This window comes from Carya illinoinensis, chromosome 15, assembly GCF_018687715.1.
Source record: "Carya illinoinensis cultivar Pawnee chromosome 15, C.illinoinensisPawnee_v1, whole genome shotgun sequence".
NCBI lineage: Eukaryota > Viridiplantae > Streptophyta > Magnoliopsida > Fagales > Juglandaceae > Carya > Carya illinoinensis.
The window spans coordinates 26,429,629-26,489,094 of NC_056766.1; the positions used below are offsets into that span (position 1 = coordinate 26,429,629).

General features: G+C 34.2%; 1 protein-coding gene across 3 annotated transcripts; it reads left to right on the forward strand.

Moving 5' to 3' along the window:
* The first annotated feature begins 10,331 nt into the window (after positions 1 to 10,331).
* LOC122296321 lies at positions 10,332 to 40,383 on the forward strand. Of its 3 annotated transcripts, none has more exons than XM_043105916.1 (13): positions 10,332 to 10,573; positions 10,829 to 10,949; positions 11,915 to 12,164; positions 12,249 to 12,323; positions 12,411 to 12,469; positions 12,592 to 12,727; positions 16,477 to 16,573; positions 16,675 to 16,741; positions 18,155 to 18,253; positions 20,656 to 20,745; positions 36,532 to 36,686; positions 39,716 to 39,817; positions 39,914 to 40,383. In XM_043105916.1, exons 3-13 carry the CDS (start codon positions 11,918 to 11,920, stop codon positions 40,062 to 40,064), a joined length of 1,278 nt encoding a protein of 425 aa, XP_042961850.1. In that variant the 5' UTR covers positions 10,332 to 10,573; positions 10,829 to 10,949; positions 11,915 to 11,917; the 3' UTR covers positions 40,065 to 40,383. The 3 variants fall into 3 exon arrangements, with proteins under 3 accessions (XP_042961850.1, XP_042961851.1, XP_042961849.1); XM_043105915.1 differs by having other exon boundaries at positions 10,333 to 10,573; positions 11,899 to 12,164; XM_043105917.1 differs by lacking the exon at positions 10,829 to 10,949 and having other exon boundaries at positions 11,899 to 12,164.
* Positions 40,384 to 59,466: the final 19,083 nt, after the last annotated feature.

Sequence of the window (59,466 nt, forward strand, 5' to 3'; positions counted from 1 at the left end):
ATTTTCCATGTTCTTTTACAATGTCTCATCTCAATATTGATGATTACCTTCGACTCGCATGGGTCTAGGACCCTCCATGGACTACCAATGGGGCCCTTTCGGGCTCTGGCCGGCATTTCTAAAGCTCGTAGGACCTAGCGAAGTAATGGATCTGAGGCGGTATCATGAGTTTTAGGCCCTGACGAAAATACAATCTAACAATTATTATTTCAAGATTTGAAAAAGTTAACTTATTTATTATATTTTATATAAAAATTTAAAAAAATTATAATAATAAAATGAGATCATTCTCCAAATCAAAATGAGCTCTTAATTATCATGTTAATGCATATCAATTGTAGACTTTTATATATATGTATATAAGATTAATTACTTGTGGACCCAACACTTTTTTAATTTTAAATCTAATTTTAACTTTTAAGTTTAACTGTCAGGTATCACATCTTTTTAAACCAAAGAGGAACAAATGAGAAAACAAATAATATCTCTCTAAAGAAAATGTAAACACTAGAGAAAATGAATGAAGGCGGTCGTCCAAAATTGACCGAGGGTTTGAAAAGGAAATAGGCTTTATTGCATGTAAGGTGCTATACCTAACACATGGAGTTGAGGTGGAACAAGGGACAGGAAACCAAAAAGGAAACTTATAATTATCTGCACCGTATGCACATCAAACGCCTTTCCTCGCTAACGACAGCCAGATCATCAAATGACAAATATGTACCAAGATATTCTGTAGCTTATTTCATTTTCGTTACGTTACGTGGCAATATATATAGCTTTGTCCTAATCAAGCTAATGTTACGGACATTACGTTACGTACTTTGCAGGCTGCTGTACGCATACTTCTTATTGGTCCATAGTAATCAAATCCTTACTATGTATTACGTAATTGGTACTGTTGGCGACCTAGAATGCCAATCTGAATCGTAATCGTAGGATTTTTTTATGCTTTGATTATTTTATGTGGTTTTTCCTTCTTGACCATGTTGATCTTTATATTTTAGTTTTAAACAATTTACTTAATGAATTTTTAGGAGCTGGTTTGGATAAGAAAGTGGCCCGTAGTTATTCAAACACTTATTTTAAAATTATTTCCTAATTTAAAACCATATTATCTCATCTTACTTCTGAATCCAAATACATAATTTTCAAAAATCATCTTATCTCATTTCAACTTAGCAATCTTATTATTATTGATAAATTATCTTAACTCATGATCATCTCATCTCACTTCTTAATTAAAAAATTCAAAATTTTAAAAAACCATCTACTTTGCAATCTCATAATTATTCACAAATTATCTCATCTCATCTTATTATTCAAATGAACCTTTATTCAATTTGATCATTTTGTTAAGAGTAATGCTATACACAATACTCTCATTCTGCTATATAAGATGTGATATATTTATCATCATGAGATGATAAAGAATCATCCCACTTTTATCTTACATATATCATTGATGCCATTTTTTTGGTCAACAGGCCGAAATGGGAGAAAGATCCCTCCCAATGCACTGAGGTGGTTGGTGGGCCAATGTGTGGATGCTATGTGGGCCCCAGGTGCGCTGGGCTTGGATCGATGTTGTTTGGGCCCCCGGCTGATCCGATGCTGTTGTACGGTATCGGTGAATATCCATAGTGGTGAATAATATATAAATACAGGAAAAATAGAGAAAGATAAACAAGGAAATTTACGTGGTTTGGTGCTGGGTCTACGTCCAGGAGGACTTGGAGATGGGAGATTCCTCTATAATAAGCTTGATTTATAATCTTCTATGGTCTTTCATCCTCACTGTACAATAAATCTCATAGGTCTCTCTTCCCAATTCCAACTCTATAGCTGAAACCCATGCTTGGAGATTGAAAAGGCCTTCCCGAGAAGCCTTGCCTCTTAAGCCTAGCGAAAAGTCTACCAGAAGGTCCCGTCAACTCATAAGTCCCTTACCTTTTATCTATTGTCTTCTCTCATTTTATGTCACATCACCCCCATTTATGTCCTCTCTCCTATTTTCCTCTTGACATTTTGACATTACCTTGTCTTCCTTTCTTTCTATGTCCCATTTTTTGTAGTCTAATGATGACTCTTTGATAGGTTAGACCTTGAGAATCATTTTAGACTCTGTAACAAAAATCTCCTAATATATATAATAGTGTGGTATATAAAATTTTCTTTTAATTAATATATAAAATGTCAACAATCCTTTAACTATGTCCCCGCAGCACTAGTAATTGATTTCAAGTTTAAAATAATTTTAAAAACTATGAAAAAAACAAAAAACTACTTAGTTGTTTTGATCATACAATCCACGCATTAGGGATGTTTACGGCTCGAGTTCAAACAACCTGTAGTGGATGATCAAATATTATTCATTAAATTTTTATTAGAATATAAGTTGAGTTTGAACGTATTGTATGTAGGGGGCCACCCCTTTCCTTTTTCTTGGAGATTATGAATCTTAAGTCACTTCATAAGCCATGATGACTAGCTCTTAATGGCTAGCCAAAGGTTACACTTAAAGGCCCCTCCTCCATTTGAATGACGTGTGTGTGGGTAGCATCACAAACAAAAAATCTATTTTTTAAAAGTGTTCTTTCTACTCCTGATATTTAGGTTATGAAATATATGGATATTGCTTTAGTTTTCTATCACGTAGCACACTTCATCATTGACGGAATGATTTCGAACGAATGACAATGACAGAGAATATGTAGAACAACCGCATTAGATCCAAGATATTTCCAACGAAGTACTAACTGTACTATCACTTCCACCGCGTACTTTGATTTAGTATCTCTAACACGTATTGATTTATATTTTATATTCCCAAAATAACTCATTATTATTTAAATAAGTTTGAATTTGTTCACAAATTATTTTATTTTGACAAATTAAATTAATAATATATCTTATAATCTTATTTACAAATTTTAATAAACATCCTTTGAATTTTGTAAATATCTTTGTATAAGTTATAATATTTATATTAATAATTATATTCACAAGGATTTGAGCAAAATACATAGCATTAAGAAAGTAATTTTCTTATATATTTTATATATTTTTAAATACTTAATATAGTACTCTCATTACATAATTAAATATAATACTACAGACATAAAGTTATTCAAATTTATACGAGTTTTATATTTAATAATTCATCATAATTTTGTTACGAACTTACGAGCAGCTCATTTAAGAAGTGAATTTAGCTAAATTCGAGTTTGGCCAAATCAATCTTTAGTGGTCTTGTTTATTTTCAGCCCTAACAAACATGCAACTAGATTACTCGGGACCAAGCCAAGATGCAAGGCTATGATCATTTGGATCAATTGACAACACCTTGTTTTCTCAATAAGAGAACCAAAAATCGAATTTTCCATTCCCGTGTATGGAAAGAAATAATAAAAAGCCAAGATGCAAGTATTTGCCTCGGTCATGTAACTAGACATTTATATCTTATTTTAATTTTATTATATGTGACACCAATGGTTCGTTTGGGTACACAATTATTCTTAAATATTCTCAAATATTTTATTTCCAAATATCAGTTAAATATAAAATAATTTCAAATTTTTAACTTTTTTTATCTAATAATTATCTAATCATTAACCATTTCACAAACTCTCAAACAAAATACAGAAAATAATATTATTTTTTAAAATTTTTAAATAAAATTAATATTAAAAAATAACTTTTAAATTTATAATATTTTTATTTAATTTTTTTTAAAACCTATTAAAATATCTTATTTCAAATTATTTTATTACTATTTACATACATACTAAAATATTCTTGACATCCAAACAAGTTGTAAGTCTGTTGAGATGGTGTATTTAATGGTAGTTAATGATTAGATAACAGAAGATAATAACTGTCAAAGTTGAAAACATGTGGAGTAAATAATTCAATCTTTGAATATGTGGATGATGAACATACTCAAAAGGCATTCTACAGTTTCTACTTTGATTATTTTGATATTTAATCCAATTTTTCCAACCGACAATTCTCCTTTTCGATTAAAAAGTTGCTGTTTTATGTAATAATGAGGTTTGGTTTGGAGTTGAAAATTTTTATTTTATTATTATAATTTTTTTAAATTTTTATATAAAATATAATAAATAATTTAATTTTTTTTAATTATTTTAATTTTTAAAATAATAATAATATTTTAATATTTTATCTTAAATTTAAAATTTTCACCTTACAACTAAGCCGAGCCTAAATTTAGAATGAAATACATATTTCACCCACCATAAATACGTATTTCATTTTGCCTAGGTTTGGATATAAAAACACTATCAACTAATTTTGACTTATTTCATTTCATTATTATAATTTTTTTAAATTTTCATATAAAATATAATAAACAATTCAATTTTTTTAAAATTATAAAATAATATTATTATAAAATTTTATTCAATTTTTAAATTTTATCTAAAATCATCTTATCCATTCTCACTATCCAAATCTCACCTAAATTTGTACAAATAAATATGCCAATTACTCGCACTAACAATAAAGAAAATATTCATTACCTTATTAATTATCAACCTACTTTTAACATTAAATAACTGATAAACAAATTAAATATAGTAAATAATTTTTAACTTTTTAATATCACGCAATTATAAGATTGTGAGACGTCGATAATAAATTAAAATAGATTATGAGTAACGTCAGTACTTTATAATATCAGTTGTAAACTTTACAAGTAAGCGTTGTAATATATTTTTATAAAAGAAGACTTGAGACATAATTGGATTTGGATGTCTTTAAAGACATGAATGTTTGGAAACTTCCTATAGATTCAACTCCAAAGCATATACCATCGAGAGAAAACAATTTTATATACCTTCTAATTAACGTGAAGTTTGTAGTGTCAGTTTAACATTAAATTATTAAAATTAACACATTATATCCTTTAATTGTAATAGACTATTATATAATAGTTTTAACCAATTTTGACAGGACAGCATTTGATTACCAAACCTAGTCCAACTCAATTCAACTCAACTCATCTTATCTAATCATTATAATTTTTTCAACTTCCAACACAAAATATAACAAACAATTCAACTTTTTCAAATTCTAAAATAATAATAATATTGAAAAATAATATTTTAAACTTTCATATCAACTCAACCCACTATTCAAACCAAATAGAATACATTTTTTAATAAATAGGTGGGATGACATATATTATATGAAATCATATCACTTTATAAATTGAATACTTTTGTAAAATCTATTTGTATCTGTAGCACTTATACTAAAATACTAATTAACGCCTATGATTTGAAGTTGTTTAGTCATATTCATATTCTCTATGGTTCAACTTTAATATTAGATACCTGTGAGTTGTGAGGTTTAGATATTGTATGATTTGTATCTATTTCATACCTAATTATAGAAGATATTTAAAAATTAATAATATTTTATCTTAAGTTATATTTAGGTATTGAAGTGATTTTAGATATTCTATAGATAATAAAAAATGATAAAATAATAGAAAAATATTAAATAGTAGTATAAAATAATAAAAAGTAAATAAAATATAATAATAAAATAATAATAAAGAGGCATGCTATATAGTAGCCTCATACCCAACACACCATTATTTTTAAAGTGTAAAATAGAAGAGGGTAAAATAATAAATTAATATTTTTTAATAGTGTAAAAAAATGTGAAGCTGTTATATATATTTTCTGAATAATAAAATATATTGTCAATACTCCACCACTTAAAACTGCACTAAGCAAGCGCAAGGTAATACTCTCGTTAGAGTAAGAGATAGTATTGATTCCAATGTGGTGATTGAAGGAGATTCCAATATGGTGATTGGAGGATATTCTAATGAAACTGCATAATATAATAATTGAAGGAGATTTCAATGTGGTGATTTAATCAATTAAAAATTCCTCAACTGCCCAAGATTGGATTTTATATCCTATCATAAATGATATAAAGAATTTCTTAAAATCTTTCACAAGGTAACAAGTTAGGAAAATTTATCGATCTTCAAATCGATATGTGTATAACATAGCGCAATGGATAGTTTCAACGCAAGCTTATAAAAATATCACTTTAATCCAAATTTCTTCTTGTTTATTGTAATTTTATAGTGGCAAAGATCCATCTATAATGTAATTTTGTAAAGAGTTAGACTCTAATTTTTACTTTATTAATATATATTTTCTTGCTTAAAAAGAAAATAAAAAAGAAAAAAAAGAGATAGTATTGATTAGTACAAGCTAGATATCTTGCCTCGAAATAAGAACAATGTGCATTAAAAAGAGAAGAAAAGGAAAGAACACCACCATAAACCTGTTGCCACGTGTGATTTGTTTGAGTGCCTTTCGGAGAATTGGCTATTCAGCCAAATTGTAAAGCCCGGTTAATAACAAATTTAGCACACCGAATTTCGTGAATTTGAAAATAAGTTACCGTGCAAGTTAGGGATAGTTTGGTAAGTGAAATAAGGTGGTAATTTTATTAATAATTTATAAATAATAATAAAATAATTTAAATTGAGTATTTTTTTTGGATTTTAAAAAAAATTGAGAAAAAATTGAATAAAAAATATTATAAAATTAAAATATAATTTTTTAATATAATTTTTATTTAGTGATTTAAAAATATTAAATTATTTTTTACTTTTTATTTAAAAGTTTAAGAAAGTTATAATGATTATTTTAAAAATTTTATATTTGAAATATATTTAGAAAGGAGATGTAATGTAAATTTTGGATGAGATATATTTTCAAACAAGCCCTTAATATTTCATTTTTGCAATATTAACGAATACGTAGTGACGATCATAAATTTACTTTTGGAAGGGTATTGATATAATTTTTTGGCATGGTTGGTATTTAATAATACAGTTATTTGAGAGTGAAATTTATTATATTTGATGAATTTACAATCTCTTATGGCCTCTTGTGACTCTTGATATAATATAGAAAATATGATTGATTAGAGGTTAAAGAAGATAGCATTCCTATAGAAATCTAGAGAGACGAGATCTGAAAAGTTTAGGAGTGTTTAAATTCATGGAGATCACCTCCTTTTATAAATGTCTACTTTATCTTTAGAGTAACGGGGTCCTACTTACTTTATATTACATTCATATCTTCACATGTATTCAATAGTTTTAACTTTTTATTTCTTCATTATCTTATCTCTTGCTTATATTACTGGTAATTGATTGAACTAGCGATCACGCCTAACGGTATGAGTTGAGTGCCGACTAGCATGATCATTTAAAAAAAAAAAAACTATTTGTACTAAGGTGCATATTTGGAGTGCAGATCTGGCGTGCACCTTAGCAATGTCCTAATTTTATTTTAAAAAGAAAATTTCTATTCATTATCTCTACATCATATATTACACGTGATTTTTTTTCTTTTTTCTTTTTTTTTTCCTTAACAAGTATGTGTAGAGTGTAACTAGTTTGGTTTTGGACAAAATTTAAGAATGAACTGGTATGCATTGATTTTTCATTTTTGAAAACCGATTACTCACCAGTTACTCTCCTAAATCGGTACATTTGATTTTACTAATTTCGATCCAGTTTTTCAATTTTAATATTGATTAGAATAACTATATATTAGTATTTGTTATAGTGATTTTAATTTATTATAACTATATCATTGATAGTGAAAATATTAGTATTACTATATCACTTTTCATATATAATTATTTAGTATAGTGATTTATATAGTAATTTATATATAGACTTAAAATATATTACTAATAGTAATATAGTATTAGACTATTAGTATTACGCCATAAAATGTAAATTTTAATTAATATACATTATATACTAATGTATATTAGTATTACTAATTTACTAATGTACTTTTAAAAAAGTATAGTATTAGATTATTATTTATTAATATTAGGTCATAAAATGTAAATCGTAATTAATATACATTATATACTAATGTATATTAGTATTACTAATTTACTTATGTACTTATCAAAAAGAATATATTGAGAATATATTACACCATAGAATGTTGTTAATATATATATATTATGATTCAAGCATATGATCAAATAAAATTTTATGTTTAAGATTAAAATTTTATGTTAATAAGATAATTATAATTTATATTATTATATATAAATGATACATAATATAAAAATATTATATATAATATTAAAAAATTTAATTTAAAATATATAATATAGTTAATTGGTCCGGTCCTAAAAAGCATAGAACCGGAATCAGACTGGTACCAATTGGTTTTGAAACTAAGGGAATCGGTCCTGGACCGGTGGCTGGTCCGGTCTGATTTTCCCGTTAATATTTACACCCTTAAGTATGTGATATATAAATAATGTGTAAAAGAACTCAATTCGTTTAACACGAATAAAACAAAAAAACTAAATAAAAAAATAAAAGCAAGTGGTATGTAGTATACGTGATAATGTGTGGCAATTAGCAAAACTCTTTTAAAAAACTTTTGGGGGTGGTTGCCTTCCTCCGCCCCACTTTTAAGGCTTGATTTAAATAATGAGTTGAGATAAGATAAAATAAAAGTTGAATAAAATATTGTTAGAATATAATTTTGTAATAGAATTTTTATTTTGAGATTTAAAAAATTTGAAATTTTTATTATATTTTGTTTGAAAGTTTGATAAAGTTATAATAATTAGATGAGATGAGATAAATCATAAAATAATTTCACTTATGCGTTTGGGTACTGAGGTACTCTCAACACTCTTCACAATTATTTATTATCTTATTATTACTTTTCACATACTTTTACTATTATTCATTACTTTTCATATATTTTTTATTATTATTCATTATTTTATTATTATTTTTCACTTATTTTTTATTACTATTTACAATTATTCTTAACGCTTCTTAACACCCAAACCCACCGGTTTTACTACTCTTAGGGCGCCACATGCAATATCTATGGGAGAATTTTGCCCATTTGAGAGCAGCACGATGCAGCTTGATCACATGATTTTTTATTTTTCTCTCTCGAATTGAACTAAGATAGATTGAATTTTCTCTTTAATTATTTGACTAATTTGACGCATAAAATTCAAAGGCACATATGTGAGGACATATAATACTACTTATGTAGCGTTCTCATAAGTGTGAGCCCAACATGAATCGCCCATAATTGAATGAACAAGTGTGTTTGTTTTGACTATTACAGAGCTTGTAGTTGTAATTCAACTAAGAATGAATGAGTGGGCAGCTGTGCCCTATAGAATATATTAGGCTCTGGATTTTTAAATCCATAAAACTAAGCCTAGAAACAGATATAGCCATCATCATTTAATAGTTGAAGAAGAAAAAGCACCCCCCCACTCTCTCTCTCTCTCTCTCTCTCTCTATGTATATATATACACACACGAGTTATTCTATTTCAAAATTAGTATGTAGAGCTTGATTTGAGCGATAAATTATGCTTATATTAGTTACGCCATAATTTAATTTAAAAGATAAATATTAAAATTTAAATATTACATATCAAATCATATAATTAAAGTGATATAGTTAATGTGTTCTTCACGTCAACTAGAAAATATAATTATGTTATATAGAATAATTTTATTTAAAAACTTTTACATTACACACCAATCAAGTGATATAATTTGATTTAAAAGATAAATTTTAAATTTTAAATCTTATAAATCAAATTATACCATGTAAATAATAATTGATGTGTGGTGTAAAGGCCTTCAAATAGTACTACTTATGCTTCTTGCTTAAAAAAAAAAAATAGTACTACTTATGTATATATATAGAAAAATTCTAAACATAAGCCTATACACCACACACTATATTTTATTTATTTATTTTTTATTTGACTAAATGTTTGGTAAATGGATAGTGAGTAAAATAATTTAATTAATTTGAAAAATAAACTCAAAAAATTTTAAAAAAGAAAATATAAAAAAATGTATGGTGTATTTATGTGTAGCAAAACTCATATATTTATATATATATATATATATATATATATATATATATATATTTGTGGTAACATCTTTCACGAGTAACGACTAAATAAATAGTGAGGTTTCGTTTGGTTATATAGATAAGATTAGTTGATAAGAGATAAAAATTAAAATTTGAATAAAATATTATTAAAATATATAATTTTAATATAATTTTTTTATGAAATTTAAAAAAATTAAGTTTTTTATTATTTTTTATATAATAATTTAATAAAATAAGATGAAATTAGATAAAATGAGATGTAAGATGAGACTGAGTTAGCGAGTGACGTAACAAGTGGGTTTGAGTTGGGCGCCATTTAGACGATACTAAATACAACCAAATCGTCTAATCCGTTATTTTATATACAATCATTCGGAAAAAAAAAAAGCCTATACTCCAGAAGCCGAATCATTTCAATTCGAACATTCCAAGACTCTCTCTGAGTCTCTCTCCCTCCCTCCCTTGAATTGGAAGTTTTGAATTCGCGTGCGATGAAGATTTAAGTTTTCTGTAAGGAGGCTGTGAAATTCTTCGACTTTTAGGGCTCTCTTATTGGCTCTGCTTCTTCCTATTGGTAACACAGGGGTCTTGTTGATGGTAAGGCTTCACCTCCATTTCGTTACCTTCAATTCTGAATGATTTGAAACTTGTTCCGTTCCTCTGAAGAACAGGACGAACACTGTGGAATTTTTAATTTTTATTTTTTTTGGTTTTTTCCACATTTTGTTTCGGTGTTCTCGAATTAAACAGTAAAGCTCAACAGCTTTATTTTGCTAAATTCCGGGGAGGATTGTGGTTCTCTCTCTTTTGTACTTTTTCCTCCGGCTTTTGCTGATTTCTTTTTGCTCTCAGATTAGCTAAAATCTGGAATTCAATATTCGCTTCTTTCCTTCTCACCAACCAAAGGGAGCATTCCGGACTTCTTCTGTAATTTAAGTTGCGAGCCCGCAATTCCTCGAGATTATCCGTATATGTACGTATGTTTATCTTTATTGTGTGTTGCTCCTTACTTCTTGTTTTTTTTTTCCCCTTTGTAATCCGATAAGGGGGTTGCTCTTTACTGCAGTTATCAGTTGTTTGAGCTTGTTTCGAAGTCCTTTATTCCCATTTTTTCCTTCTCTTGGAGGGGGTGGGAGGGATTTACAAATTCCAGTTGTTCTTGAATTCCATTTCTTTGAGAATTTTGTACTTGAGCGAGGGGTTTTGGGGTTGTTTTTTTTTTTGTGGGGGGGGGGGGGGGGGGGGGGGGGGTGTTGCACGGGGTATTCCTACCTTAAGTTTGAATCACCATGAAGCCTGGATTGCCCTTTTGAAGAGCTCGTGATGTCACAACAAAAGTTTGACAAAAGTAACTGTGTCATAGCTCATGCCATCCTCGTGATTCACTTTCTTTCCATGTACAATGCTTTCCCTTCTTCTAATCTCTAATTCTGATTTTTTTTTTGGGGGGGGGCGGAAATAATCAGAAGTTTTGACTAATCAGTCGACCGTCTGATAGGGTACAAGGTGGGTTGATCAAATATAAGTATTATTATCTTTAAATAGAAAAAAACGTCAATAACATAGAAATATTCTATTTGTGGAATGGATCGCAAAGGGCCAAATTTATTACATCAATTACCAAAAAGCACTCATTGTCAAAAGAGACACAGATAGTTCTAGTACCGGTCATTTGAATGCTGCTCGTGAGTAACCTACTACTTCTGCTTTGTTGGTTGACATTTAATTAGTCATCTTTATGGCTTGCTTATTGTTAATCGTCTACTTCCTTGTGAGTGTTTCATACGTTTTTGAAACCTTACTTAAACACCCTTTATCACCAGTATTTTTTGTGAGGCACATTGCATGTTCAGCTGTTTGTATGTATCTGTTAAAAGAAAATAGTGTCGAAGCTGATTTATTTCACATTATTGGATTGACAGATACATTAAGTTTCAGGATATGGGATGCATGGTGTCAACACCAAAGGATACTGGTGGAAATAGAAGGAGGCCAGCAAACATTGGAGAAGTTTCAGTATATGTTCCTGGTTTTAGGATTCCTAAACCTGTTGATTTCTCCCAGTCACTTGGCGACCACCTGACCAAGAATTTAGTGGAACGCCTATCTGCTCTAAGAACTCGTATTGTTGTAATGGCTGGTCAAGAAGCTCCTACAGTGACAAGAACGAGGAGAAAAACCCAGCATGGTTTGTTATGTAAAATCTTGATATGCTTTGATCACATAATACCAGTTCAGTCATTGATGCATTGGATTATATTATTATTTGTAGGAGGTTCAACTTTAGCCGATCTTCAGCAGGCTCTGGAAGATTACTTGCCAGTTCTTTTAGGACTAGTTAAAGATGGTAAATATTGTATTAGTGACATCCTCTAATTATAAAGCATTAAATGTTGGATAAGTCCTAAAAGTGTTGTTTTCCTGTTATTTGCAGGAAGCCAGCTACAATACAAAGTACAATTTGTATGGGTAAATCAGGAGGATGAGGCAGAGGTGGGAGCGTAGGACTAATATATCAATCTACAAATTCATACAGTCTCTTTGATTTCTAGTTGCATTTCATCATCTAGTCATGTGGAAAAAAGGGGTTCTTATATGAGTTGGTACTTTTGCAGGAAACATCCATTTCTAATGCTTGGTACGAGGTGTTGTCAGTTTTGCATTTGATGGCAATGATATCATTATCACAGGCCAATTTATTACTTCTTCCAAGAACATCTGCTGATGGTTATCAGCCAAAGGTATCAGAAGGTAGTTTTTACTGGAAAACTTTATGCTTGAGTTATCGTTATCTCTAATTCTGTTTGTTATTATTTAAAACTTTTTCTTTATTGCCTATCATTATAATTGAGAAACATTTGTAACACCCTAATGGAAGGCCCAAATCACATGGCTTATATTCCAAAAGGGTTTGTAAATGATACAATTGGAGCCCCATTGGAACTATTATAAAGAGCAAGAGCTTCTCCTTCCCAAGCAATGTGGGACCCCATACACCACATACTCTTATACATCATATGGGGTATTACAATCCCACCCCCCCCCCCCCCCCCCCCCCCCCCCTCTCTTAAATACCCAATGTACTCATCGGGCCAGTCCATTGTAGGTGGCACAGCTCAAGTCCCACATTTCTAGTTAAGATAGATTCTGAAACTATTTGTAACGTACTGATGGAAGATCCAAACCACTTGGCCTATACTCTAAAAGGACTTGTCAATGATACAATTGGAATGCGCCCCATTAGAATCATTACAAAGAGCAAGAACTTCTCATTTTCAAGTAATGTGGAATCTTATACACCACCTACCCTTACACATCTACAGGGTATGACAACATGTGATTCCAAATCTTTCATATAGTTATTTTCAGCCTTTTATTGGAGATAAAGTTCTCTCTTTTTTGTCAATTTGCAAGACTAATAATACTGGTTCACTGCAGAAGACATATCAGCTGAATTTGTGTAGTCTTTGTCCAGTAGATCTTGCTGGCAATCAAGTTGCATGTTTTGCTAATCAGTTTGCCTAGAAGGATATATGTGGCAATGACTAGGAAACCCATTAAATAATGTAACCAAACCTAATAATTGTTGGCAGTGATGCAAAACATTGGAAATAGAAAAGCCTTCATTGGAATTTGGTTTCCATTTCCCTTACAAAGATATTATGTTATGTTCCCTTTATGTTTCTTGGCAGCATGTTTAGAAGTCGTCGTATTCTATATTGGACATGTTATTCATGACATGTAACACCCCAGTCTCATATGGAGAATATAAATAAACTACATAAGAGTGGGTAGGTTATAAAAGTAGTCATGTTTACTAAGTTCCACATTAGCTACTTACTAGGATGGAGCTTTATAAGTGATTATAGAAAGCTTCAAATTGACTAGTCTTTTTGGAGTTATAGCGCAAATGTGGTTAGTGCTTTCCTTGGATTGTTACATTTGGTATCAAAGCCACCTAGTAGGGCCAGTCATGTGATATTGGAGCACTGCATAATATGGCTTTTATGAGGACAAATGGACAATAAGAATTTAAAAGGGGGAGTTTGAAACACCCAAGTCTCATATTGGGAATATAAGTAACTCACATAGAGTTGACAGGTTATAAAGGTAAACATGGGTACTAAGTCCCACATTGGCTACTTAGTAAAATTGGGTTTCATAAGTGATGATAGAGAAACTCCAACTTGACCTGTTGTAACACCTCTTCCCGTAGGTTAGGAGTGTTATATACGTACGTAAAAACTCTGGTAAAGTAAAATCTACTCTTGGCCCTCCTGCTAAGTGTACACAGTATCATCACCTGGTACATTAAAACATAAAAACAAACAAAAAAGTGAGTTGAAGACTTAGTAAATGTCACATCATATTGCAAACATAATTTAACTTACCTTGGAAATGTTCATGCATAAATTATACTTATATATAGGATGTGGAGCATTCAATAGTAACATATACAGAATTTAAGAAGTAATCATGGCAATTCATGTAACATTGATGAGTGAACGATTGAATCTATGCATCTAATATGTTCCATGCATGACTTGTTGATCTTATCTTTCGCTTCTATAGTGGCCATCATAACATGTGTGCATCGGCCCAATTGTTCGTTGACCGCACAAAATCATAACATAACATATGGTGGAACACACTTAGTTTTGTGGCTTGCTCATCCACTAATAACACAAGGTCAAGCATCAAAGCATCAAAGTTTTCTTATCATGATGCATGCGAACATGTTTGACTATTTGATGTTCATGGCATGTCATATTCATGTGCATGTCATTCATATTCATATTCATGGAATATCACTAAACATGTCATATTAACATAAACATTTTTATTGTGATATGACATCCATTTATGACAATCAATAAGCATAACATACATAAGAGTGATTTTCATGACATGATTCCAGAAAAACAACTAAATCAGAATGTCATAAATTTGCTTCCACAATTGACATTGTCATAATTCAACGAAGGTTCATGAAAAGGGGATGACAATGAACATGGCAGTACATAACATAGGTAAACAACACTTTTTCATGCAAAACAGAATAATTACAGCACACATAAAGGTTATGATCATGCCACTTACCTTATCTCCTTAGATTTGAGAATCAACTAAGCATGTCAATCAAACACCTATTAAGTTAGGTACATATTCCATGTCAACCTCTAATCAACCTCCTATCATTTGACTAAGGTATGAGCCAATACTCCATAATGTTTTTTGCTGTCTACCTAGTGATGGTGAACAAAAGTTAACTTTGGGTCATATATTCTATTCTTAAACTTCACTATATGCTGTGTGTATCTGTAGACTTGCTTGAATGCATGTAGATTGCCAAACATTGGCTGTTTGGCCCACGGTTGCTGTCATCTAATGTCTTGTGAGGAATTCATGAACTTCTCGTAAAACAAATGCTAACATGCTCAGATTTGACTTCTAGAGTCATCTGAGGTGGTTAGCAGCATTTCTGCATCTCCATATTTCTAGGTCAACTATAAAATATTAAATTGGGCACCAAGCTGGCACCACAGGCTGTCCAGTGGCCTGGACCGCGTGCTTATCATAGACTGCTCTCAACCATGTAAACTTAAAATGCATAAAAATTCTAATCCGATTAGGAAAATCTGGCTCACGGGCCCTAGTTAAAGTCTAATCCAAACTTAGGACTAGGGTGCAGCACCAATCTTTTTGGGGTTATTGCGCATGTGTCTAGCGCTTAACTTTGATCGTTATATGGCAACCGGTGGTGGTTTAAATATTTTTTCTACAAGATTATTTCTATTGAATTATGCATACTGGTTATTATTTATAAATTAGTCATTTGGTGAAAAAAGCTCAATACTCCAAAATCAAGATGTTTTCACTGACAGATTTGAATCTATCGTGTCTTACCTGTTGGCTTTTATCAATAGTTTTATGAAATGATGTAAGAAAAGTAATATATATATATATTTTCTACCAGCAGATTGGATGAGATATAGGTCAGTTGAAGATTGAAGAAAAGGCCTCTTCTCAATTCATAGCTGTTACTAATGTCAAATTATCAATCTTGTTACATCTAGCAGGATTTTTTTTTTGAAACTTGAAAACACTAATTTGAGCCCAACTAAAAATTTTGCCTGGTGGGTAATCTTGTTTTAAATTTGTTTCCTAGTGTGAGGAATAATCTTCTATGCTTTAGGGAACATTTTTCTCTTTTAGTTTGGTGATGTATCTAGCAGTCCTTTTCTATTTTGATGTTAATGAACCTAGGGGTTTATCTTCTGTTTGAAAATGATATTGGATGTTCCTGTCATACATAATTTCTATCACCTGGTGAGAAATCTGTGTGCTGGTTGAAATACTCATTATGTGATGGTCACTCTTAGCGACCTTAGATGCTGCTTTCATGCTTCCATATTCAATTTTTACCTTTGTGTTCACATTGCTTCTCTAATTTCTGCTCGTCCTAATATAGATATGTCAACTTGGTTATTTGGTGGCAGAGAATAGACGTGCTTCCATTGATATTTTCTTGAAGGCAGCAGGATACCTAGATTGTGCTGTCCGGCACGTTCTCCCACAGTTTCCTGCTGAACTCAGGTTTATATGGGTGAAAGAATTGCACTAATAGCAACTTCCTATATGTTATTGTTGTTACTTCTAGGCTTATTCTTACTTATTTTTCTGCTGTTCCCTTGTAGGAGAAATCTTCCAGTAGACCTAGCAGAAGGAGTTCTTCGAGCACTTTGCCTACAAGCGTTAGGAGAGGTGCAAACTTGTTCTTTAGATGGACTTAGATGATGAATTGTTAGGGTGTTTATATTACTTTGTCAGGAGTAATAATAATTGCATTAGAATGCATGAATTGTTGGGGGTGTTTATATTACTTTGTCATGAGCTATAATAATTGCATTAAAAAGGGTAGGCTCAGGCTTCCAAACTTATAACTTCATATTTTTCTGATAGAGATGAGAAATCTCTTTTCATAATATCTAAATAGTTGCTATAAATAAGATATAGGCTATCCGGTAAATTTAATATATTTTTTTCTCAAAAGTTGGAGTGGTTCATCTGGCTCTTGCCTGTGGGGTGCATGTCATGGGATCAAGCTACTGTTTGCTTTAATGTCATGCATATGTGTGAGCTGGAATATCATGCCAATGTTTGCTTTATAATATCTCTCAACTCTCAAGAAGAACAAACTACTCGCAATGGGATAGGATCAAGTTGTACTTAGTTGGTATAGCACTTTGTACATGTTACACCAACAGTTTGATAATTTGATTTCCATATGCTTGTATTGCATTAAATCAAGTCACTTTTTTGTTTTTGTTTTTGTTTTTTATAAAAAATAAAATGTAGGTTTGCACATATTTTATAGTTGGGAATCTTTTAATCTTTGATTGTCTTGATATTTGGCAAATGTGTTGAGAATCTAAGCTACTTGTTATATATGGTAAACTCTTGAATCCCTGCCCCCCCAAAAAAACTATTGAGTGATAAAACATTAATAAAAAAGAGCGACATAAGTTGTAAATAATTTGGATATACAACAACATTAATATCTATCATTTATTATTTCTAATAAATAAAATCCGCTCGATATTTTCTCTTTTGCTGGTCTTGGACTCCACATGCTTGGCCGCTTGGATCTGTCTTTGGTTTGTTGAGCTGGTTGAGCCTGTATGTCTCTATTGGGTTTCTACTAGTTCCATTGAACTGGTTGTAATGGCTTTTTCTATTGGATTTTTTTTTTTTTTGCCTTTTTTGGGTCAGGAGTCAGGACATCAAATAGGGGTTATACAGAGTATAGTAGACCTTGATAGGAGTTGAAGTATTGGTTAAGCCTTTGTCCATGCTAGATTAAGTTTGTGGATTGCTTCGGATATTCAGCTTCTTTTCTCTATAAATAGATGATTACCTTTTTCTTTAAAATGATGATAAATTGATTCAATTTTTGAAAATATGTATTTTAAAGGCACTTCTCTTTTAAATGGCCGTTACTGGTGCTCATCCTACCCAGGTGATGGGAGGGGTGGTTAGATATAGTCGTAATCTTCAGCATTTTTTTAATGGCAGTGACTGCTCTTGGTGCGCACTTAGGCTTGGCACTTTCCATTTTTCTTTTCCTCCCCTCTTTTGTTTTTTGGCATTGATGATATTATTGATGCATTGTTGTAGGGTGGTGACACTCAACTTGGAATGGCAATTGATAGCACCAAAGCTACTCTTGCAGTAAAGCGAAGACTTGCATGTGAGATGGTGAAGTACTGGCAGCAGGTGTGAAAACATCGACTTTTCACTATTAATTATGGACCTAAAATTTTCACACTTCTGTTGTATCTTGTTTTTTGGCTTATACATATGACTGTTAAATTTCTTTCTAGAGAATTATCAGCTTTCGCAGTTATAAAATCTATAATCTATCAGTTCCTAAATTTTGATCCATGGCAGGATGCCATCAGAGCCTCTTTTGTGCAACATTTGTTACAAGGCTTTCTTCTTTTTCTTTTATTATTTGGGTAGGAATTCTGATCTCTTTTACTTTCACACCCTCTTTATCAGTTCAGCTCACAGTTCTGATCCCATCAGAATCATAAACGTGTGGAACATCCTTGTTTAATAAAGACATTTGAAAACCCATTAGTAACAAAGGCACCACTGGGGAATAGGAGTTTCTATCACTATATGTTACTTACGTGCAATAGGTGCCTGCATAAAGCTGGCGAGTGTGTTCTGATTTGGAAAATCAAAGGCCAGGCTTGTATTGGCACATATTCTTCGGAATGTGAGTATATATAAAATTAATTTAATTCCGTTTATTTGTTTCTTCTTTTTTGTTTTCTGGATCGACAAATGGATCTTAGATGGTCTTCTGTTGTTGAAGTGTAAGCATGCGGCTTTACTGATAAAAAAAGTGTAAGCATGTGGATTTGAATTGCATAATCCAAGAAAGAACGTGAGTTCAAGATCATGTTATTTATTTTAGTCAAGCAGAGTGAGTTGAGATCTATAGCTCGTCTTGAGCTCAAAAATGTACTTTTGAACTTGAGTTGAACTCGGCTAGTTTGTAGTGCTAAAACTGATTACAGAAAGTGTTTTATGTCAGAGAAAGCGGAACTGATTTGGCCCTCATTTCTTTCTAGTCACCAATAAACATTCAATGAAGTCCCGATTACATCCATTTTGGTTTTTTTTACTTGTTCAGATAGCACTCTTTCTTTTTTTAATTGTTAGTAAGAGTTTTATTACCATAAATAGGCATAGCCCAAGTACACAGGAGGTATACAAGAGGAAATACCTACATACAGCGGCTAAGAAAGAAAAAACTAATTCCAACATTTCATGACTATTCAATACAAAAGCCTTAGCCCAAAGACACTGTTTTGAGAAAAAAATCCTTAATATCTTCCATCGAACGTTCTTTGTCTTCAAAACAATAAAGAATAAAAACTTTATTCTTAATATTTGATACTGGTGGCTTACATATGGCCAGATTCTGAGAATTCTAAAGTACACCTGCTTGTGATTTGGTTCCTCCTTTTTAGAGAGTGTGTAACACCCCAATGAAAGGCCCAAACCACATAGCCTATACTCCAAAAGGACTAGTCAATGATACAATTGAAGCCTAGTGTGATAATGAATTGGGTTGGAGTGATAGGTTTGTAGAAGTTTCAATTAACGAACCTACCATAGACACACACACAGAGACTTGGTTTGTGAGTGTGAGCGATGAAGCTGGAAACTTAATTAAGTCGATACTATTACACTTCAGCTTTATAGCATGCCAAAGCACAAGTGTAAAGAGAACTTTGGATGAGAAGGCTATATGTCAGGCAAAAGTGGTTCTCAATCCCTACCTCTGGCATAAAGCGTGTTATGGTATTGTTAGATGCGTTTTTCTCAATTTAAGAATTTGAGATTGAGCTGGTGTTGTATCTGGATTCTCTCCATGGGAAAGGATTGTTTAGAAGTTTTAAAAAATCTGATGTATTGAGCTGAAATTGGTTTGATTCGTTGGTTTACAGTTTTCACAAATGAAGTTAACCCTTCTAACTTGTTATGGTAACCAATGAAAAATACTCCTCTCTAGAATGATCATTTTAATTAGCATCTCTGATTCTTTTGATATCTAATGCTTACTATTATATCTGAGAGCAGTAGCGAATGGGTGATTTTCTGCTGTCTAGTCACTTAGTTTTATTGTCTTCTTATTCATTTATTTCTCTTGGAAACTTGTCCAAAAATACTAGAACTTTTTGTTGAGTTGTAGGTTTGAATTTCTGGAGGCTAATATTTTTCCCAGCTCATTATTTTCTTCATTTACCAGTGAGATAGTATATGTAATGCTAATTTGATATGTAGTTATAGATACTCCTTGTTTACTCGGATATTGGGTGATTGTAGTTGTTTTCTCTTCATTATGTGTGATAGTGATGATAAATTTAAGATTTTGTGGTTGCTAACTTAGGAACCTGTTATAGTTGAATTTTAGATATTTTGTTAGTTCTATTGCGATAACATATCTTTCCAAAATGATTCTTGATCACCCATGCTGTCCCTCGTATTTATGTGACCCTCGTATTTATGTGAGTACTCGTTAAAATAATTTTTTTTGAAAGAAGGCACAATTGGTCGCTTTGGAGTATATGTTGCTTTAATTCATGCTTTTCCCTTTGCAGGCTCAAGATAACATAATGAACCTTCCATTAGCAAATGGCTGGGGGGAAAAGCATCGACTCTTTGTGAAGTGGAAATATGTTGAAGCAAAGGTAGCTTATTATTTTGTTTGTCTAATTCTAGTCTTTCGGTCTTGTTGTAATCCTCAGTTCTCTTTGGTGTTCAATCTTTATCTCTTCTTCTTGTTTAGATTGCATGGTCTTAAACCTACTTAGGGAAAAGAAAATCTCACTTCTAAGTTATTGGATATGAATGGAAAGATGCTTGAACTCGAGTCTCGAGGCATAGTTAGTTAGACATATACACATAGACTTCAAGTGAATTAGTGGCTATTAAGCTCATTCAGAAAGGTTCTCACTTGGATCTTGAAACTTTATGAGGCAAAAAACAGGCCTTTGAAACTGACCATCCAATTTGCAAGTTCATAATAGGATTTAGACTCAAATGGCTCAATTGGTTCATAATGAGCAGAATAATTTTTTTTTGAGATTATGAACAGTTTATATGATGAGAAAAGATAGATGATTACCGTAAGGTATGGATAGTGAATGTTGTTGAAATGTATTACAAACCTATAATATCTTGGAATGGATGAAATTTATATGATAGATAATGAATTTGATTTTAAAAGTTGGTCTACATCACAACATTGGAGAACCTATAGTATAAATCATATGGTCATATGAATATACATTTTGACTGAATTATATCAGAGGTACTTGAATACCATGACTAAGGCTGATAGTAATTGCCAAGTGTTCATTTGATGAACTTAAGGATGCTCGAGCGTAAGTATGAAATGGTAGAAATACGAAATATAGAATCTTGAAATGCACCTATATTTTTCCTACCATGTAATGCCCTAGATTACTTAAGAGGCCCAAATCCAGTGAACTGGATAAAGGAAAACAAAAAGATGATTTGGCCTTTTAGAAGGCAACCTGGTCCATGTCGGTGTGGCGGGTTAAGAACGTTTCCGGGTTTATCTCGGGTTTGAATTCGATTGATATCAACCAATCATCAATGGTAGCTTTAAGATGGAAGAGTTTGATGGTTGTCTATATCCTTGGGATTAGCATCGTGTTGTCGGTTTGTTCGCCGATGGCTACTCTCGGGGTCTCGACCGTCATTCTCCTAGTATTTTCTTGGCTGGAGGTGTCTCTTGGGATAGAGAGTGACGCTGAGGTTTGTCCCTCTCCTCACTCAAATCTCAGGAATCTTAAGGGATGCTATGAGAGTGTTTCTAGGTGTGATTTAGCCTTGCATGAAGAGGAGGATTATCATCTTAACTTATTGGCGGAGGATGATTATACGTTGATGGGGAACAATCAAAGGTTTTCTGAGATGAAGATGGTTGTAAGGCAATGAAGAGTATGTACTGTATTCATACCGAAAGGGAGAAGGTTGGTGATGATCCTATGCCTTTATGTACTCTGCTCCTAGGTGTGAGTATGGTTGGGTGCTCTTCAAAATGGGTGCTTAAGAAGGTCCAAGAAATTCAAGAGTTGTTGGGATTCGACCAGTTTAGGGCCTTATTGCCATTGAAGAGGGTTGAAGAGGGTCATTATTCGTCCTCAAAATTAGTATCGAAAAAATAGAGAGAATTGAAGAGGCTTACTAGCACAATAAATTATGATGCAAAGGAGGGGAGTGTAAGTTGAGTAAGGAATAAGGGGAGGGCTTCAAATTCAAATTAATGAAGCCCAAGATACTATCTTGGAATGGTAGAGGACTAAATGACCTTCACATTTCCCTCCCTTTAGACTTCCCTCTAATTGAGCTACCTCCCTTATGTCGTAGTTAATTGCCCAAGAAAGACGCTGTAACTCCCTGTTTTTCTTGAAACTTTTGGTTTTAAGCGCGTGGCTTGCCTCGATCGTGGTGATTAGTTCATTGAATTGGTCTTCGCATCATTGATGTGAAATCCCCACGAAAGGCAGAATCTTGTTAACTTTAGGCAGAATCCAATCCGCTATTGGAGGAAAAGAGACCAGGGGAGCAACATTATCCTCAGAAACATTAACCAATTGCATTCCCAATTCTGGACTTTCTTCCGTGCAAGGCACTAACGACAAGTCCCGTACCTCCTCATCAACTCCATTGTTTCTTTCCATCCCCATTAGAGCTTCTGGGGTGGCAGCAAGTCCCTTCACCTTAGGCGACCCTATACGTGCAAATTCAGCGGATCCTACATCTCCTTTACCATTTTCGGGAAAGGGTGTAACACTGCCTAACGGTTTATCCTGTGTTACCTGAGGCGAATGACATTCCATTATTGCATTCTCTACACCAAAACCCAATGTAGACCCCACTTCAAATAACCTAGATTTTCTTCTGACTCGCCACGCTCTCCTAGATCTGGTTATAGGGACAGAACCGAATCCAATCTTATGTTTTCCTTGATCTGAATTTAAAGGAATCAGGCCTATCTTAGTCTTAACAACCCTGTTGCCTCCAATTGAAAGCGTGTCTATTTTCGTTGACAAGAAAGCTATCGCTGTTTTCAACTCGACAAGTTGGGTTTCCATATCCTTTAGAGAATTTTGCATCGCTTCAAGCTGGTTCTAAACTTGCGTGATTTGCAGACCACTTTCACCGTTCCCCTTACTTTGAGCCAAATAAGCATGACCCATCTTCGGAGTTGCCGCATACGATCGCTTTGCCACTGTGGATGTGCTTGGGTCTTTGGTGTTCTCAATCTTCTTTTCCTTTCTTGACCCCTCATCACAGAGCAAATCCGCTGCAAACTTCTCCCAACCTTGTCCTTCATGCCCTTTAGGAATTACAACACTACCCCGCCGGCCTCCTCCACCATATTCAGTGACAATTAGATACCAACCATGCTTGTTGGAGCATCGTTGGGCCATGAATTCTCTGTTATCTTCGCACAAGTGTTTTGTGTAATCTGTATTTCTCCCTGTTGTTAATGCTGCTCCCACTGTACCAATCAACCATTCTATACCATTCCGACCCTTTTCTACAGATCTCCAAACCCTTTTGCCCCTCGCCACTATTTTTAATGAAGACATCCAAGTTTCTGGCAAAAACTCAAAAAGCCTTCGATTCCACCCAAAAATACACCATTTGACCCATACTGATTCAAATTCAAAAGCAGAGGCTTTCCAAGCTATAAGGGGGCTTCATTTTGTCGAAAAAGGCTATGGTATACAAACCAATCACCGGAAGGAAATAGTGACTGCGAAATGCCCAACTCAAAAGAATCTAGCCACCGGAGATAGGCTGACGTCAGAGGCCAATGAAGAGACCGCCGGTGTTCGTCAATAAGTTTTGTGAAAGCCAACAGGGTCACCGCTCCTGATAGATCTTGGAAAAAGAAACCCAACCCAAAAAAAAAAAAAAACAGTTGCCAGAGTAAATCTGACGTCGGAGGCTAGCGAAGAGGTCGCTGGGACCCGTCGCACTTTTCTGTGAGAAGAGACGTTGGTGACTCCACCAAGAAAGCTAGTGCAAGGCAGGCAGAGGCGAGGCAGAAAAAAAACCTAGGTCACCGGAAGGATATCCAGCCCTGGATACCCTTTAGTGACGACGCCAGTGTCTGCTGGTCCTATCTGTGCCGGACGTGTGATGGCACTCGCCGGGCAAATGATGGCGGCGGTGGCTCCTCTAGGGTTCTCTCTCTCTCTCTCTCTCTCTCTCTCTCTGATATGCTGACTTTGCTGCCAGACAATGCAAGTTTGGGGATGTCCTTAGGCGGATGGGTTTTCCTTACCTCTAAGGGGGCCTCTGGTGGAGTCAGTGTGTAACAACTCCCTCCCTAGGGATGGGAATGTCACGTAGACATGTAACTAAAGCCAGGTAAGAGACTTGCATAATTTTACAAAAACCTTGTTATCTCAAAAGAAACTTAAGTTAAACCTTTGTCTAAAACATAGTCATATCCAAGTTTCCAAACCAACTAAATGAAAAAGAAATTATAAATATAGTCTAAGGTTCATTAGTCCGCACCTTCTAAACTTGCCCGCCTGCTCATTGTCCTCATTCTCCTCACTTGGGTGGTAAAAAATGAAATGAAAATTAAAATGAGTCGAAGACTCAGTAAGAACTCACCACAATGAAAGCATAATAAATAAAAGGCTTTTCATAAAACTTTCTTGCTGAAAGAATAATTCTTGTTTTATCAAGAATAATTCTTGTTTTATCATGCTGATGCTGGTGCTATGCATGACTGTCTTAATTTATCTGAATTAACTTGATTAATTGACTGATTTGACTGGTCCACACACTTAACCTTGTGTGCAAGGTTGTGCATCGGCCCCACATCCCACTGTAACAAGGGGAGTCGCTGAGTAGTATTTTGGCATATTATGGTGGACCACGCTTGAGTTCGTGGTTTGCACATCCACCTTGAAACTGAACTGAAAGGTCATCTGACTAACTGATCTTTTCTTGTACTTGAACTTAAGATAACTTACGTGTCTCATGCGATGTGATATGCATGACATATATACTAATATAAATAACTGTAAAATGCGATGCGGAAAATTAACATGATCATATGCTACGATGACTAATATGCTTACATATATCGTAACATGCGTGACACGTAAAAAGAACGGTACCAAAGAACTGGCTTTAATAGTAATAGTCTAACTATGTGTTAGTCCTAATTTGTGATCAAATTACTTACCTTGAAACACTGATATTGAATATCCTCTTCTTATCTCGTTACCTAAAAGAAATACTGTACATCACTAAGAATTCTAGGAATCGTATTTTGACCCTCCATTTAATAATTGAACTCACTATAGTGAATAATAAATTTTAATAACAATTCTGTACGTCTAAAACAAATAATTCTTCCAAAGGCATGGTGGAGTAGATCAGAGGTGAGCAAAATATTTGTTAAATTGACGAAGAAAAACATAGGAGAGGAAGAAAGTAAGGGCAGTCATGCTCACCGGAGTAACATGAGACTGGCGGAAAATGACCAATCGGCAAACTCAGTGGTTGCCCAAGAACCTCCAATCCCTTGTGGCGGTCGACAGTGGTAGAAATAAGATTTACAAGGTATTTGGTTAATTACGGAAGGGAAAGAAAGCAATGAGGATCGCAAAAATATAAGTGCAATAGAAACTCACAAAGAGATTACAAAGCTCGGATGCTAGATTGAAGGTTACAACGGCAACACCCAAACTCATTGTATGGTGGCGAGGTTATGAGAAAGGTAAAATTTGCTTGATGCTATAAGATTAAAATGGAGAATTAAGGGAATGAGGATTTTCTGCTTTGCTGAATTATTGAGAATATGGAATAGAAATTGATTGATTCGGCTCTCACATTGTAACGTCTCAAAATCAAAGAGATCGTCTGATGGATTGTAGTGGAAGGCTTATGTGGGATGAGATTGCTGGGGTTTATGCTTGGTGGGATATGCCATGGTGTATTTGAGGGGATTTCAACGTGACTCGGTTTCCGAGTGAGTTGTTGGGGGAGATTTGGTTTGATCTTGCTATTGCTGATTTTATCTTTGATCTAGAGTTATTGGACCTGCCTCTGGGTGCTTTCACATGGTCTCACAACCGAGCTTGGTCAAGGTTGGATAGATTTCTTGTTTCTCCTTCTTTGGAAGGCTCATTTTTCGGAATGCTGCCAAAAAAGAATGTCAAGGGTATGTTTGGACCATTTTCCTATCATATTGGATTGTGGGGGTATTCATGGGGGTCATAGTTATTTTAAAATTAAAAATATGTGGTTAAAAGCTGATGGTTTTGTGGATATGGTGAGACAATGGTGGTCTTCTTACCAGTTTATTGTACCCTGAGTTTTATATTGGCAAGTAACGCGGGCTGGTTTGGGTGGTGAAGTACTCTTAGAATACTTCGCTACTGTTCATTATTTTATAATTACTTTTCACATACTTTTTACTGGAAGAGGGCTGATATAGGGGCTTTATTGGAAGAGGAGTTGAGTAGGAAAACTTCAGTGACTGCTGATCTTGAAAAGCTGATTTTGATGGGAGAGATTTCGTGGAGGCAGACATCTCGGGCTGTTTGGTTGAAAGAATATGATTGTTGCACAACGTTTTTTGCCAACTCTCATTGTAGAAACAATGCCATTGAGATGCTCCATTTGGAAGGTTGTGTGATTGATGATCATACTAATATTAAGAATTATGTGGTTCATTATTATGAGACACTTTTATTAGAACAGCAATTGTGTAGGCCAAAATTTGATGGGCTGGTTTTTGAGACTATTGACATCTTGAGTGCAAATTGGTTCTAGAGACTGTTTGGGGAGGGTGAGGTGCACCATGTGGTTAGAGAGGGATGGCTAGAGACAAAGCCCTTGGATCAGATGGCCTTTCCATGGAATTTCTTCAGTAGTGTTGGGATATTGTGAAGGGAGATATTATGATAGTTTTTCAGGAATCCTTTTCTTATCAGAAATTTGAGAAATGCCTAAATACAACATTTTAGCACTCATTTCTAAAAGGGCAGGGTGACGGATGTCAAGGATTTTTGTCCCATTAGCCTTGTAAATGGGGTGTACTAGATTATTTAAAGGTACTTGCTAATCGTTTGAGTATGATTATGGAGAAGATAATCTCGAAACCTCAAAATGCTTTTGTTAAGGGGCAACGTATTTTTGATTTGGTTCTTATTGCAAATGAATGTTTAAAGAGTAAATTGAGAACGTGAATGCCATTTTATGCAAGTTGGATATGGAGAAGGCCTATGACCATGTGAATTGAGATTTTTTTTTTTTTTTAAACTTGAGAGGTGTGGTTTTGGGGAGAGATGGCGTATGTGGATCAAATATTGTGTTACCATTGTTTGGTTTTTCTGTTTTGGTTGATGGTACCCCTGCTGGTTTCTTCAACAACACACATGGATTGAGACAAGGGGATCCAGTGTCCCCTTTTCTTTTTGTGATTGTTATGGATGCACTTAGTTGGTGTTGAAGTTGGCTGTGGGGATCCAGTGTTCTCTTTGCTGATGACACATTACTGTTTTGTGATACATATCCTAGTCATATTCAGGTGTTGAAGGCTCTCTTGATTTGCTTTGAAGCTGTTTCTAGTCTTAAGGTGAACCTCGGGAAGTCTGAGATGGTGTTAGTGGGTGAAGTTAGGAACATTAGAAGGTTGGCAAGTATTTTGGGCTGCAAGGTTGCTTATTTGCCAATGAAATACTTGGGTCTCCCACTTGGGGCTTCCTTCAAGGCCAAGGCTATTTGGGATGGGGTTGTGGAGAAAATTAAGAGGAGATTGGCTGGCTGCAAAAGGCTGTATTTATTGATGGGGGAAGAACCACTCTTTTTAAGAGTACATCCTAGGGGTTGGCTCTTTTACCTTGGTCTTGGTAGTATGCTCCCTCTAGGTCTAAGGTTGAATCCTCTTTGGTGCAAACAATTTCTAGGGGCCATTAGGCTGGGGGAACTTCCCTTGAATTACCCAAGGTACACTTGAGGGAAACTCCTTGCCGAGGGCCTGTGCACCCCCCGGATTAGTCAGGACTTTGTTCTCAAACACCCGTTGCCAATAAAAAGAATAAAATAAGAGTGCACTCTCTAATCTTTCCAATTATTTTTTTTTATCCCTTTTTCCTTTGCAGGCAAGTGTGGCTAATTGAATTGAGCAGATTTTTCGAGCTTTTTTCTGGGGAGGAATTGGAGAGGAGACTAAGTTCCATCTAGTTAAGTGGAATAAGGATGTACACCAGTATCTAGTGGAGGGTTGGGAATTCAAAATCTGAGGATTTTTAATAAGGCACTCCTTAGCAAATGTTTTTTTTTTTTGGCCCCCCGCGGGGGGGGTTGTTGTTACCATCAGGAAGGGGAATCTTTATGGAAGATTATTATTGAATTGAAGTATGGGAGTTTGCGAGGGGGTTGATGTTCAAAGAAGTGAGGAGTGCGAATGGTGTATGTTTGTGGAAGAGCATTAGAAATGGATGGGAGGCCTTTGTTCGATTTATTTATTTTTGATAAGTAATAATTTTATTCAAAGAAATAGGCATATACCCAAGTACATAGGATGTATACAAAGGAAGTACCTACAACTTCCAGAAACAGAGAAAACAAACACCAGAAAACTAAAACAGATTCAGAAAATTATCCACCATTACATAAGCTTTAGCCCCAAAACCCAAAGTACTCAAGAAGAAATCCCTAAGACCTCCCAAAGAGCGTTCTTTATCTTCGAAGCATCTCCCATTTCTTTTGATCCATATGCACCACATAAGACAAGGGGGAATCATCTTCCAAATACTAGCCCCCTTCTTACTGCCCTTCAAACTCTTCCACCCTACCAATAAATCCATTACTTCTTTGGGCATTACCCAATGTAAACCTGTCCAGCTCAAAACCTCATTTCACAAGAATCTTGTCGATTCACAGTGAAGGAAAAGATGATTTACTGATTCTCCATTCCTTTTGCACATGACATACCAATCAGCAATAAACAATCCTCCCCTCCTCCTAAGATTATCCGTTGTCAACACTTTGCCCAAAGAAGCCACCCAACAGAAAAAAGCAACCTTGGAAGGAACTTTCACTTTCCATATACTTTTCCAAGGGAAAACACAATTACTATGACTTGACAAATTCTGTAATAGGATGAAACAGAAAACTTAGCATTTCCAGCAAGAGTCCACACCATGCTATCCTCTCTTTCTAGCACCAACTTTGAGATGTAAAGTTTAACCAACAATGCCTGAACTTCATCCACTTCCCAATCATTAACATCCCTTTTAAAAATAACATTCCATTCAACCTTATTATCACTGCTGCAGTAAGAATCCCAAACAGCTGCATTTTGATCCCTTGCAATTCTGAACAGGGCAGGAAATTCCAGCTTGAGAGCAGTATCCCCACACCACAAATCGTGCCAAAAGAATGTCCTCTTTCCATCTCCCACCTTCAATCTAAAATTTTTAGAAAAGGAATCCCATCATTTTCTAATAAATTTCCACAAACTACCCCAGAAGGTCCACTAAATTCTTTAGAACACCGACCTCCCCACAAACTTCCATATTTCACATCTATCACATTTTTCCATAGAGCTTTACTTTCCTATTGATATCTCCAAAGCCATTTACCAGGTAAAGCTCTATTAAAAACACTTAAATCTTTAATCCCCAAACCACCACAATCCAATGGTTGACAAACTTTCTTCCAACTAACCAAATGAAACTTTTTTTCCTCACCTTTACCAAACCATAAGAAGTTCCGAAATAATATCCCAATTCTCTTTTCAACCCTTGCCGGAAGAGGAAAAAGAGAAAGGAAATAGGTGGGCAGGTTAGACAAAGTACTTTTTATAAGAGTTAATCTTCCCCCCTTAGACAAATAGATCCTCCTCCAACCAGCTGACCTCCTTTCAATTTTTTCAATCACCTCATCCATATGTCTACAGCTTTAAAAGAGGCCCCCAAAGGAAGCCCAAGATACCTCAAAGGTAGTGAAGAGATTCTGCACCCCAGTAAGTTGGTCAAATCTGATAAATTCTGAACATTACGCACCGGAACAATTTCAGACTTTTGATAAATGAACTCTTAACACAGCAATAGTGCTCTTAAAGCAAGTAAATTTTCAGCGTCAGGCTCACAAAAAATCAAGGATCATCAGCAAATAAAAAATGAGAAATCTTTAAGCTATTCCTTGTCTCATTACCCACCACAAAACTAGAAAGAACATTACCCTCCACAGCCTTCTCAGTCATTCTACTCAAGCGTCCATAATCATAACAAAAAGAAGGGGAGAAATGGGATCACCTTGCCTCAAACCACAAGAGCTACAAAAGAAACCAGCCGGTTCTCCATCACCAAAATAGAAAATTTTGCAGTCGATACACTACTTTATCCATGAGCACCATTTAACTCCAAAGCCATATCTCTTCAACATATATTCAAGAAAATCCCAGCTTACATGGTCGTAAGCTTTTTCTATATCCAATTTAACAAGAACACCAGCTTTCTCCAACTTAAATCTACTCTCCAAACATTCATTAGCAATTAAAACAGAATCTAAAATCTGCCTTCCTCTCACAAAAGCATTTTGAGATTGTAAAATTATCCTCTCCATCACCCTACTCAAATGATTTGCCAGCACCTTAGAGACAATTTTATAAACACCATTCACCAAACTGATTGGCATAAAATCTCTTATCTCCACAGCCCCCGGAATAAGAGCAGTGAAAGTCGCATTCAAACTCTTCTCAAACCTCATGTACAAGTGGAACTCGGCAAACACCTTCATGACATCTTCTCTAACAACATCCCATCACACTTGAAAAAATGCCAAAGATAACCCATCCGGACCCGGAGCCTTATCTTTGTCCATACCTTTCACCACATCAAGAACTTCTTCCTCAAACTCTCTTTCCAACCACACAGCATCAACCTGCTCTATGGAATTAAAAACAAGGCTGTCCAGTTTTGGTCTGCAAGAAAAATTTTCTGAAAACAACAGCTCATAATAATTCACAATGTGGGCCTTAATATCTTCTTGATCCGTAATCAACCTGTCCCCTTCACGAAGAACCTCAATCGCGTTGTATCTTCTATGAGAATTTGCTGTTTGATGAAAAAATTTGGTACACCTATCACCTTCCTTCAGCCACAACACCCTTGGTTTTTGCCTCCATGAAATCTCTTCCATTAATGCTAAATATTCCAGATCTGAAACCACCCCTAATTTTCTGTATCTATCCTCTTCCGATGACAACCCTTGCACCTCCTTCTCTTCCAAAATTCGCAACTCCGCCATAAGCCGCTTCCTCTTGATATCCAAAAACCAAAACTCCTCTTTATTCCATCTCTTTAAATCATTCTTTAGAGATTTCAACTTACTAGCCAAAACAAAACTAGGAGTGCCAGAAAAATTATAGGAATTCCACCAACTCCTAACTTTATTCCCAAAACCTTCAACCTTTAGCCACATGTTCTCAAACTTAAAGTAACTTCTTCTACTCACAATTCCACCACAATCCAACTTAATGGGAAAATGATCGGAACATAGTCTCGGCAATACTCTCTGCAACAAGCCAGAAAAAATGGGCCTCCCAAGAAGGCGAAACCAGAAACCTATCCAACCTAGAAGATCTGCCATTTGACCAAGAAAAATCTCCTCCCACCAAAGGCAAATCAATCAAATTTAAATAAAAAATTAAATCTGAAAAAGTAGCCATAGCATTTGAAAAATGTGAACCCCCCGACCTCTCACTAGGAAACCGAGTAAGATTAAAATCCCCTCCAAAAAACCGAGGTAAATTCCACCAACTACAAACACTCGACATCTCATCCTATAATAGATTTCTTCTACTATCCACATTAGGGCCATATACCCCAGCAAACGCCCACTCAAACCCATCCTCAAGGTTCTTAAAATGACATGCCACCAAGAAATCCCCCACAAAATGATCCAACAACTCCACTACCCTAAAATAATGATTCCACCCGAGGCCCCGTTAGATACCAACTCTACCCAACCCACACTACAACAATTCCACAAACTCTGAACTATGATTCACAAATTTCAATTTGGTTTCTTGAAGGCAAATAACATCAGCCTTCCATTGACGCAACCAATTTTTCACCCTTAGAGGCTTCCTAAAATCATTTAAACCCCTAACATTCCAAGAAATAATTTTGGGCTTCATGACAAACCATTGACAGCCCTTTCCTTACCTTTTTCCCTCCATGCACTCCCATCCCTGGACTTATAGTTAATAGAGCACTCCAGCCTTTTAAGTTCCCTCTCATTTTTTGCAGCAGATTTGGCCAAAGCAGGTTGACCTGCTTCTATAGCAATCAAAAGAGCTCTGAATTGTTCTTCATATCCTTCACAAGAAATCCCCCCACAATCTCTAATCTCTTCTACCTTTCTCAGAATCCAATCAGAAGAGTTACAAGGCCATTCTAGCCCTGGATTAAAAAAACTCAAAGGAACAGGATTTAAATCCTCATTAGAATCTACAAGCTCCCTAGACTCACAAGAAACAGAGTCTTCACCTCCCCCCACCACCATCTGTAAATCAGAATTGTTGAGAAGAGTGCAAGGAACGTCTTCTACACATGTATCACTCCCCTTAATCCCTACACTTCTCTCCTCAATATCCCTAGCCCTAACATCACGAGACAAGGAATCCTCAGACTCCACAACCAGATCAGAACACAACCCCAAATGCTTCACCGATGACACACCTTCCTCCATCCCCTCCTTCTTGGGCATGCACAACGTCGGGATACTGCTAGAAGATCCCCCCACCTCCATTGACCCCTTTTGAGAAGGCACTGACTGGATCAACACCATCTCCATCCTGAGCTGGGCATTCAATAGCTGTGCAGCAGAAGGCGATCCTCCAGCACTGATCACAGCTGTTGATCTTGTCGCCTGAATATTCCCCATCGGATCGCACCCCACCGGTGACCTTGTCTGTGATGATGGACTAGGTCTCTGAATAGTGCATTCCATCGAAGCTGAAGGAAGAAACCCAAAACCTTTCTGGCAAATGCATCCTTTAGGTCCCCCACCCTTTTCCCTCTGCATAACTCGTCCCCTGACTAGTCCCCGTCAAATCGCACCTCGCCGGCGACCTAATTTGTGGTGATGGGCCAAGCCTTTGTATAGTGGAGGCCACCAACTGATGAGGAATCTTAGCAGACTCTATCAGGCGAGCTTCATGCCTCAACTGATTTGGGCCTCTATTTGGCCCATCTAACTTACACCCAGCGGACTTAACAAGCATAGGCCACACAACCCATTGCTCCATTCCATCAAAAGACCCAAACCCTTATCTACTGAAAGTAACAAAGTGCCTATTTTATCCTTCCAACTCATTAATTCCGCCCGAATGTGCCAGAGAGACCCCTCAACTTCCCCCACTTTCTACCTCATCTTGGAACACCAACCATCACTCTCATCTTGAAAATACCTACCACTGTTCTTCTCCTTCAAGCCATCTCTTCCTGTTGAATCTACCAGAACACTTATATTTTTAATACCAAAATCACCCACTGCAGGATTCTTAACAGGAGCTAAGTAAGGAGCTTCTATGAAACAATTCTCCCTTGAATCTCCAAGAGGACCTCTGTTTACTTGAGCTGAAACAGAGGATCTAGAACCAACAATCTCACGCAACTTCTTCACAAAACCAGACCAGCCACTACCATTTCTCCCTTCAGGAATGACAATAATTCCTTTCCCAGCTCAATCAACTTAACAAACCTTCCATAAGAATTACGAGAAAGTTGGATTAAGAATACTCTATTATCCTCCCTTCTGGTCTGATAAAAAGCTCTATTACCTGAAAAGCTTAGACATTCTTCAATCAAATTAGCTATCCAAACCACCGCATCACCACTAAGGTAAAGAACCCTAATGAATTTCCTACACTTTTCAACAATACAAAATAGATTTCCCCCCTTCCTTCTAAACTCGAAAAATTTTGCTTCAACCCCAAAGTTGCACTCCATCAACATCACCTCCTGACTGACCATGCAAAAGCCAAGAAAAATAAAACTGAAGCAAAGATGAAAGAAAGAAACGATGAAATGAAAAACAAAATTACATAAAATTCCCGATGAGAAGCGCCAGACATATGCAAAGAGAAGTCATGAGAGAGAGAGAGAGAGAGAGAGAGAGAGAGAGAGAGAGAGAGAGAGAGAGAGAGAGAGAGAGAGAGAGAGAGAGAGAGAGAGAGAGAGAGAGAGAGAGAGAGAGAGAGAGAGAGAGAGAGAGAGAGAGAGAGAGAGAGAGAGAGAGAGAGAGAGAGAGAGAGAGAGAGAGAGAGAGAGAATGTTTGTTACCTTTGTTTGATTTATTAGTTTTGCGATTGGCAGTGGATCCAGAATCAGATTTTTCCATGACTTTTGGTGTGGTGATTTAGCTCTTAAGACCATGTTTCCTTCTCTTTTTCAATTGGCTCTTGATTAGGAGGTTTCGGTGTTTGAGTTATTGGATTGGTCTAGTGGTTCCTCACAGTGGAATGTTCGTTTTATGAGAGCTGTAAATGATTGGGAATTTGAAGCTATTTCTGATTTTTTCAGTTTATTGTATACTGTGCATATTGATAATAATGTGGTGGATAGGATGCTTTGGATGTATATTGGGGGTAGGAAGTTTACTGTGCGATCTTTGTATAAGGCTTTGCATAGTAAAAATTATGCTTTGTTCCCTTGGCAGTGTATTTGGAAAAGTAAGGTGCCGCCTAAGATTGGTTTCTTTGGTTGGACTGCATCTCTAGGGAAATTTTTGACTATGGATAACTTGAGAAAGAGGGGTCGCATTGAAACGGATTGGTATTATATGTGTAAGAGGAGTGGGGAGTTGGTGGATCATCTTTTACTTCATTGGGAGGTGGCAAGGATGTTATGAGGAGAGATCTTTAATAGAATGGGTATTACTTGGGTGATGCCCAAGAGGGTGGTTGATTTATTTGATTGTTGGCAACGATGTAAGGCTAACTCACTAAATGCAGATGTTTGGAAAATGATTCCTCTATGTATCAATGTGGTGCCTATGGATTGAAAGGAATTTATCATGTGGTGCCTATGGATTGAAGGGAATGGTTGGAGTTTTGAAGATAAGGAGCGTTATTCGGATGAGCTAAGAAGTTTCTTCGTCCGTACTTTATTTCTTTGGGCTTCATCTCGTGTTTTTAATGGAACTTGCTTTAATGATTTTCTTGTATCACTCTGTAGCTCCTGATTTTTGTAACTAGGTGTTGCTGATTGTATACCTCTCCTGTGTACTTCGGCTATGCCTATTTACTCAATAAAATTTATATAAAAAAGGGTGAGTTATGATAGAGTTATATGAGTGTCACATTTGTTATTTTCCAGTTGAAGCTAAGTTTTATAATTTCCAAACCGCTCCATGGTATCAAAGCCAGTCTAGTAACGCTGTGTGGTGTTGATAGCACAATGCAATAAAGTGAAGCCTAATCTTTTGATATTGGATGCCTAACATTTATTTCAGCCCAAGAAAATCAAAATTGAAGATTTATTTATGAAAATCATATTGGTATAATATATAAAATTAGTAAGGGTTGATCTTGTCTAATATTTCTCTTTTTTGGTACTTTAGGATGTCTCAGGATTTTTCTTTTAAACAACTTGCTAAATATTTCAGTCACGAAAATCTCGGTTCAATCTCATTCATCTTCTATATTAGCTGGTGAATTGTTGATGCAGTCTGTTTTCTCCCATACCACTAAGTATACATGTAGTTTTAGGCCAGGTGTCCCTGGGCACAGATCTTTGTTGCATTCCTTAAGGACATGGACTGTTGATTTGATGGTGCCCAATTGCAAATAGTTGTATGTGAAGTGAAGTGTTTGAGTTGTGGAATGGATGTTCCATATGGGGACAAAATTAATATACCATCATTAGTTGCTCATCAGGATTATTATTGGCAATGAATTAACCAGGGTTGCGTATCTTTCTTCTCTTTCTCCCCTTTTAAAAGTGTAGAATTATTGACATATCACCAGGGCTAAAGTTAGGGGTTTGAACCTGTTCCAATAACTTACTGGTCTGTATGCACCTTGCAGCTTGATTAACCTATTTAGCACTAGTCTTTTTTTCCTTGTCAATCCATGTTTCTTTCAGAATCATCCACTGGTTGGAAAGTGAAATGGTCGAGCTTTGACGCTAATATTTAATGATATTTTCAATTGTTGTGGTGCAGTAAAATGTTTTTGAACAATATAAATCTGCGTGTTCAAGATTTACTGTGTTACCTGATTATTTTGGTCTATACAATTTGACATCTGCATAGGGCATACCACAAAATTTCAGCATTATTGGTGACTTCCTAACATGATATTAAGTATATAATTTATTTTTTGAGTGCTAAATTTGTTACACAGTGGAAAGAAACATGCTCATTTTTTTTTCCCCCCCATAATTATCTAGGCTGCAGCATATTATTATCATGGTTTAATCCTTGATGAGGGAAATACCGAAAAGTCCCATGGGATGGCTGTAGCTGCTTTGCAAGCGGCAGATGAATATTTCAAAGAAAGTAAGAAGGCGAGTGAGGCTTTTAGTACAGCTCCTCCTCTGTCAAGGTAATTGGAATTTCCTGTTTTCTTTCAGCAAAAAGGAATGCAAGGGGAAAAAACCAAGATTGATTCTTTGGAAATAAATTTATGAAGTAACAGTCAGTAAATCATTTTCTACGAATTGTTGTGGGAGTTTTTCTTCTCTAAGCCCAGAATGTATTTTCTTGTGATCTGTGGGAGTTTTTGAAATCATTAGTTGTAGGTTAATAATCATGTTGATTTTTCTATGATTCCATTTATCCTTAAAAATCTCGAACATACTTTCTTGTCACCTGTAAGGCTATTCAGGATTTCTTTTGTTTTATGTGAAACAAATCTAAGTATGTTGGGTTTTAGTTGAATGGGAGTTTGCTGGTGATTTTTTCTGATAGGTAATGAAGAAGTTTTATTTGTAATTCTGCTGGTGAATTTTTTTTTTTTGATGATAAGTATTCTGCTGGTGAACTTTTAGATTTTAAAGGTTTAAAATGAGGTCTGGTTTTCCAAGACTCTAAGAAGAAAGAATGAAAAAGAAGAAATAAAACCTAGGCAATCACACCTTTGAATAGTACTGGTAGCTGCTAAAAATCTTGTTATAAGTAATATGTTACTTAGCTTTAAATAAGCTGCTAATGATCTTCCTTTCCTGAGAAAGACTAGAATTCCTGAGTAAAAAGAAAAAACAACTTATTCATCAAAAAAGGAAAAAATAATCTTAGTCGGAATCTACTAAAAAAAAAAACCAAAATTATAAAAAGACTCATCGGCCACTGATAGAGCCCGTGCCACAATTCTGGGAAATACTAGCTCAATTGACTAATGGGATTGACAGATTATAAGATGATCAAACTACCCAATTTATTCTTCAAAGGGAGAAAACATAAAATGTCTAGACAGCTGACGCATGATATAATTTGTCATGTAAGGTCCAAAGTAGGCTTAATGTCTGTCTTATTTAAATTCGCTATTCTTAGGTTTCTTTTAGCTACATCCGTAGTATTTGAGCTCCAACTTATTTTAAAAAAATTGAAATGGTTAAATTTGGTGAGGAGGGAGGGAGGCATAGACTTGCTGAAAATCGCATCACAAGTTGGAGATGATCCATATTGGTGCTTAGAACTGTGGGACACGAGGGAATTTGGCTAAACATAGATGGTTTACTTAGAGATACAGCTGTCCAAAATCTTTTTTTATTTTTATTTTTTAATATAACTGTCCAATGTTTTTGTTTTTTATATAAGTACAGCTGTCCAATGTTTTCTCATGCCATATCATATTTTTGCCTAATGCAAATGCAGAGGCTGCCATAGCACTAATAAATCATTAATGATGTGGAAGTCCTGTCCAAAACCTGGGCAAATCAGTCATCTGCCCTGAACTTTGGGTTTGTCAAACTATTGTTCATGGTGCGGCAAGCCTGAAGTAGATATATGTATAAAAAAATGTGTGTGAATTAAATAATGTTTTTATGAATATCTTAGCTACAGAATATAAAATTCTGTTTATGCCAATCTACCTCGTGGGTCAGCAGGATCCATGCATTCTAATATATAGTTTTGCAAGCATGGAGCTTTGCTCCTATGAAGCCATGTCATCTACTCCCCACTATATTGTTAAATTAAAATAAGTAATATATCCCATTATGTTAAAGTTATTAAAGCATAAATAATATATCTCATTAAGTAAGTAATTTTCATTTAAAGTTGATAGTCTTTTAGTTTCCTAACAATTTCTTTTTGGTTTTTTCAATTCATGTCTTTTTAGTTTTGTAATCTTTGGATCCATAAAGGTTGTTGAATTTGAGAAGTTAAAAAGCCATTAAGCTATGACTCTTGATGGCCAAGGTTACTTTGGCACACTATATAAAGAGATTTTGGTCATTCTCTCCACTCGAACAAAGTTTGTGAGGTTTTTCATCAGTGAACTAGAAAAACAAATTAGGGTAAGGGGAGAGAAGATCAATGTAATCAACCAACTTTTGGAGATAAGGCTGTTAGTATTGATACTTTTTTAGAAGTTTAATTTATTATATAATTACTCAAGGTATACTAACTCAGTTACATATAGTACTTTTTTCATTACTATTCCTGCGCCACACAAATCTACATGTAGTTACCATAATTTGACTTCTTGTGAAAGTAATTTTGTAGGCTTCTGTTTATTCTCATCATTGTTTACATGTTTTTTTACAATAGTTCATCTCACCCTTTTCCCTGTCCTTGAGATTGCACGTTTAGCTACTCTTTTTGAGACTTCTGTACACAGGTTGTACTTAGGATCATTGAACGTGCTTGGGTGCCTTTTTCTTTCAAGTTTCGGGAATGCGAGCAGTTTCATGTAGTTTTATCTTACAATCAAGACTGTTGCAGAATATGGTGTCAATGTTTAGTTGTCTAGCCAGCATTTTCGTATTTAGGTTCCTTTTATTTATCAAAAACAGGATTTTAATTTGTCTAGTCATCACTTGTCCCAAAATTGATGGGAAGAGGTAATTTAATTATTTATATTATATCTTTAACACTCCCCTTCATATGTAGACTAGACTCTCCCTTAATAAAGGGCCCAATACGGGGATATTTAATGAATGAGGTGGAGTGTAGAGTTAAGAGTTTGAACTCAAGACTTCTGCTCTAATTAATACTAGTTAAATCTCCCACTTGTTCCATAAACTTAAGCTGATGAGAAGATGTAGATTTAATTATTTATATTATATTTTTAACACAAAAGTTTGTACAAAATATTCATGACCTTGGATTAATATAACATTTGGCATGCCCATTACAGTGAGAGATTATGGAACTATGGACAATCCACTTTCATCAACTTATTGCATTTTAATACAGCCCGTAAATTGTGGAAGGACATTCGAAATTACCCAGTACCCCTTTGTGGTTTTCTATGTTCATACTGGAATTAATATGTGGGGATCTTCTTGTAACGACAGCAAGTAGTTATTGTGTCCGGCATTTTTATTTCTTTAAATGAGGGATTTATTTGGATTTGGAAGAATGTTGTCTCTTGTGAGTCTGTGACCTCACTTGCCATCCTTGGTGCAGAAATCCACCGCTTTGGGGAACCATGAAGTATCTCTCTGAGAAAATTCCAAAAGATACTTCAAGCAAGGTTCGGATAAACCGTGATTTATACTCATACGAGAGGTAAGACTTGCTTGCAAAGTAAGAACCTTGATGCTTTTTAGTTTATCATTCTTGATTGATAAAAGGTTGATATTGATCAAGCAATCTTGATTGCAGAATCATGGAGACGGCACCAACATTGCCTGACTTTGCTTTGGCATTGAAGCCTGATGAATATCAACTTCCTCCAGTGGACCCCTCTTGGAACGAGGAGAACATGAATAGAGGACAAACTGGCTCCAACCAGCACAAGGGTGAAAGAAGATAATTATGAAGTTTTTTCCGATCACAAGGGTACAGGGGCAACCTTAAACATGGAAGCCCATCTTAAAACAGGTGGACTAAAATTTATCAATTGCTGTTTTTCAAAGGTCCATTTTAGTTGTGTTTTCATTTTCTTTGTTTTTTCTTCTTTCTATTTTTTCTCTCTTTTTTTTAATAATCCCTCTCTTCCGAGAAGTCTGTGACTAACCCTGTGATAGAGCTTTGTACAAGTTGCTGGTATGTGTAAATCGCCAAAGAAAGGGAAGAAAAAAAAAATGGTTTATTTGCCAAATTCCAAATAATATCTATACATTTTTGTCTAATTATGTGCAGTCACGGCGATTCATATGTGAGCAAAAATTGGAGAATATTTTTGGATTTTTGTTTGCCATTATGGCTATATCCCTTATGTGAGCGATTCTCAATCTGTATGTGTGCTCACATGAAATATCTTAAGCACTTTGAGAATTTGGATGACATGATATTTCCATTATGTTATTAAAAGTGCTTATATAAACACAAGCTTTTAATGGCATACAATTTTCTGAGCGTACATTGTGCTCGTGTACATTGAACATTATTAGGCATTCTGGGAATATTGATGATGTAATTCTCTCATCTTAATAACGTGTAATCTTTTGATAGGATAAAAGTACTACGTGTCTGTACTACAAGACTATTTAAGAATTAATCATGTCACATTGCTATTGTTACAACTAAGGCCTATTGTTATGTCTAAGGTCTCGTTTTGATGTTGAGATTAGATAAGATAAGATAAAAAATTTGAGAATGGTAGTGAAATAGGGGAGAGAAAGTTGAATAAAAATATTATAAAATTAGAATATTGTTAAAATATAATTTTTATTTTAAAATTTGAAAAAGTTGAATTATTTTTTTGTCTTTTTTGTAAGTTTGAAAAAGTTGTAATAATTAGTTAATGATTAGATGAAACAGTTGAAAATTTGAAATTGAAAATTATTTATATTTGAGTGATGTTTGGATGTCGAGATGAAATCAAATCTGTCATAAGATTACTAGTTTTATGATTTTTCTTGATTGGAACTTGTACAACTTTTATTGGGTTCCCTAAAATGATGTTCCCGTTTTGGTGGGTTTCCTAATTTGAGAAAGTCGTAATAATAAGATAAGATAAAACACTTTCACTATCCAAACATGACCTTAATTTCATTTTATCTTGATTGACCTTAAAGAAGGTTAGCCCGTTATGTCAAATTATACGTGTTTGTTGTTGTGATTCGATAACTAGGGTTGAATATGGTTCGATTTGGACAAGATTGTATGTATATCTAAGACCAAACTGAATCAAATGGTTTGTGTAATCTACAAACACCGAATGACAATGTAAACTAATTTGGAAAATGTTAGTGAAACTTTTCAAATTTATTGCTCATGCATTTTATTTTTTTTAATATTATTAGTGAAATTGTGTATATTTTTTTTAATTTTTTACTTAATGATTTAAAATATTAAAAAAATATTTACAAAAAAATGATAAAAAACAAAAATCCCCACATTTGTGCGTGGCGGCCGCTAGCACCATCCTTTGTTTTTTGCCCCAACCTGGACAAAACCCGACCTACATATAAATATGGGTTTTTAAGGTATTTTATTTAATATAATGTACATATTAAAATTGAAATCTCGGATTAAACTGTGTAAAGACTAAAAGTGGTGAGTTTGGTAAGTTAGTTTAATCCACCAGTTTTTCTTGAACAATCCTAATTATAACTAGACCACCCAACTGTTTTCCTATAAACAAAGTAATAGACCCAAGCCATTTCCTAAATGTTCTTTGTTTTTTCTTTTTCTTTATTTTTATTTTTTTTTATTTTTTTATTTTTTTATGAAAGAAAGAATGCATTCTGGAATTTAAGCAAGGTTTTGGCTATTAGCCAATATACAAGGGATGAAATATAAGGAGCAACGCCAAGCAATATATATAAATTCAGTGTACCTGAGTATAGTTTCTCTCGCTAGCTGAAAGCAACTCCATTGAGCTCCCTCTTACCATGCTGGATTTTCCAAACGGAATCGTCAACTATATGTCAAAAATATGTTAGTAGACAAGTAAGCTTCCCAACACTGTTATCTAATGATGAAACAACATGAACAACCTGATTGGAATCACCTAAAAACAATAAAGAGTTCAAGCCCAGTTCCTTGCAGAAGAAAGTAGCAACAAGCAACCCTCGAGCTTTAGCAAGTGAAGGGTCAACAAAGGAGGACATTGGCTTCATCAAACTTGCAAGAACAACACTAGTACAATCTCTACGAATTAGTGGTGGACGGTATAAAATATGCACGGCCCAAAGTAAGCCTAGCCTAAAGGGAGAGGTCCCACCACTAGAAGACAAAAGAAGGAAGAGGAAGGTGAGACAAGGGGGGACAAGTAGTAGAAAGGAAATGTTAGGATAAGAGAAAAATCAAAGTGGAAAGTAAAGGAAGATGTTAGACACATAAGGGAAGCAGCAATTATCATCACTCTTTGCGGGCACGCGAATATAGGGGCATATAAAAGGAAACGACTATACGATTTTAGAGGGACCACTTTTTTAGTTTCTTCAACCTCAGGACGAGCTCCAGCAAGAAGATATTCTCCAATAAATATATTTGAAGTATCCATTATACAATAAGAAAAGAGAGGCTATGAGAGATTATAAATAAGTATATTATAGTAGACTCTCCCCTCTCCAAAAACCTCCCGTGGATGTAGGTAATATGCTGAATCATGTAAATCTGTGTGTCCATATCTCTTTTATAACTCAGTTCCATTCACTGCCCTGGACGAACAGACATCCTCATTGGATCACGTCGGAGGCTCTTGACTACACCAAACGAGGCCAGATTGTCATAGTGGGCTGAGAAAGACTCTTTTTCCCTTTTTAGATTGTTGTACAATTTTTGACATTAACAAGTGGGTAATACGTCAGTACATGCTTGCTAGAGAAAAACCTTAATTCACTGCATTAGTGGTTGGCAATGACCAAAGTTTCTTCCAAAGTCCCTCCTGCTGACCCTAGTTCAAAGACTCTCTAGTTGACCAAGCTAAAATTTGTCTTTGCAGGTGATAGGCACTCCTGACTGAAAAATGTTTAGTAGCAGTATCCCTCTAAATTAGCTTATTTGCATAGGACATCAAGCTAACAAGAAGTTTTAATATAGCTTTAATGTCTTCCTTAGTAAATCTAGTATGAAGTAAGTCTAAATTCCACCATCCTTGTTGTGACACTACCAAATTCTACTTGGGATTTGACGGAGCATGAAGCATTAGGACATGCAACATAAGGTTACTTGTCCTCGTTCAAGACAAATAAAGATGCAATGAACCTAGCATACAACTTACAATATGCAATATTTGTAGCAGATAATTTTTTTCTTTGAACAATACTATGTATCAGAAGTAATATATCCAAAAAATATAGACATACTTTATGAAATTATCATGATAATCGGTATCCAAAAGGTTACAATACTTGTCCAAAGGGTCTGTAACATAAATAGTACTGGAGATAGAGCTCCCTAAGTACATGCAAAACTAAGGTAATTGCTAGACTAATCCATCAAGTAGCTCACGCAACTCTGTCAAGGATGCCATAATACTATCGATGAAATGGAGCATCGAAGTGATGAGCTCTGTGTTGTGTTGATGTTGTCTAGTCGACTGCCTCTAATTGATCATTTGTTGTGTCTCCTGATCCTGGCACATGATCTAAAATTTCAGGAGGAATGATAGTTGAGACTACTACAATGATATTTGATTACAAATCATAGCAAGTTAACAAACAACTTAAAAAGATAGTTTAAATATGTATGCATGACAATAAAAACATGAATACAAAACGTGATCATAAATAAGCATGATGTGACTTGACTAATAACATAACATGTGCTGAGATGACTTGAACTGATATGATAAGAACTCAACTAATGTGAAATAAACATGACATAAAGCTGAACGTGAAACTAAATATGAATTGAACTTGAACTGAACTGAACCTTAAATAACATGAACATGAATGTGAAATATATGAATTTGAAATCTTGTTCATTAATTAAGCACGACTAATAAAAGTGACCATATAGGTGCTATACGATTCTCCTTGATTCGTGTGTCCCTACAGATTACTACATCATAACATAGGTATTTGCACCAATTGTGAGTATGTTAACATACGTGCCAATTCACAAGTTTTTGCACCTGCTGTAGAACACATAATGTACGTATCTTGTGTTAAGTATATGCACTCGCACGAATACATATAACATGAAATTGAAATGTGGGTGGCACCATTAGCATTAATGCCTAACTTTGCTTCAGTGACCAGTTAATTAGGTCCCATTCAAAGCCTAATGATCTTTATGTTGTCAACTAAGGGAATTTCACACTAGTTTAGACATTCCAGCATGAACAAAGGGATTCCACAAGGATATTATCCCATCTTATTATTTAGGGTCATGATAAACGTAAACAGACGACATAAAAAAAATTATTTTCGAAATATACAAACTATACTCGAGACATGACGTGACACGAAATAATAAGACGGATGACTTGATGTAACGTAACATGACATGTAAGTGATATGCATGACTTGGCATAACATGAAACAGAAAAACAGGATGTAACATGACATAACATGTAACAGACAAACATTACGTGACATGACATCATGTGTAACAAATAAAATTACATGACAAAATATATTATATAATAGATAATTATTACGTGATAGAATATATTGTGTGACAGATAAATAATTCATGATGCAATATAATATGTGACAGATAGAAGTGTATGCCAGGAGATTATCTATGAAACTCTCCTAGATTTTTGTTCCAGATGCAACATTCAAGGGCATACCAGTGGAACTTGTAACTTGTTGGTGAAGGATAAAGGGAAAAAGAAGGATGCGGGTCCAATTTGGAGGCCGCATAAATCAAAGGAATAAGTGAAGGAAACGGAGAACAATTTGAAGTTGCTGGCTTCAAATGCACTAGTGGTGGTGCCTACGATTGGGGGTCAGGAGATGAGGTCTTATGTATTGATGGACACTGTGGGTGATGTCTTAGCTGCCAAGGATGTTAATCTTGACATTACTAACACTGAGGCTGCTCAGGTAGTTGCTCTAGAAGGGAGTGAATGCTTGGGGGTGTCTTGTGGGGAGTGAGTTTTGGTGGGTTTCGATGAAGTGTTGCCTGGGGAGAACATTGATGTGATGAAGGTTGCTGTCGATCTGGAGCATGAGGGAGATGTGGACTCTGGTAGCATTGAACTGAAGGGTGACGATATATCTTCTGGAGAACTGTTGGAAGGTTGTGCTAATGTCAATATTACGGAGGAAATCCTTGAGGTTGGCAGCGGTTCTGGACGTTCTAAAGGGGTTGGTGGATAGGTTAATGGTTCCTTTACTATGAATGGGCTCTCAGATGGGGTTGAATTAGAAACTCTGGATGCTAGAGTCGAGGAGTCGACCAAGGAGAGGGCTATTTTGAGGCTGGATGAGACTCGAGTAGGGAATGTGATGGGGAAATTAGGGTCTCTCTTGGACTTAGAGGGAGTGGGGGCATTCCACATATTGCGAAAGACAAGGATGGTGTGTTGAATACTGAAACGTTGAAACCAAAGCTGAGAACTAGTATGAAATTGCGCAGCTCTACACAGGCTCCTAGCAAGCCTGAAAGGCTTGATAAATGTTAGCAAATCTTCTCTACTGGAATTGTCAAGGTCTTGGCACCTCGAGGGCACGACTACGTGCTATGCTGCAATCTCTAAAGTCGACAGTTTTAATAGTTGCAGAACCTTTTCATCCAGACTGTAAACTTAATCGATGGCAGGGTATTTTGAAGTTTGATGGTTCTTATTCAAATGGTGTTTATGGTGGTAAGATGTGGGTCTTTTGGCAAGATTACGTTCATGTAAATATTATCCATGAATTGAATCAACATGTTACTTTTATGATTAATTCTTTATTGATTGTTTATGCTGTCTATGCAAAATGTACCTACATGGAGAGAAGGGCGCTCTGGGATGACCTTCTTCCATTTGGTACTTTACAGAAACCTTGGATGATTATTGGAGACTTTAATATGATTCGACATGGTGGGGAAAGAAGATGAGGGTGCCCAAGACTCCTATGGCCATGGATGAATTTTCCTTGTTTTTTCAAAATGGTGGTTTGATAGAAGTTCCTTTCTCTGGAAATAAATTGTCTTGGTGTAATGGGTGTGGTGGTTTGGCTAGGAGCTGGGCTCGGTTAGATAGGGCTCTATGTAATACAAGGTTGCTCGATATGTGTCCGATGGTGTCGATGGAATATTTGCCTCGGGAATCGTTTGATCATGCGCCTATGTCTCTACGGTTGGTGAATTCTACTCTAAGGTATGGTCCTAGCATTTTCAGATTCTAGCAAATGTGGACCTTGCATGATGGGTTATGGGAGTTTGTTTCTAACTTATGGCAGGAGGAGGTGAGTGGAGATGGCTTGTGGAAACTTGCAGCTAAGCTGAAAACAGTCAAGAATGCTCTTAAAAGCTGGAACCGTGAGGTTTTTGGGTCGACTACAATGCACCTAAAAAAATTGGAGGAGAGAGTTGAACAAAGGGAGGCACAACTGCAAGAGGCTTATTCTCAAGAAATTGAGTTGGAGTTGCTCATTGCTCAAGTGGATTTAAACTCTTGGCTGAAAAAAGAGGAGACTCGCATTGCACAAAAAATTAAAAATACTTGGATAGGGCATGGGGAGGTAAATGCTTCTTTCTTTGTAGCTTTAATGACTAGGAAGAAGAATATAATCAATTCCATGCAAGTGCTGGATGGACGTTTGTTGTCAACGCCGGAAGAGATTTATAATGAGCGGTTTCACACTTTACTGAATTTTTGAGTCGCAGGTCGATAGCTGCAGTGTTGAATTTAGCTGATGTTTTTTGGGAAGAGGTGAGGGTAGTTGAAAATCAGAATATTTGCCGGAGTCCAATCGGGTAGGAAATTAAGGATGCCTTGTTTGACATCCCGATTAATAGTAGTCCCAGTCCAGATGGGTTCACTTCTGGTTTTTTTAGCATGGTTGGGATTTTGTTAAGATGGACTTGATCGAGGCCGCTCGAGATTTTTTTTGCAGGTACCCTTTTCCCGAGGTACTATTCCGCTTCCTTTATTGTTTTTTATTCCGAAAGTGCCAAATCCTTACTCATTTGATAAATTCAGGCCTATTAGCTTATGCTCAGTTATTTATAAAATATGTTCAAAGTTGCTTGTGAATAGACTATTTGCGGTCTTGAATTGGCTGATATATGAAGAGCAAAGGGCTTTTTTACCAGGGAGGAGTATTTTTGAGAATATAAGCCTTACGTAGGAATTGGTTCAAGGTATTAATAAACCAATTAGGGGGGGTAATATTAAGATGAAAATTGATATGGCTAAGGCTTATGATACGATTGATTGTGATTTTTTGTTAGCAGTTCTGAACAGCTTTGGAGTTTTCACTGGAGGTTTGCAATCTGATATCCAATTGTGTGTCGTCGGTGTGGTTTTCTGTGGTCATGAACGACACTTCTAAAGGTTTCTTTAAGGGTGGAAGGGTTCTCCGTCAGGAAGATCCCTTATCTCCCTACTTATTTATTTTGGTGGAGGAGGTGTTTTCTCAGATTTTGCGCAATAAATTCCAGGTTGGTTCTATTGGCTATTATTCGTAGCCTCATAATGGTCCGTTAATATCTCATTTGCTTTATGCGGATGATATGGTTATCTTCTCTACGAGAAGGAAGAAAGATATGAAGAATATTTTAGAATTTCTAGAGCTCTATGCCCAATGGTTTGGTCAAGTGGTCAGTGCGGCAAAGTCTTCTTTTTTTTCTCAAACCGTATCCCAGATACAAGACGCCAGGAGTTGCTTAGAATGTCTGGCTTTTCGATGGGACATTTTCCAGTGAGGTATTTGGGGGTTCCTATTTTCTCAGGTAGGATGAAGTTATGTTATTTTGATGATTTGTTGATGAAAATTTCTAAAAAGATTGATGGTTGGAAGATGCGATATCTTTCCTTTGGTGCTAGATTGCTTTTGATTAAGCATGTTCTTTCAAGTTTGCCAATTCATTTATTATTTGTTTTACCAATGCCTAAACAAATTTTTAGCAAGATTAATAATTTATTTAGCACATTTTTTGGGGTTCATCGGAAGGACGACCAAGGAGGAAATGGATGAGTTGGGATTCGGTTTGCAAGCCCGTCGATGAAGGTGGTGTGGGGTTGAGAAATATTGTGGATGTCTATAGCTTCCTTCAATTCAAATTTGCCTGAAAGTTCCTCTCGGAGGATACTTTATAGTCTCGTTTCTTTAAAGCCAAGTACGTGAAGTGTCATCATTTCTCTCTTGTTGATTCATCTAAAGGCTCTAGATTTTTGAAGATGCTTATTAAATCAGTTCATCGTGCTGTTGATAAATCGGTCTGGCGTGTGCAAGAAGGGAATTTATCCTTTTGGCATGATAAGTGGATGAACTCTAGTCCCTTATGCCAAGCTGTACATATTACTGATTTTCCTCTTTTAAAAATAAATGATTGCATGGTGGAGCATAGTTGGGATGTGGACTTGATTGTCCACCTAGTGGGTCAGGAGGTTGTTGATGATATTCTTTTTAATATTGGTGGTACCAAGCCTGGGAAGAATATGTTAATATGGCTTGATAGTAGGGATGAGAGGTTTTTGTAAAGGCAAAAATTGGCTAGGATTAGATGACGAAATGATAAGGTTTATCTTATCATTATTTGATTAAATGAATGATAAGGTTTATCTTATCATTATTTGATTAAATTTGGATGAATGTAAAATAAGTATTGATTTGTATCTAAACAATGTTGAGTCTATCTAGAAGTCTTAGGTGTTGTTTAGATAAGTCTTTGAGGTTAAAATCGAGTTTTGGAAGATTTGTATTTATCCAGAAGAAAGCTGAACAGAGTTTAGTTAATAACAAAAGATGTTATCGCGAAATGTTAGCAGTCCGTCGGAACACGTTTTCGCGACTGTTGCTAACTGTCAGCAGAGTCCTATTGTGACTAGAATTCTTTCTAAACTTTCTATTTAAAGGGATTTGGTTTTATATCTTTTCAAGGACTTTGAGTTACGAATTTTAGAGAGGATATTCTGAGCATTTATGAGAGAAAATTCACTTGAGAATTTTCATGGGGTTTTTCATATCTTCTTGAGTGTGATCATGCTTTGAGTGTGAAGGAATATCGATTGGATTTCAACCTCTGGAGTTCTAGAAGGGAAGTCAACATTTGAAGATCGCCATAGGTTCTAGCTGCTACTGCGGTAGAAGACAAACAGGTCGTTTGTCTAGGCAAGTAAGAGAGTCGAATTGCAAAGGTTTTGTAATTGATTATTGCTTATAATTGTTCTTCAAATAATAAGATTGACTTTCCTGGGTTTGGCTGCCCTGTAGGGTTTTGCCTTTAAAGAGTTCTTTAAAAGGTTTCCCTTCATAACCAATCGTTGTGTCTTGCAAGTTTGATTATTTATTTTAAAATATTTGATTCGTTTCATAGTCTTAATAATTGAGATCTAACTTATTTGTTTAAGGAAATTGGTAGACAATTTCTTGGTTTTACAGGCGTACGTTGGAAATTTCAGTTTTCAATAGCAAGTGCTTGGGATTGGATTCATGTTTCAGTTCCAAAGCATCAATGGACGGACTGGATTTGGCATTCTGCCTTGCCAAGGAAATTTTCAGTTGTTCTATGGAAGACAATGAACAATAGTCTGAGTGTGGATGAAAGGATTAGGTGTATTGGCATCCATTTGGTCTCTAAATGTGAATGTTGTCTACATGTTGGTTTTGAAGATCTGAATCATGTTCTTTACAGTGGCGAGATTGCAGCTAGACTTTGGAAAATGTGCTCTAATTTCTTGGGTGTTCCTTATGTGGCTAATCGGTCTTGGATGGCAACTATTGAAGCTTGGTTTCGAAGAACTAAGAAGTCCTCAAAGGTTGGTAGTTTAATTGGGCTGGTTCCATGTATTTTAGTATGGAATCTATGGATGTGGAGGTGTTCGACACGTATGGAAGGACGTAAGGATTGCATTAATATTTTGTGGAGGAAGGTTAAATATTGGCTACATTGGGTTTGAGGCTTAGGGAGGTTGGGAAACTACATGACCGTGACAAAGAAATCTTAGAAGATTTAAATCTGCTGGCTGTTTCTTTTTCAAAAAATAAGTTTATGGCAGTATCTTGGGAGAAGCTGGAGATGGGCTAGTTTAAATTAAACACGAATGGTAGTATTGGCGAACCCGGGAGAGTCAGGTGTTGGGGGGCTGATTAGAGACCATGAAGGCAATTTGGTTGTTGCTTTTTCTGACTATATTGGTGTTTGGTCAAATAATAAAGCTAAGTTGCTAGGTGTGCTGTATGGTTTGCGTAGATGTAAGGCTTTGGGATTCATGAATAATGTGGTTGAACTAGACTCGTCTCTAATTGTGAATTGGCTAGAGAAAGGTAAATGTCAGATTTGGTCCTTGGAGGATTGTTGGGAGGAACTCACCTTGATCATCCGTGGCCTTAATATTCGATTTCAACAGGTGTTTAGAGAGGGTTATAAAGCTGCGAACTGGCTTGCTAAGGGTGGGAGTGCTGGGCTGACGCATGAGTTTTTGCCGAATAATGTCCCAAGGGAGCTCAAAGGAATTTTGCGGCAGGATAAATGTGGTTTACCATGCCTTCGAATTACGTAAGCGTGGTTTTGAAGGGCTGAAGCTGGTTTGCTAGTGTTCGTTTATGTGAGATTGGATGGTTTACGCGAGAGTTTGACGTGGTGTTCTCGCTGGTGTGGATATAGCCTGATTTGGTATTCATTGTATAGGTCTTTTTAATAAGGCCTGGCTATGTTTATTTTTTGGGTGTAGATTTTTATATTATTTGTTTTTAGTTCTTGGTTCATGGGATGGTTTTGATTTGAATACATGTAAATCCTATGGATCTTGGATGTTGCCAAGGTATTCCTCCATCATAAGTGAGATTTTTTTAATAAATATGGGTCGGAGTCCCTCGTAGACATGTGACATTATCTCTTTAAAAAAAAAAATAGATACCAATTATTATGAACTTGGTAGTAAGAATAATAATATAGACAATAAAAGAAAATCAAGAACAAAGAAGATAATGATAATAGCTATGCCTTGGAGTATTCGAGATCCCCAATTCTTCAAGATAAAAATAACAAATTATATGAGCCAAAATATTCCAAATCCCTGCAAACCATTACCTCCCTATATATATATTTTGGAAGACAAACCCCCTTAATTGGAAACAACCACACTAAGACCATGGCCCATTCCTATACACAATAACTAAGCCCATAGACTACTAAACAACTTCACAACTCAAACAAGGGAAAATGGCAACAACTAAGCTGGAGGCCAATCAAGCCGGACCCAACTTAGGGCATCCACATTGGTTTGGCCAAATGAGATGCTTGGCCAAATTTTACATAATTTGGCTCAAAAATCCTTCACATTGGATTGGACAAATCTAAAATAATTTAGACTTTTGCTACAGTGGTTGGCTAAAGATGGAAGACCACTATTCATTCATCAAACATTAAAATATTAATTTCTCATTCCAAAAAAATAAATTAAATTAATTAGAATATAATTAACATTTAAAATTTAGAATATAATTATTATTAACATTTAATAATATTTTTTTAATATTAATTGAATATAATATAATTATTATTAACATTTAACAATACTTTTTTTAATATTAATTCTATTAGAATATAATTACTATTAGCATTTAATAATACTTTTTTGTAATATTAATATAATATAATATAATTATTATTATTATTAACATTTAATAATACTTTTTTTAATATTAATTTAATTAGAATATAATTATTATTAACATTTAATAATACTTTTTAAATATTAATTTAATTAGAATATAATTACTATTAACATTTAATAATACTTTTTTGTAATATTAATTTAATTATAATATAATTATTATTAACATTTAATACGTATACCAGGATATATATAATAGATAATATAATAGATATATTAATAGATAGTAGAATAAATATTAATAAACAAATGCATGAAGTGCAAAAAATAAGGGCATGAATAAAAGTAAAGAACAATATAAGATAAAATCAACTTTATTGAAAACATAATACTTACAAGGAGATTAATTCTCAAAAGATTGAAAAGCAGGAGACATGGAAATGAGTTTACAAGAGAGAGGTTTTGAGAGTAACGAAAGAAGGACTAGGAATGGCTTCAGATGAGAATTTTTGAATGCCCTTCCTCACTTACAAACTGCCTATTTATAGATTCCAAAACAGTACCTTACAATAATATTATTGACATGTACAGTGACTCCAATAACTCATACACAGTAAATAGGCGGCTACATTTATTAAACATGGGCGGCTAAACAGTAACTAGATAGCTGGATGATTCTTGACTGTCGAGCATCTTGAACAGTGTTCTGATAATAGACAAAAGGACGATAATTTTTTGGAATTACATAATTTGAGGATCATAATTTGCCAGTTCCAGTTCATACGGATCTTGGAAATCCATCATCTGCGAGGAATAATATGGTGAGTTGTCATGAGAAGGAGAGGCTTGTTGAGAAGGAGAGGCCTGCTACAGTGGCGATGATGTTGTCTGCTGTGCTGGAGATAATCTGACTTGATGGTCTTCTTCCTCATCACTGTCTAATACTTGTGACATTGCTTCAGCTAATTTTTTCAAATCTTTTTTATTGGTAATTGTTGCTATTTGAACTTGGAATCTGCTTCTCTGAACAAGAACCCTAGGGGCCTTGGTAATCTTTGAGAACATTTTTACAACATGATCATAAATTATACTTTTTCCACCATTTTCCACCATTTGAAAGAAGGATGAGGTTTAATGATATATTCCCACTTCATGATCCAATTTAATTTGGTTTTAAGAAAGAAAATGAGAAGTGGTGAACAGTGTGATAATGAAGGTGGACAATCGTTTTGTAATGTGAAAACCTGAAGACTCTCCTGGAGAGGTGGTGGAAGAATGAGAGATTCTGGTCCAAATTGATCCCACCATAATAGGAACCATCGTGGTAGAGTTTTAATTTCCTGTAATTTATCAAAATGGAGAAATCAGGAATGGCGCAAATTCTTGTTTTGTCGTAAGAATATTTTGTTCCATGCTTGCTGATAATCGTAGTAATCGAAATAAGGAGGATCATATGGCTGAGAAAATCTTCTTGTAAAATATGAGATTTTTCCCCATTGTTCTAAGGTAAGAACCTGTTTAATAGTAATTTTGTGGAATGCAATAATCTAGTTTCATTAATAATTGTTTTTCCTTAAGATGTTTTATCATTTCTTGTAAATTATTTAATTCAAGTCTCAAATTATATTCTAAACAATTTAAACATGAAATTGTTTAAATATTATGTGCGTAATAATTCATCATGAAATTAAACATAAACAGAATAAAATAACAATAAAATAAAATAGTTTGCAATCTTGCAAAAATTTATTTAGCAGCCAGGTTTTTAACATCTTTTATTAAAACTTTCTTGGCTGACTTACAATCAATTTTAAGTAAAAATTTTTGATTCAAAAGATCATCTTGAAATTTAGAAATGCATAATACAATAGCTAAAATTTCTTTTTTAATAGTACTATAATTCTTTTGGGCAGGATTCCAGCATCTTGAATGGAATCGAATAATCTGTTACTTTTCATCTGATAATTTTTGTTTCAAAATTTCTTTATAACTAAGATCGGAGGCATCTGTTTCAACAATCTTAAAGGCATCAGGAAATGGGAGTCCTAAGCATGGTAATTTCTTAACATGAGCCTTTATTTGTTTTATAATATTTATATGTTCCTTTGTTCATAGAGTTGGATTCTTTTTTAATCTTTTAAATAATGGTTTACATAAAGGCCTAAGTGCTTGATAAAAATCAGCAACATAATTTAGACTTCCTAGAAATCTTTGTAGTTGTTGTTTATCCTTTATTTCATCAGGAAATTTATTAGCAAATTCTATAACCCTACTTATTGGGGTAATAGTTCCTTGATAAATATCATGTCCAAGGAATCTAATCTTGTTTTGGAACAATTTAATTTTAGATGATGAAACTACTAATCTATTTTGTTTAATGATTTGAACAAAAATATTTAAATGTTTCCAATGTTGTTCAATTGATGAAGAGAATATTAATATATCATCTATATAAACTATAGAAAAATGAGTAAAAGGCGTAAATATTTCATTCATAATGTTTTGAAATTCACTAGGAGCATTTTTTAATCTGAAAGGCATAACATTCTATTCATAATATCCAAAAGGGATTGTAAATGCAGTTTTGTATCTATCTTTTTCAGCAATCTGGATTTGCCAAAATCCACTTTTCATATCAAATTTTGAAAATATAGTAGCAGCATAAAGTCGAGATAATAAGTCTTTTTTATTAGGAATAGGGTATCTGATCTATTGTAAAACTTTATTTAAGGGCTTATAATTTATAACTAATTTAGGAACACCTCTTTCTAATTCTGTTTGTTTTTGTATATAAAAAGCAGCGCAACTCCATGGTGATTTGCTCTTTCTAATAAATCCTTTAACTAATAAATCATTAATTTCTTGTTTACAGAATTCTAATAAATCTTTATTCATTTGAATGGGTCTGGCCTTAGTAGGAATATTTTTTTCAGAAAATTCTTTTTCATAAGGTAATTCGACTATATGTTGTTTTCTACTCCAAAAAGTATTAGGTAAATTTGAACATACTTCTTTTTCAATTATATTTTTAAAATTATTAATTTTTTGAATTAATAAAGGATCTTTTAATTGTTCTTCAATTCTTTTATATTTTAATTCTTGTTTTAAGAAATTTATTTGTTTTTCTTTTCTTTTAATTTTAACTTTTGTTAAAAAATAATTTTTTTAATTAATGAGGCTTCTTTTAAGGAATTAATTTCTTTTGAGACTGGAGGGAATAAAAATTTAAATTGAATTATTTTTCCTAATACTTTAGTAGAAATTCCTTCTTCTGTTACCGAGAAAGGGTAAAGTAAAACAAGAAATGAGTTTCCTAATATTACTCTGGTGTTGATGTTTTTTACTAGAATGAATGTTGTTTTAAAACAAATTCCACCATTACATATATGTGCATTTGATAATTTATAACTTATGTTTAATTTTGCTCCATTAGCTTGAGATAATGTCTCTTTTATTTTTTCAAAATATTTAGAAAGTATTATCCCTTCTTGTATGCAGTTTAGATCTGCACATGTATCTAATAAAGCTATTGCAGAAAAATAGAACCCTTCATTAATGGAAATAGTTACTTCAGTATACCATTTTTGAAAATTCATCTTATTACGTATGTTTATAAAATTATCTGATTCTTCTTTAGTAATTTTTGCTGAGCTTTCTCCCTGTTCTTTTTTAGGAATGTCATTATTTTTATCTATTGTTAATAATATAATTTATTGTAATAATTGTTCATTAGAAACTTTAAGTTTGGTATTGGAAGCTTTCAAATTTCGAAATTCTTTCTTTATTTCATTAATTTCTTGATGTAAATCCTTTAAAGTAATATTTTGTTTTTCTGATTGGAATCTATTTACTATTTCTAAAAAATCATATGATGAGGGGGTTGAATTAGGTTCAGAAATTTTGGGATTACTAAAAGTATCTTTTAATTTCTCTAAATATTCTTTTCTTTCCTGTGGATGATTAATGTTATCTATTAATTCCAATATAATATTTTCATGTGACGATAATACATTAATAATTTTATTACAGATACAATTATTTTTATCTAGACAATTATAAACATGAATTTCATCTTCTTCTGTCTCATTATCAGAAGATTGCTCTGAGAAACTTGATTCTTTTAATTGATAAATTTCATCTTCTTCTGAAAAGATTTCGTCTTCTTCACTTGATTGTATAAAAATATTTAGTAATTTTTTTTTTACTTCTTCAAGTATATCTAATTCATTTATCTCTTTTTTTACTTTACAATTTGATGCATAATGTCCAACCTTTTCACATTTATAACATACAATTTGTTTTTTCTTTTTATTAAACTTTTTTGTATTCTTTACTGGTTTCTTATATACGGGTTTTTCATTTGGTTTTTTATAAGGTTTTTTATAATTTCTTTTCTTTTTTGGATAAGTTTTATAAATTCTTCTTCCTTTTTTATGTCTTGTAGAAGGAGCTAATAATGAAGAATAACCAAACTGTTTACAAAAGGTACCTAATTCTTTTGTAGCAAATTTATTTTCCTTTTCCATTTACTTTTTTAATCTTATGTCATTGTACATAATCAGACCAGTTCTATTAATAGAGGATATTATATCTCCATATGTAAGATTAATAAAATCAATAGTACCATCTAATTTTACTAAAGATTCTCGTACCTTTTGGGCGAAGTAATATGGAAGTCCGGCTATGAACTTTTCTTTCCAGTATGGTTGTTGGCAGTCATCTCTAATCATAACTTTAGTTAGAAAGACATCTTTATATCATACCATCTAAAATTGGATAATCTAGGACATCTTAAATTGATTAATAAATCACTAGTTCTTTCTTTGAATTGGAAAGGATCACCTACAAAATGTTTTGTTAATATAAATATTAGAGTATTAACAGCATCTTCTATAGGTTGACCATCTTCTGTCTTAATTTCTTGCATATTTTCATTATGCTTATAAGCACTTAATATTCTTATTTTTTGTTCTTGTGGAAGATAATGATCCCACCAACCTTTTAGTTGGCCAGTGAAACCTGTAACTAGAACATGTGCTACTTGATGATCTGACCTTCTACTGGCTTTATAAACGTTAGCTACCATAATCATTTCTTGAAAATGATTTAATATTTCATATTCAGATAATCCATCTATATTCCATTCATATAATGCATCTGGTGAAAAAGCAGATCTCACTATATATTCTCTTTCCTCGAATTGTATATCCGGAGGGGTAGGCTTTGGATACCAATTACGAGTAATAGAAGTATGCCTTGCAGATTCCCTAGGATAAAATTACCTACTATGATTTCCTTTGATTTTGTTTATTTGTAATTCTTTAAATTGATTTTCAATATTATTAATTTCAGAATCAGATAAATCAGGTGAATCTGTCTTACTTAATACATTAATATGAGATTGTCTTGAAGTGGATGCATTATTATCAATACTTAATTTTTATAGTTTGCTAGAGATTTGTTCTAGTAGATCTTCTTTAGTCTTAGAAAAACTAGATTTTAAGTGAGCAGGTATTTCATGGGGAATGAATAAAGGAATTTCTTTAACTTTTTTAACAGGAGTTTTAATTGGAGATATTAAGTTTTCAATTCTTTCTAATTGTTTACTCATGGTTTTCAGATATAAATTAATATAATTATTTTGTTGAATTATATTATCAGTATTTTTAGTTTCTGAAGAAGTTAATCTCTTTATTGGTGATGCCAATATTTGTGTATTTCTTTGATTATACTTAATAGTTTCAAATGGAGGGTATTTTTCATAAATAATTTGATTATTTTCTACTTTAACCCATTGATTAATAGTCCTATTTATAGTCGACGACTGATTTGATTTATATATTTCAAACCATGTAAAGAAATGTATATTAATCTGTATACTTTCTAAATATTCATAATATTTTATTTGGATATAATCTCTTTCTAATTTTGAGAAAGTAGAGAAGAATGAAAGTCTTTTCTGTTTATTTTATTCTTTCATATAATCTTGTTTAAGATATTCTTTATTAATTTTAAATTCTTTTTTACTTAGGGTAAAGATTTGGACGTCATCTCTAACTACTTGTGAATAGGTTGGAGAAGAAGGTTATTTATTCTGATGAAAATTAGAAGAGGATGCTAAATCAGAGTGATTGACTGAATATACAGGTGTATCAATAATATTTTTAGGAATAACTCCCCGGATTTGAGTATCTAGATTTTGAGATTTGGTATCAAAATTTTGTGATTTATTTCTAGAGTCTGAAGTAATTGCAGATCTATTATCAAAATTTTATGATCTATTCCTACTGATTGTAGATCGTGTTGTATGGTAGCTGGAGAGTGAAGAATAATGAGAAAATGATCTCCTGAAAGGTTGAAAGGCAATTTAGACTGTTCCATCCTGATTTTGATCTATATAATCTAAATCATCTTTAGAATTATTTTATACATTCGGTAATGGAATAATATTTTCTAATTGCCATTCATTAGGAAGAGTAATCTGATTCCAATGAATTTGTTTAGGAATTTGTATGGTAGAATTTAGTATATTAGATTGTAATAATAATGTGTAGCCTTTTGGACTAGTAATGAGAGCCTGTGGCTCTAATGTTGTTTTTATTAATTTATAATGGATCCTATATAATACAGTTAAAGGATGTGATCCTTTCATCATATGATAGCCATTTGTTTTAATATTTAATGTTAAAGCAAATCAAATAATAAAAGTGAATAATTAGGATAATAGTTAAAATATACTGGACCTTGAAATAAACTAGATTCAACCATGAAAAGTAATAAATCATGGAAATTCTAATGTCTTCCATCTCTTAAACAGAGTAATACTTAAGCATTTAGTCCATTTCTAGTAAGTGGTTTTACAGCCACTTGTACCAATCCAATACGTATAAATGAATATTTATGTTCCTTATGGTGTTTAATGACTTTTTTTTGTCAATAATTGTAATGATTCATAATCATTATTTAGGCTAATAGTTTTTTCTACTGTTTTAATTGTATAATTTGTAAGGAATGATAATTTTGAGGAAAAAGTTGAATATTTATATATTTGATTTTTAGGTACATTAGGAATTGTCCAATCTTGTAAATTTCTCTTTATGTCTATTATGTTGTAATCTTTTTGATTTACATTTTCAGTTTCTAAAGGTGTGTTAACAGTAGATGTTCAGGTTTGAATAAAGAATTCATTGAAACAGAATTTTATGCAAAGATTTCCTATATAAAAGAGAAATAAGTAGATTAAGATCTTGAGGGAACACCACCGGGACCACCCTTAAAGCCTTATAGGCAAGAACGGGCTAACCAATGGATTTTCATGGCTTACCATCATAAGATTCTTAATATACTCTGTTTTCTTTTATGTAGGTTACCGATGATAAAATTCTATACCAACGAATTTTTTACTTTTTTTTTTTTTAAAAGCAAGAATACCTAAGTTATTTCTTAAACTTTTAATTTCAGATCTTAAGAAGTTACAATGATCTTCTAATTTTTCTATTGCAACTTGCCTACTTCTATAAACATGATATCTTTCCATTATTGAACAATAATCTAGTTTCATTAATAATTATTTTTCCTTAAGATGTTTTATCCTTTCTTG

Bases quoted from the DNA above. Each gene is read 5' to 3' on its own strand.
- LOC122296321 (XM_043105916.1), top strand. From the start codon at position 11,918: ATGGGATGCATGGTGTCAACACCAAAGGATACTGGTGGAAATAGAAGG. The intron at 12,324-12,410 runs GTAAATATTGTA...TGTTATTTGCAG, and splicing joins TTTAGGACTAGTTAAAGATG to GAAGCCAGCTACAATACAAA. The intron at 12,728-16,476 runs GTAGTTTTTACT...ATTTGGTGGCAG, and splicing joins TCAGCCAAAGGTATCAGAAG to AGAATAGACGTGCTTCCATT.